Source organism: Lontra canadensis, unplaced genomic scaffold (genome assembly GCF_010015895.1).
Source record: "Lontra canadensis isolate GAN:19392208 unplaced genomic scaffold, GSC_riverotter_1.0 scaffold49, whole genome shotgun sequence".
NCBI classification, from domain to species: domain Eukaryota; kingdom Metazoa; phylum Chordata; class Mammalia; order Carnivora; family Mustelidae; genus Lontra; species Lontra canadensis.
Genome location: NW_022631043.1, coordinates 12,822,799 through 12,894,887, shown reverse-complemented (window position 1 = coordinate 12,894,887; position 72,089 = coordinate 12,822,799).

The following is a 72,089-nucleotide window of genomic DNA, read 5'->3' as shown; positions in this document are numbered from 1 at the left end:
ATTGCTGTGGTCCCACTACCCAAAAACAAAGACAATTTACACTGTATGATTGTGATTTTTTTTACTATGCATATGCACACATTTTTTAACAAAGTTTATATAAGTTTACAACCTGCTTTTTAAAACTTAACAATATGTTATAAATACTTATTTAACTTATTAGTGTCTCCTAATACTTTTTTTTAAAAAGCTGATTATTTAGATTTATAATTCTAAGAACAAATTTTTTCTTTTTGGACGTTAGTTTTTTCCTTCACTTCCTAACTTTTATAATAATACTTTTAACATATAATTGTACACAAATTTTTTACAAAGCTGTTTCTGTGAGGCATATGTTTGGCTGAAAATTCAGAAAATCTAACTACTAGTTTCTTAAATGATATAGACATTTTCCCAACATAACAAGACATCTGGAGGTAGAAAACCATGGCTGGAGCACTGGCCAAATGACACCAGATGACCCAAGCTCTTTCCATCTTTTTCTGCCCCTGGTCTGAGTATTTGCTTTTTATTTCTATGGTTTTCGTGCTCATTGTTGCAATACGGCTACCATAGCTCCAGGCAACTGTACTCCAGGAGGTAATGGGAGGAAATGATGTTGGCCATACTCCAACTGTATGATATCCATGTATCTACTCTAGATGAAAAGAACTCTGGGAAAGTGAGTATTTAGCTCTTCTAACCTCCAGATAAAATGAGGTCAAGAGAGAAAGGAGTTGGTGGTAGGTGTTAAGTTCGTCAACCAACAATGTCTGCCATAATCTATTATATAAAATGAGTAATTTCTCCCTGTAGGAAAACCCCTAGAGGGGATACCTTAGAATTTCATTTTTTCTCCGAAATAGAAGAAATATATGTTAATTGCAGAAAACTAGGGGGAAAAAAACCTAAGAAAATCATAAAAAAGAATATAAAATATTTTATACCCTTACCAAGCAGACATAACCAGCCAATAACTAGACTATGCATCTAGTCTTTATCCTATACTAGCTCAGAGAATTCCATGTGGAAGCAAGAATTAAGTGTTACTGTAATAGACATGATTACTAGTCGTAAGAATCCAGATGAATAGCTCTCAAGTTCAGTTCAAGCAACAGTTTCTACTTTTGTACTTGATAAAACTATGTCTACCCCAACTAGTTAATTGACTTTCATGGAAGACAAGAACTAAAACAAATAGATATATATTACACTATATTTAACAATACAGTCAAACCAAGTTTTAAAATAGTACTGAGCAGAAGTAGTTCTTCTGTGGGGCAGGGGATGGTTCAAGAAAAGCTGCTCAGAAAAGATAATTCCAGAATAAATTTTAAAGTTTAATTTGAATTTTCCATGGGGACAGTGGCAGGTTGCGGTGATAGAAATGAGTATTCAATATTCAGAAAACAGCATTCAGAAAGCATCGAGGAGTGAAAACAAAGAGTGCATATTTGAAATTACATATAAATGAGGGCTTGACATATTATAAAGTTTGAAAGATGTCGATATAATAGAAGTAGATAATTCTGGAAAGATAAATAAGACTCTAAAAAGTTGAGCAGTTCATGCAACAAAAGGGCCACTCTGTTCTGCCCAGATGTTAATAGAGGATCCTGGGGTGGGGGCTGAATCAAGGAGGCATCTTGATCACATTCCCTGTTAGAAAGATCACCCTATCAGGGATGTTCCCTCTAGATACACAAAAGCAGGCAATCAGTTGAGTCCATTGCATCAGTGGGTTCTACCTCCTCCAGAAACCTCTCTTTCTGAGAACACAGCCCTGAGGAACTTCTGGTATGTTCTAAGGGAAATTTCCATGACCTGAGAGTCTCAAGGATAATCACCATCAACATCCTCCTCCTCCTCCTATCAGTTACTGTAATAGTTCAAACAACTTCCTTGTTCCTGTCACCAGAACTAGGAGCTTTATGTATGATATATCATACGAATTCTGAGCAGCTGCCTTTAAAACTATATTCTCGGATGCCAGCGCTCTGGATAATTGCTTCAGTCATGACATGAGGGCTGAGCATGTCAGGCTCAGTTCCTGCTCCGCCCCCACCTGTAACTTTAAAAGAACAGTTGTACATTCACTTATTTTACATCATCACAGGATAAGGAGCTTCTCTACCTCCACCTCCCACCTAGATTCTAAAATCGTTCCACTTTCTTTGTTGGACAGGAGTATAGTAAATTAGGAAAAAAGAAGGAGACCTTTTATACTATAATTCAAAGCATAGCAAAGAAATAGAAACTATTTTAGTTTAATAATACCAAAGAGCATTGGGCAGGGGGTGGGGGGGTTGTTGGAATTGATTAAGAGTCCGAACTGGCTTATGGATGGTTTGACTTGCAAAGGAATATTCTCTTTACCTTTCTTTTCCACCTGTATACAACACAAACCTTCTCAGAGAAAGATTCCTGAGTCTAAGAGGACAGGTAGTATGGCAGAGCATCTGGGAGAAGGTAAGGACAGAAGAGAGTTTTAGGAGTCAGAGGCATGGTAAGGGAGGAGTTGAAAGGAAGGGGGACTCAGAGAGGAGAGCAGTCAGTTAAAGCTAAAGGCTTTAGCATGTCAATTAAAGCTAAAGGCTCTCCATGCTCTCCTAGGAGCTGGCAGTCTGTTTAGAATAGAATAGAGAACCATTTCCTATTCTCCACGAATTCCTTGAGTCAGTGTGGATTATTATAATAGGGAAAATAAGCCTGAAAAACAGGAAGGGCTACATGAGTCCTGGCTGCAGACTCTCAGAGACTAACGACCTCTTCTGTTTCTCAGTTTTTTCATCTATAAGGTGAAGATAAAAATACTACATAGTTCTTACCTTAATGAAAGAAAAAAAAGAAGATAAAATATGTTAGGAGCTTAGATGGGTGCTTTGGGGTCAGCAGACTCTCTGTAAAGGGCCAGATAGTAAATATTCCCAGCTTTGCAGACAATATTCTCTCTGTCACAGCTACTCAGCCTTGTTCATACAGTGAGGGAGGCAGCCATAGATACATGTAAACAAATGTGTGTAGTTGTGTTCCAATAAAACTTTATTTACAAAAACAGATGGTGGGCCAGATTTGGCCTGCAGCTGTAGTTTATGGGCCCATAGCTTAGAATATTCATGGACATACTATAAATGATTAATAAATATTAACTATTATTGTCATTATTAATTGATCACCATGTCTTTCCAGATTCTTTCTGTTTGACAATTAGCCTATAGTAAAAACTTCTACAGTAATGTCCTATAACAATTTTCCAAAGTCAAGGACATAATAAAGAGATTATTTTATGTTGGACTTCTCTATAAAATGTATTTTTATAAACTAGTCTTGCTTTAGAAGACAGATGTGTGTTAAAACTAATAGACTAGATTTGACCAAGCTTCCTTCAAATGCCACAAATGGTTATAATCCCAAATGCTCACAACTTCTCTCCATGAAGATTTAGATTTCAAGACTTCTTCTAGGATGCAGGCTTTTGCACAGCTTGTCCATGGGCAAGAGCCAATTTTTAACAAGACTGGTCCTCCTCAGCACCATCCTTTCTGACATCACTGTTACTATCATCCAGAAAATTCTCATTTCTCAAGGAGAGCACCCAAGTTCCAGGAGCTGGTTCTGCCAGTGTCTCGGCATCTTTCCAGTGGGCCCATCTGTTTGCACTGCTCAGTCAAGGCCTAACAGCTCAGAACATATGGCTGGGACTTCTCATCTTGGAGATTGAAGCTGACAAATACTTGAGAACAAGCATTTGGTGTGGGGGGTATGTTGGCTCAAAGAAACCTGGTCTATTTGTAAGCCTGAAGCTCCTGAGGAAATTACCTGAAGTCTTTACAGGGGAAGAAGAACTTTTCCATTTCCAGAGGAATAACTAGAAATGATTTTATATTGGTATTATATTATTCTATCTGTACAAATATACAAAGTTAGTCTCAGGAAGTTTGAAGGACATACCCCAGTTGAAACTGGGATAAAGTGACAAACACTGAACTAGTTTGCTAGTATTCTCTACAGGGTTCTTTACATTTACTTAATCAGAGTAGCCCTTTTTTCAACCACCCCAAATAAGTAGAATTTTACTATTCTTTGGAATATTAAATGGCCTGGGAATCGATGTGGCAAGAACAAATCAGGCATAAATACACCTGGACAAAATATGCTGGAAATGGAGATGGGTGCAAAGTAGGCAAATGGTTTATATCTGATCATGAACAAAAGGACACATTTTTTTCAGCTTGTTGGGCTCAGTGCACCTGCAGTTCTTTCAAGAACTAGTTACCCTTGAGAATGAATCAATAAACAAGGCAGCCATGGTCCCTACTCTCATGCAGCTCATAGTTTAGTGGGAGGTTATTATTAAATCCATTAGGGTCTCAGGATGAAGGCAACAACACTGTCAAAGGGTTTACTGGAAAGGGTTTAAGGGATGGTCTACTGAATTATGAGCAAAGTTAAAGGAACAGGATGGAACAGGGAAGCACTTTAGGACTTACAGTAGTGGGGAGCTACGACTGAAGAGGCAATAGGAAGGAACGGTGTGATCAGAGCCTGGCAAGGAAATGAAACCTCAGAAGAGGGCCATCTAGCAGGACCCCTGGCTGCAGAGGTGCACAGCCAGAACAAAGAACCTCAGTCAGGCAGAGAGGGAGGAGCTGTGGGAAATAGATTTTCCTGCTCTCTCCAAACTCCTACCCATGGACCCTTAGTAACCAAATAGCAACAAAATCTGCAGCCTGAAAGTCAGCTTTCTGAGGCACTCAGTGGTGAATATATTTTTGAGGGTGGGAATATTGAAAATTAAGAATAGCCAGCTCACTTGTGGTAAAGTTCTGGTACCGATTAAGGATATATAGTAGTTCTTCAATTCATGTTTGTATTTTTTAAAGATTTTATTTATTTATTTGACACAGAGAGAGAGATCACAGGTTCACTGGTAGGCAGAGAGACAGGCAGAGGGAGAGGGGGAGGCAGGCTCCCCGCTGAGCAGAGAGCCCAATGCGAGGCTCTATCCCAGGACCCTGAGATCATGACCTGAGCCCGAGGCAGAGGCTTAACCCACTGAGCCACCCAGGATTATTTAAAAGAAATGGCATAATGGAAATAAATGGTCTTTAGAGTCATCTCAGTATGGACTAGAACCCCATTTCTCTCACTTTAGAGCTGTGGGATACTGGGCAATTTCCTTAATCTCATTGTTCCAATTTCCATACCTATAAGATGGAAATAATAATGCCTTCTTTACAGGGTCTTTATAAAAATTAAAAGAAAGAGTTTTTTTTTTTTTTTAAACACTTGGTATTTAGGAAACTTTCAAACAGTATTATGTTCTTCCCTTCTTTCTTTTTTTTTTTTTAATACCATTGCATCCCTATTACTGTAATAATTCCAGGAATTTATAGCCCAGCGAGCATAAAATTCAGTGTTGGACGTAACTGGCAAATATTTTAACAAACTCAAAAGTGTTAAAAACAATCTTTCAAAATGATAGCAAAAGTAAAATAATGCTGGTCTTAAAAGAGATTAAGGAAACCAACCTAAAGATTACGGTCATCTGAAATTCCACTCCTTAAAATAGCTTTTTTATTTTTTACATCAGAGCATTTTGGACAATCATTTAAAAATGTTGTAAAAGTTGTCATCCCTGAGGTGATGAATGTGCTTCTAATCTCTCCTTGCCCTGCTTCTCTCCTGCAGAGTTATTTGTCCAAAACCAGAATTGATTATATCACTTTCCTCTCTTAAACATATTTCCCGTGTGCCTATAGCACAAAGTTTAAGCTCCTTAGCAGGACATCCAAAGGTTTTCCTAATTGAACTCCAAAGCAGAGCTCTAATCCAGTCTCCAAGCTCTGCACACGTCAGATCAGCTTCACTGAACTACTCACACTTGGCAATACATTTTCCTATCTCTGTTTCTGATTGTTCCCTTTGCCCATATCTCCCTTCTTGGGCAAGTGAAAACTTACGCATTCCTCGAATCTGGGCCTCAGTGTTGGTTCCTTGGAAAATAGGTCATTTTTTTCTATTTATTCTATTACTCACTAATTTCTGAAATGAGATTTGGTTTATGTTAACTTCCAGGTAATTTTTTCCATAGACACATTAAAAATTAGAATTTCCTTGCTTGATCATTGTTGTTCTCCCTTTCTTATAAAGTCTTATTGTAGCATTTCTGGGTCATCTACAAGTTTGTTGAATGTCACTGAAAGGCAGAAGAGTGAAGAAGGTCACATATTGGCTCCAGAACATGTGGCATTTGAAGGGCATTCCCCTCAAATCTATTTAAGAAACATCTGTTGAATATCTTTTATGGGTCAACCACTGTTCTACCTGATAAATCAGTGAAAAAAACACTCAAGTTTCCCTCCTCTCATGGCGCTTACATTCTTATAGGAAGAGACAGACAATAAACATAGGACATATATAAATTATATATGCATAAAAAGGGATGAGTGTTATGGAGCAAAAAAGGCAATGTTGATTCATCTGTGAGGAATTGGCTGGGGTTGCTGGTGCTATGGAGCCCTTTAGGTTTTACAGAGAGAATACTGTACAATGAGAGATACATGTATGAGTGGAGTAGAGAGAACTGAAAGAAGAGATGTAGAAGACAAGGAGAGATGGACAACAGGAACCAGATCCTGTAAGGCCATTGGCTTGTGTTCGGAGCTAGGGTTGTGTTCTATCAACCTGCTATCTTTCAATACTAGCCTGAAAATGCAATTCTGAAATAAACAGGGCTAGTGAACTCCCTGATTGAGGTTACATACCACTTCGGAGTTGACAATGTGTTTTTACATATATTCATTCATTTAACTCCTCAAATCCTCAAGCTAATATTATTCTAGTTTTCTTCTTCTTCTTCTTCTTTTTTTCTTTTGAGAGAGAGAATGCATGAACATAAGTGAGGGAGGAGGGCCAAAGGGAGGGAGAGAGAGAATCCCAAGCAGGCTCCACGCTGAAACCCTGAGATCATGACCCAAACCAAAATCAAGAGTCAGATGCTTAACTGACTGAGACATCCAGATGTTCCAATATTATTCGAGTTTTAAAAATGAAGAAACTAAGTTTTAGAGAAATAACTATCTTGGTATCTCTGCTAAGGTATGGAAGATCCAGATGTAATTCATATCCAGGAACATCTTATTGGAACAATGTCTACTACCTCCACCATTAGCTTCCTGTAACCAGCTATACTCTTGTCTTCCTGGGACTACCTCATCTGCCATTGAACTGAATGAAAGACTTTCATCCACTCTTGCCTTACTGCAGCAGTAGCCTCTCTGCCTAGGTAGCATCCTTATTTCAATGAGTTCCCAGCTATTGGTGTAGTCTGCAGGACACTGAATGGATGAGTTGTGTGTCTCTCTCTCCACCTTGGCACACCCCATGTCTCCTTTCTGGACTATAGCACTTTCTCTTTTGGTTTTGCTGCAGGTCCAATGCACATTCTCTCTGCAGGGAAAAAAAAAAAATCCCTCTTCTGTCCCTAATTATTCTACTTTTCATATCTTGCTCAATCATTTCTTTATATTACCTCTTCTTATTTTCCTGGGAATTCAAAAATTTTTGTTCACTGAAGAGACGCTGGAGTCTCAGTAACTATTTGTTAGACGAATGGATATACAAATGAGTAAAAGTCTGGATGTAAAGGCCACTATTCTCACATGCAAGTATTTTATACAACCATAGGATTCATAAGGAAAGGTAAACCAGAAGGAACTTTTGCTAAACAACAAGAATAGAGTTGTGCACCGTTAGTTAATACATCATTTACTTTTATGACAAATATGTTAATTCAAGTACTCAACACACATTTGCTGATTTGTTCATTAAGTTAAAGTTGCAATTATGTTCTATTTAACCATAAAACCTACACTTATATAGGCAATTTACAACTAGCATTGTACTTTTACTGACTGTGGCTCGTTGAACCCTTGTAAAGGCCCTATGATGTCATTGTCAATATAACACAGCCCTGTCATTGGTTTAACTACGTGTTTTATAAAGTCACCAGTGACTCAGACAATACAAAACTTGAAGATATTCATAATTTTGCTGAGACAAGATCTTGAAACTTGTCTTTCAGTTGTTTAACTAGTTAGTAAGCCTGATTAGCCATTTAACCTACTCATGATATCGTGGCTTTGTTTTCCTTTTAAAAAAGGAAATTTAAGCAAAATGCTGAAGAGAAAGTAGAACTATTTAAGTAAGTGGTTCTTCTTTTTTCTTTTTTAATTTTATTTTGTTATTTCAGTGTTTCTGAGAAAGTGGTTCTTGGCTGGGTGCAAATGATTGGCTATAGCGACATTGCCAAAAGTAATGCTGAAAAGCTCATTTAAAAATCTGCTTTACCGGGGTGCCTGGATGGCTCAGTGGGTTAAGCCACTGCTTTCGGCTCAGGTCGTGATCCTGGGGTCCTGGGATCGAGTCTTGCATCAAGCTCCCTGCTTCGGCGGGGAGCCTACTTCCTCCTCTCTCTCTCTCTGCCTGACTCTTTGCCTACTGGTGCTCTCTGTCAAATAAATTTAAAAGTCTTTAAAAAAAAAAAAGCTGCTTTACCTGCCTTGTCATCATCCCAGGAAAGTGCCAGGGTCATAAGAACATATTCAACAACAAATTAAGTAAGTCAATATTTTCTCTAAATTTTATGAACAGGGTATAAACTGCTAGTTTCTCTTTTTTCTTCCATTCGGTTCTATCACATGCCCCAGCCACTGTCGCACCTCATTCCTTGGCCCCCTCTAATTGGACATCTGCTCAGCCAGGTCCCTTTGCCATTGTCCTTCTCTTTTCTCATTTTGTCTGGGTTCTGCATTCAATGTGTGGAGTATGAGACTGTGAAGTTGTCAACTTGGAAAGCAGGAGGGAGTAAATATTTTATGAGCTCATCCAGAATTCTCCCTTAATGGACGGAGAGAGGAATAAGCTGGGACATTTTCACAAAAATTCTGTTCTATTACTGATGAATTCTGAGCTCTAGAAAAGCGAGTACTTTATTTGTGAATGCTAAGTGTTTACAAGGAGTAGTCCCCATGCAGAGAGGAAGAAACTGATGCTCAGAAAAGGTGTGTAAAGTTGACACTGTTTTCCTATAAAGTCAATGACAATTTTTTTTTTTACCTTTTCATAGCATGGTAGAAAGAGAATTATCTCGACTAACATGTCTTTTGCTCCTACTTGCTTTTGATCTTGAACTTGCTCGAGATGCAAGCACTGCTTCTATATGTTGTCCCCCGTTTTGCACACAGTGCTCTCTCTTAATGGACCCAAGTCCTAACTGGTTTTCATCTTTGCTGCTACTGGATCAGTAATGTCAGCTCATCTGTGGGTGCTCCAGCTCCATGAGAAAGAAGGGTCAGCACTCTACATCCAAGATTCAAAGCTAAGAGAATGCAAAACTGGAGCTTGAACTTGGTCCTAAGCACTTGTCAGAACAGCCTGGAAGGTTATTTCATGAGCTTTCAGAAAAAAACAAAATTGTGGGTGAGTCAATTTGATCTTTGTTTTTTTGTTTTTTCTTTCCCTTTCATCATATGCTTGTAGACCTTTTTATTTTCTCTCGACATTAAACTTAATACTTTTAGTCTTTTGTACAGCATAGCCCCTCTTACTCTGTCCCAAATTATGCCACCTGCTGAGAGACTCAATTCTTCCACTTAAAGTTCTTCTATGTTCTTCTCACACAGGTGTGGGAAGGCAACATGGAGTGTGGATTTTGGAGTTAGGTAGTCTACAGTTTGATTTCCCACTCCACTGTGTGCTGGCATTTGAGGAATAAGCCTAACTTGATGTTCATGCCCATCAGGTAATAGATGTCTGTTCACTACCACTTCATCCCTGTGATTTCACAGCAATTTCACATGCTGGTCTCCACCAGGTGTTAATTTATTTCCACGACGTAACACAGTTTACCTTTGAAAGCCTCTAGAAAGCTCCAACACAAAGGACTCTGCTTTAGTCAGAGTTATCCAACAGACTTTTCTAAGATGACAGAAATGCTCTCTATCTGTGTGTCCGGTACTTAGCCACTGGCCACATATCACCACTGAGCATTTGACATGTGGCTGGTACAAGTGAGAAACTGGATCTTTACATTTATGTTAATGTTAATCATTTTAAATTTAAATCTATATAACCACAAATGGATTGGGTTATAGTACAGAATACCACAGTCTTAGATGATAAAATTGATGACATTAGATGACATTAAGATGATTAGATGACAAATTAGATGACAGTAAGAGGGTTATAGGATAAATATTTATGTGGATGGGGAACTTTCCAGCACCCCTCCACTATTAGAAGTTGTACCTACTCTGTTTATTTTTCAGTTTATTCATACTATGTGACTATAAAACTCCAAAGTTGTGTATGTTTAAGTATACATAAGGTTATGATTGCTACCAAGTTTTCAAAATTATGCCTTTATTATTTTCCAATTATCCAGATTGCTCTTTTATTTTCCTTTATTCAAGACAGATGCTAAAATAAATTCAGGAGAGAGGCCAGTTTAGAGTCATCATTAATTTCATTTAGTAGGATGTCTCCTCAGCCCCTTCTGCTGCTGCTTTGTTTTTCTTATAAATGCAGTTTCATTCCTTTAACTCTCTTGGGGTAGATTTAACTTGCTATTGATGGTCTGATCTCAGCCCTTTATTAAGTCAGAATCCTGCAGTTTGGAAGTTTTCCCTGGTGGAACATTTGCTTTGAATAAGGGATGCATTTCTCATATTTCTTCGCTTGGATGGGGCATCATTTAATAAATTACTGTTGAGATTTTATATATAGAAGTCTAAATAAAAACTGGAATGAAATAACTCAACTTTTATTAAATTTTCTCTATACACATTTTATAAGGGTCCCACAAAAAAAGATTTTTTTCTTTTTTTTTTAAATTTATTTATTTTCAGCATAACAGTATTCATTGTTTTTGCACCACACCCAGTGGTCCCACAGGATTTGCCTTCTAAGATAGTGAATTCCTTATCACTGGAATTATCAAGCAAAGGTGTGAGGTCAAGTTTCAGGTTTTCTAAAGATAAGCATCTTGACTCTAAAGTCTTAGCACTTAAATGGGTTTGACATGGTCATGACAGCATATCTGGAACCTTGCCTCCATTTTTTAAACTTTGTCCAGATATAACAATCTCTCACATTGTGGTGTTTCTGATTTCACTTCTGGGTTTTCTGTTTGTTTACCTCTCTGCTGCATTTTTTCCTGGATTTCTTTCAAGAGGTCTTCCTCCACTAATCTCTTGAATGGTTGGTTCCCCCAAATCTTCTCCTCAGCCTTCTCCCCATATCTGTCCCTGTATGATCTTTGTGAGATGGCATCTGTCACCATGGTTCCCCCTGCCCTACAGGCACTGATGACTGCTAGATATCTTCTTAAGCAAAGTTCCTCGTGCAAACATTATATAGCCTAATTAGAGGTCTCCACCTGGCTGTCCAACAAGCACTTCACATACAATGTACCAACAGCTAAACTCAGTATCACCCTCAAACCACCCAAAGTATCTATTCCTCCTCCATTTCCAATTTAGGTGGTACTATCACATGAACAGGTACCTAAGTTAAGAATCTGGGAATCATCTTTGAATTTCCTCCTTTGGATCCCTCTTCCACCTAAAAGATCACCAAATCCTGTCCATTCTACTGCCATTGATTCATGTATTCATTCAGCAAATATTTATTATGTGCATGCTCTGGGCCATATATCTTGCTGGGTGCTATGAGTGGAGAAGTAAATAAGACAGACACAGTCAGTGCCCAAATGAAGCAGAGAGTACATTACTGAGAGATACAACTAAAATGAAACAAAACCCCATATAAACAGAAGTAATTTGCAATCCATACCACGTTGTGCGTGGGCTAGAACTGACCCAGCCTCTCATGCATCCTTCTTCTCTGAAAAATTCCAAAAAATGATCCTGAATTTGTATTTGCACATAAAAAGAATATAGACACCAATACTCTGGAATTCCTTCCAAACAGATGACTGTTTATCTATGCAAATTGCTTGGAGTCTGTATCATTTGTGCACTGAAGAGTCTCTTCCTTGAAGACTTACATTACTTATACAGTTCATTTAGTCCAACCTCTAACTTCACACAAGATTCACTTTTACAATGGCACGACCTGCTTTTGAGCCATCAAGCACTGGGCAAGCTCCCACCTTCACAAGGCAGCTCACTGAATATTTAATAACTTTGCCTGTTAGAAAGTTTTCCCTGAAATTCCTCTCCACTCCTATTGTTCTGGAGTTATACAACACACCCAATATTTCCCATTTGCTTCTCAAATACTAGAAGATAATTATCTGAAACTTATATTGTACATACCAACTTTTCTCACTTCTTTCACCTATTCCTCATGGAAATGATGGAGTCCCCGGATTTTGCACTGGCCAAATCCTCATGGCACTCTAGTCTCAAAAGTCCAAATTCAAATGTGGTATCCAGAACTGAACACAAAGATCCAGATGTGATATCCTTGTGATTACAATGTCAATGATGACAAAAACTGTAAATACCACTACATATTATTGGTTTCCTATGTGCCAGACATGGAAAGAACTTAATTATCTCATTGATACTCACAGTAGTTTTATAGGCTGCATATGCTTACCATCTCCACTTTTCTTGACATGGAAAGTGACATGACCTCATTGGTTAGCAGATGGCTGGTAAGTGGCAGAGGCCAATGCTTGTCCCCATCTATGTGTATCTTCAAAACCCATGTTCATAAGCACTTTTTGTTCTCTTTCCTCTCTACAGATAAAATAGGGAAAGCAACATTTCTTTACCTCTTTGTGCCTCTGTAATTTCAACTTGTATTTTATGAGAAGTCTTAATCTATAATCTTAGTGTAATGATAATAGCTGCCGCATAGAGTTGTCATAAGGATAAAATGAGATAATATTAAACACAATATGACTAGCATGAATTTAAAATGTGAAACTTTTTTTTTTTTTTTTTTTTTTTTTTGAGAGAGAGAGAGCAAGCAGGGGGAAGGGCAGAAGGAGAGAGAGAGAATCCCAAACAGGCCCTATGCTCAGCATGGAGCCTGACACTGGGCTCGATCTCACAACCCTGAGATCATGACCTGAGCTGAAACCAAAAGTCAGATGCTCAACTGACTGAGCCACCCAGGCACCCCTAAAAATGCGAATTTTTATTATTATTGCCATTATTGTGCCACATGATACTTAATAGTCACCGATAAGTGATTTAAAAATGAGATAATCCTAAGGAAATCAGAGATTTGTAGCTAAGGACAACTTCCACAGGAACTCAGAGCTCTGTTTCTGTACTCTCAGAATGTTCTTGTAGCAGTCAGGATAAGATAGGCTAGTGGCCCAAACAAATCCCAATTATTAATGTTTTAACACACAATGACAAAATGTTTATTTCTCATCTATTTTACATTTCCGGCAGGGGTTTATGGGGGCTCTGCTCATCTACTTTACATCTGAAAACAATGAGGACTCCAGCACCTTGTAACTTGTCACCACCCTATCCAGAATGTGTTGCCACTTTGACGGCTGCAGTGGGGAATTGTGAAAAATCTGAGCATCAGTTTTCATGGGGTTCCTTAAGCCCTGGAGGAGAGGAAAAGTGGCTACAAATAAAATTAGAATTTTTAGATAACCTTACAGAATGGTTCACTCTGGGAAGTCCCAGTCTATACTCACTATCCTGGCATTTAGTCCTCTTAGAAATGCCCTGGTTTGCATAATAATATAGAGTTACCCTGAGTAATGTCAACCTCATCTTTCTACCTATTTTATTAGAAGTCATTTTGTGAGATAGGCCTTCCTCTCCACTTACCCAAAAGTAGACTCCCCTCCTCTCTCTAGCCCATCACCCTCCCTTCAGACAACACAGCCCATAACACTACTTCTCTGTTTGCTTGTTTGCTTATTGTCTACAGACCTGCTTAAAATGTCAGCTCCATCAGAACAGGGGTCTTTGGTTTCTTGTTCAGTGCTGTCCTCCCAGTTTCTAGCTCAGTAAATGTTTATTAAGTACATGAAAGAATGTGCTATTTTTCTCACTGTGGCATTCATAATTGGGAAATGAACATTAAGGCTACATTAAATGTTAAAACTACTCCTACCTAAAAGGACAACTAAAAATATCTACTAATAGCAAGTATTGATGAGAATATGGAGAAATGGACACTCTTATCTACTGCTGTTGAGAATATAATTTGGTAAAACTACTTGGAAAATAACTTCATATTCCCTTGTAGAGCTGATCATGATGTTCTCTCTCTACAACCCAGCGACTCCATTTACAAGTGTATAACCTAGGGAGTGTGCCCATGGCACCAGAAGACATGTCTGCAAACATTCTTTTCAGGGAAAAAGAAAAGTTAATCTAAATGTCCATCTCTAGGAAAATATATGAGTAAACTATAGATATTCATAAAATAGAATATTAGATGGGAGTGAAAATGAAGGAACTTCAGGTATATACAGGAATAGCAATGAATCTAAAACATCTAATTTGTTGTTTTTGTTTTAGATTGATTTTATTTGACAGAGAGAGACACAGTGAGAGAGGGAACACAAGCAGAGGGAGTGAGAGAGGGAGAAGCAGGCTTCCCACCAATCAGGGAGCCTGATGTGGGGCTTGATGCCAGGACCCTGGGATCATGACCTGAGATAAAGGCAGACACTTAATGACTGAGCCACCCAAGTGCCCGCAAAATATCTAATGTTAAGAGATGAAATGTCCCAGTCACTAGACCTTGTCTCCCTAATGTCTCTATATACCAAATGGTGGGGAGGAGGAAAAACAAAAACAAGATTCCTTTGGAAAAGCTATCTATTAAATTTCCTTCTTGGAGAGCCACAGACATAGTAGTTATTAAAGGGTGTAAGGAATTCTGCAATGTATGTTCAACTTTTTAAAATTACATGTTCGTGTTATGTATTAAGAGCAACAATAACAACCTGTGGCACACATTTTGGAAAAATATAATCAAATTTATGATTTCCCATCTGGAAAATTTTATAGCCTAAATATAATTTTAGAATTGTATTAAGGCTTTGAGTAATCAGATTATTTTTCTAGCTCCTCAACAGATCTCACGGTTGACCACAGTGAAGTTAAGTGCTCAGCCAGAGCTCCCTGGTTTAGGAGATTATTTCATGGGTATTTATAACATACACATACACTTATGTTATATCTTTACTTGGCCCTCAATATCTACAAGAAAAAGTCCAGAATCATTAACTTGAGGCCAATAAAAACCAGAATTCAGTTATCTTAAACACTTAAACAGAGGCAAGTTATTTACAGAATCCCTGGAAAGACTGGAGGAGCAAGTTCTAGGGTAGAACTGTGATGACTTCCAGAAAAATACCAGAGATTAGACCTGGTAAGGAGACCAACAGGGATTCCGGGAATGTCTTTTTTAATCACTGGTTTTTCCATGGTGTACCATTGAGAAGCAACCACTCCAGTAGCTGCTCCAGAACCCACACCTCACTTTTCCAGGAGTTACCAATGCTCTTAAGACTGGTACCTCCAAAGCCACACCTTGTCCAAAGGATCTGAACTTTGTGGACACCCTCACAGAGCTAGTATCTGGGACATTCACTGGGACATTCACTGATTGTCTACACATGAGCCCAAATTCTCCATGTCCATAATGCTGGTAGACACTTCAGAAGGAGCCATAGTATTCCCACCTCACTTCTGCTTTCTTAATCTTTCACAAATCCATCAGATGGGCTAAACCTAGATCACATCCAAACCCTTGCTACTAAAGAAGGTAGAAAATAAGGTTTTGTTTTTTTCAGTATCCTTCTCTGGGCACACCAGAAAGACAGGAATGGGTGGTGAACACCACATTACCCTGCCCACCATAAGGACTTTTCTTAAGACTCAGGGAGGCACCTGGGTGGCTCAGTGGGTTAAAGCCTCTGCCTTTGGCTTAGGTCATGATCCCGGGATCCTGGGATCAAGCCCTGCATCAGGCTTTCTGCTCAGTGGGGTGCCTGCTTCGCCCTCTCTCTCTGCCTGCCTCTCTGCCTTCTTGTGATCTCTCTCCCTGTCAAATAAATAAATAAATTAAAAAAAAAAAAAAAAGACTCAGGGCCAAAGAGACAACAGGTAGTAAGGCAAAGGGGGAAAGACTCTTATTTCCCAAAGCAGCTTAGCATGCCTTGAGATCTCTTCAGTTATGAAACTTTTGATTTATTGGTTTAAAAACATTTTCTGCAGTGATATTTCTTTTAATGTTTCCTGTATGGTCACCACACCACATGACCTTGATTTTGGGCTAATGTTTTTTGCTTTCTTATTAGGTCTCTACAGCCATCATAATCCCAATACAATAGGAATACTCTTGTCAACATGTCTAAAACAATATTTTTTTCTCCATGTATGTTTGTCTTTTTCCTTGGAAATTCTTATCTACTCCAAAGTCTCAAGATGAAGAATTGTTCACAAGGTCCAAGAAGAAAGAGAAAGGAGGTTAAAAATCAAATAGACACATTGTGAAGAGAATCAAAAAATGAAGAGCAAAGGTCAAAAAAAAAAAAGAAGAAAAAAGAAAACTGAGAATTTAGTATTATTTCAGCAAACTTATCTAAGTTCTCAAGATTACTTTTACTGGGATGGCTGCCTTAAACTGCCTTGAAGTATGAAATGGATCAGTGTGGCTTGTGGCAACAATGTCTGACACAAAAAAATCAAAACAGAGCTAACCTCAAAATGCTTCTTTTAAAATTCATATATTTAAAAAAAATTCCTATAAATAAAGCTGAGTAGGGAAAAAAATCAGCTGGGTTCCACTGAAGACTTTAAGGCTCAACATCCAAGTGTATCTGATTTAGTAGGTCTGTAGTGGGGCTCCAGAGTATACAACTTTAGTAAGAACATTATGTATAAGAGACCTTCTATACAGAAGTGACCAATGTAGGTGGTCCCTTCATTACCTTTTGAGAAATACTGTTTGATTGTAAGAGAAAGAGTGACAATCATTTTCTCCAGCTGGAGAAAGGGCTTTTATAAAGACTGGGAAGAGCCTGTCATTGCCTCGTCAACAAAGATCACAGACTTGGTCTCACAGTGGGGTCTAAAAAGTGATGTGTTCTTTAAAATGCAGGTACCTGGACTCTGTCTCAGAGGTGCGAATCAGAATTTCTGAAGTCAGGATGGGAAATAGGCTGTGATTCAAGTTCCTTTCTTGATTAGAATGTATAATAATATCTGAAAATCACTGCCACACATAATGTAGAAGGCATTGTAACATTATTTTCCCCAGAATGCAAAAGTCATTGGAGGAGGTTCATGAGCAATGATATATTTTAGTATGTGGTGTCTAGCAATGGCCTCCTAATAATTTATTTCTAAGTAAACTGACAATCATTGAATAAAAAAAAATCAGCCTTTCTTTCCATTTCTATGTATAAACTTGGGAATAATACAACCAATGCAGGAACTGCGATCTAAAACAATATTTTACCCTGTTGGTAATCTCAAATCCAATCTCTGGAGAATTGTTAGAAGACATAGAGAGATAATCTCAGTAGAGTTAAACTTGTCAAATTATTGCAGTGATGAAAGTTGGAAGTGACATTCTATTCCCACAGTTTTTGCAAATGAATCTGTTATTCTACTATGTACTGACCTTATGAAGACATCCAATAGAGCAGATTGTCATCACCAGGGAAAATTTTCATGCTTAAAAACAAAATGTAGCATCTTTTACTTACTTGTATACCAGAGAAAAAGATCATTACAGCAAACACTTGCTGCTCTAGTTTTAAAACAAATTGAAAGAGAATACAGTTGTGTTTCAACATTGTGTTGTTTACTATGCCCATTAAAAACCCCAGATGAAATTCTGAACTTTTATTCTAGTCTTTTTGTTAAGATTATTTTGTTCTCCATCAAAACCATAAGTGTGTTGCAAAATCCATCTGCTTTCACTGAGCCTAAATGTAACTACATTAATCCAAGCTGATAGCTGCTTGTGAATACAAAGCTGATGTCATTTATGAACAAACATCTTAGCATACTATTTTAACAACTTATTCTTCTCAGCTTGACGAATATAAACATTTATATTACAAGGTAATTTACATGTAAAATCTCATGCCAACAGCTGATAAGGGAAGATAGAATGTTGAATTTTGGCACATAAATAAGCTTTTCCAAAACAACAAAGAGTATTCTAGTAATGGCTTTCATTTAGACAGAATACTTCACCAATTGGGTGGCTAGCACAATTCACAAAAACATATTGGGGAAGTTTGTACTTTTTATAAATAAAAAATGAAGAATGTGCCTCATATCCACACTGATTTTGTGTGATAGGTCACTTGGACCCAGAATTTTAATTAGCTTATGTTCTAATGCCTCATTTTTAGGAACTTATGCATAGACGTATAACTTCACAGCAACTTTTACTAGGGCTTAGGAGGATATAAAGAAGTTTGAATTTAAAATCAGGACAATAAAAATATATGCATCTATAGTTATAGGACCACAAGAGGAGTATGGCTCTTTTGTAAATGGCCAAATAGCTTTGTCCAAATCTAGAAAACTATTAATTATTAAAAAAATGTATATACATCATTTAAAAAAATGTTAGCATTTGGATCTCAGTGAATGGGGGTGTGCAGTTGTTAGAATTCTTAATAAAACCAACTATCAGAACTGTGAAACCCATATACTAGAAGAATTGTGTTAGTAAAATATTTAATAAATGGCATCTAGGTTCTATTTTTTTTTTTTTTTTTGGTAAGCATTTTTCTACAAGGAGTGAAGCCTAGTATAAAGTGCTAAGGTTTTGAAATGAATCAAAACTGGCTTCTAATCCAGTTTTGCCACTGGCATTATAATTACAAACTAAATGCTAGGTGCCAATGATCTTGTGTGGCCTTAGGAAAGTATTTTATATCTTTAAGTTACTGTTTTTTAAATCTATGAAGTAAGAATCATAATAGTAAATATAATATTTCTTTTGAAAGGCTGTGTTGTATTAATAATTAAATAAAATAATAAATGCATACATGATGCTTAGAACAATGTTTAGTACAGCACAAAATTTCAATAAAAGGGAGAAAAAATATAACCAATTTTTTCTAGGATTAACCTGGGACCTATTCTTTAAATGTAATAGTTTAGAAGAAATATAAAGATAGAGAAATTACTGCAAAATAAGATAGTAACAATAGGAGGCAGAAGAAGTTAGTGAAATTTCAAAAAAAGAGAGACCCACTAATTAGAAAGTAAAAATGTCTTATTCTAACAAATGTTGATAAAGGCAGGGAACAACCAAATAATTATATACGCTGCTGGTGGAAGTGTAAATTGGCCAGTTTGTAAATTGGCCAAAACCCAGTTTGGCTAATAATTTGACCTTATCTCAAAATGTATAAAAAATATATATATACCCCTAGAATCAGTAATTTTATTTCTAGACATATGTTCTAGAAATCCTTTTATATATGTATACCTGGGACAGAACAAGGATGTTCATAGTAGCCATATTCATTAAAAAACAAAACAAAACAAAACCGAAAACCAAAAACAATCCATAAAAATAGTTCAAACAATAAATTATTAAAATCCATAATAAGGAGCACTATAAAGAAGTGAATTTACAATGCTGAAGTTTTGATTTTGTTGTCTTGCTCTAAAGATTGTTGGGTATTCTTCTGGCTGGTTATTAAGTGACTTAGAGATAAATTTGATTCCCTTGAGATCTGTTTTGCTAGGGTGGATCTAAACTAGCTTTTACTTTCAGGGTAGTTCAGCAGCAGAGAATACATTCTCCTCATGCTCAAATGTAACATTCATCAAGGCAGACCACATTTAGGACTACAAAACATATCTTAACAATTAAAAAAAAAAGCTGAATCAATAATTAATAACTTTCTCAAACAAAAAGAATCATGCTCACAGTTTCACCAGTGAATTCTACCAAATATTTTAGGTAGAAATTAAACCAATTCACTATGATCTTTTCCAGATAATAGAATCAAAGGGAACATTTCCTGACTCATCTATGATGCCAGCAAACTCATACCAAACTCAGATAAAGATACCAAAAGCAAAAAAACCCTACAGATAATATATTTCATGAATATAGGTGCAAAAATCCCCAACAAAACATTATCAAGTCAAATGCAACTATGTGTAAAAAAAATCATACATTCTGACCAAATGGGATTTGTTTCAGGTAGTCAAGGTTGGTTCAATATTTGAAAATCAATTACTGTAATCTGTCACATCAATGGGCTATAGAAGGAAGGGCATATGATCATATGAACAGATGGAAAAAAAGCTTTTGACCAAATCCATAACAGTTAAAAAAAAAAAAAAGTTTCAACAAACTAGGAATAGAGGGGAATTTCTTCATCTTGATAAAGTATATTTTAAAAAATCCTATACCTAACATCATACTTAATGGTGAGAAACTAGATGCTTTCCCCATTAAATAAGGAACAAAGCAAATGTCCCCTCTTACCACTTGTATTCAACATTGATTCAAAGTCCTACTGATGTAATTAGGCAAGAAAAGGAAATAAAAGGTAAGGAAAGAAAGGAAGATTTATTTTCTTCCTGGAAAGGAAGAAATAAAACTGTCTTTGTTTGTATATAACACTTGCTATAATCTATATAGAGAAAATCTGAAATAATTGACAAAAAAATCTAATGGAACTAAATGATGATGATAGCAAGGTTGCAGGATACAAGATTAATTCACAAAAGCCAATTTCTTTTCTACATACTAACAATGAACAATTGGAATTTGGAATTAAAATCATAATATCATTTACATGATCATAAAACTGACAAAATATGTACACGATTTATATAAAGAACACTATAAAATTCTAGTGAAAAATATAAAAAATGTCTTAATAAATAGAGAAATATTCCATGTTTGTGGATAGGAATAATCATTATCATGAAGATTTAATTCTTCACAGCTTGAGTCAATGAAATCTCAATCAAAATTGTATCAACTTACCTTCTGGGTATTGACAAAAACATTCTAAAGTTTAAATGGAAAGTAAACACCTCGAAAACCAGTACAATATTGAAGAAGAACAAGGTTGGAGGACTGACACTACCCAATTAAATTCTTACCATAAAGCTACAAAAATCAGAACAGTGTGATATTGATAAAACATAGACAAATAGATGAATGGAAGAGAATAAAGAACCCAGAAATATGACCGCACAAATATAGTCAACTGATCTTTGACAAAGGAGCAAAGGCATTTCAATGGAGAAACAATAGTCCTCTCATCAAATAGTGCTGGAACAATTATAAATCCATATTAAAAAAAAAAGAATCTAGACTCTGATCTTACATTTTTCACTAAAATTAACTCAAAATGAATCATGGGCCTACATGTAAAATTAAAAATACAAAACTTTAAAAAATATATAAAACTTATACAAGATAGAACATAGGGAAAAATCTGGACTGCCTTGTGTTTAATGATGAGTTTTTAATACATTAAAGTCCATAATTAGTAAGTGAGAACTTCAGCCTGAAGTAGACTCTGCCACCTCACTGGGGAGCTTTGGAGCAGAATCTGCCTATTGGAGGCACCCTATGTTGGGTAGAAATGGTCCAGGCCAAATGTCCCTGTCATACTCATTCTTTGGCTGGAAGCTGCCCAAGAAAACCCAGTTCTTGACTTGAAAGCTTAGGCAGATGTTAAAGGCACTAAACAGCTAGAGGCTATCAAATAACGGTACTTCCTGTAATGAGATGGCAAGGTCTTCTTGGATGAACATCCAAGCATGCACCTTTGTGGCTGCCCTGGGTATGTTGCAAGTGTCAAGAACTGCCCATCAGAATGAATAATATGCTTGAAAATGTCATCCAGATCTCCCAATTCACAGCCTAGTTCTTTAGTTCCTAATTTCTTTTATATCCTAAGCACATATCTGCCTGCCCATATGGGGATCTTTGTCAACATATATTTGTCTTGGCAAATGTTAGACTTTGTATCCTGAAGCTAATTATCAGAAGAGCAATCTTTGGCTGGGTATCCCAATGGCTAATCATCTCACCAGTATCGTTAGTATTATCCACACATTGGCTAGTCTTCTCTCTAATTACAGTTTAAATGAGTGCAATTTGGAACAAACCCTGAGGAATATTCATTTCAATTTTATGTGCAAATAGGTATTTTTCATGCAATTTATTTTTGTTTTGAGTTTCATGCCCCCATATACAAAGATAAGTTCTAGTCTTTTTGCTAACTGCACTGCAATTTAATTCTTTTTTAAGGATATAAGGATAATAAACTTAAAACATCTATGTATTATTTTTCTTTCATAGTTTCCATTCATGAAGCTTTTTATTGGTTGTAATTACAGCAAAGATGGAATCAGATGGACCTTCATTTTTAAGCTCCCTCTTCTCTTCTACCCTCATCAAGTCCTTCTTTCAAAAATTCTATTTGTGGCCTTTTAAATATAATTACATTTTTTTTAATTTTTTTTCAAAAAATGCAAATGGACCAGAACACTCCAGTCATTGCCTAAAACTTTCTTTTACCATTAAAACCAAATATTACACATGAGCTAGAGAAAAGGTGGGTAGAAATAACAATGGTTAAAGACTAGGGAAGACAAAGAGAGTCTACACTTTTGTTGATTTAGGATTAGGGACTCTGCTTATGACATCATGTAACTATGCTTGAGAGCTTTAGGAATATTTGTTTAATTAGGTCCAACTGATTTTTATTTAGGATAGCATTGGGAACAGGGTGGTCAAAATGGGTAGAACAAAAATGAAGCCCAAGACCATGGTTTCAGGAGGGAAGGATCCTTCCTTCCTTCCTTCCTTTATTTATTTATTTATTTATTTATTTATTTATTTATTTTAAAGATTTTTATTTATTTGACAGACAGATCACAAGTAGCAGAGAGGCAGGCAGAGAGAGAGAGGAGGAGGAGGCAGGCTCCCTGCTGAGCAGAGAGCCTGATGGGAAGGATCTTTCTGAACAGAATATTTGTTCTGTCCACATTCGGGCTGGAAATATAAAATAGGAAAAGTCACATGCGCCCAAGACTAAGGATCTCTTTTCTCATTGTACTTTGGAAATGTGATATCTGCCTTGAATGCCGCTTGATTTCTACTGATAGAACCAGAAGAATTGTGCATTTGTATTGGTAGATAATAAAATGATGTTCACAGAAATTATTGATTTTATTAATCTATTTATTCTTCAAACAATTTAATCCCCACCTTCTATGCCTGACTTTGTTCCCATCCATATTTCTAAATTTTGAATTTCTAGTTCTAAGTTCTGAAAACTCTAGGATTAGGAAGCCGATCTTAAACTTTCTTTCTAGATTTCTCTGTACTTCTGTGACCCTTTATTAGGCTAAAAGTTGGAAATTACTATGATTGGGGCCCTCTTTGGCCTAAATCTTACCCTTTTCTTGTCTCATTCAATTAGAAAATGAAAGCTTTAATCTTATATGCTCCTCAAGGGTCAACTCAAACCATATGTTTTCCAGAAAGCCTTTCCTGGTTAATTTAAGCATATATGGCCTTTTCTTTTTAGAGCTGGTTCTATAGACTCTAACACTAAAATGTGTATCAAGTTATCATTCTTTCCTGATTGTTTCATGAACTTAAATCCTACCTCAAACATTTGACCCAGAGATCAATTTATTTCACACACAAAACTTATTAGTTTAAGTTAACTAAAGTAGAACTAATTTTGAAGGATTTCTTGAAATACCCCTGAGATGGTGGTTCTTAACAAGATGGACACAAGAGGTTCTGCTTAAAGAACTGCCTTAAAAGACCTAAGGTGCCTACGGCCTCTCTTCAGAGATTTTGTTTCAATAGATCTGAAGTAGAGCTCCTTTGGAGTCTGTATCTCAAAAAATTCTCCTCACACAGTAAATGTGTGCACCCCTAGATAAAAGCTACCAATTTAAAGCTGTTGGAAAATACTGATATGGTTTCAGTTGCCAGAGTGAATGCTGACTAGGATTGCCGTATTTCACAAAAATGGCATATTAAATAAAAATACAGAACACCCAGCTGAATTTTAAAGTAAACAATAATTATTTCTTAGTATAAATGTGTCCAAAAAATAGTATGACTTGTACAGTAACCCTAATCTTGACTGACACACAGGCCCATACACACATGAACATTTACATATGATACACATATAACTGTAAATCCCTGGACACAAGAGGGACAATTTAATTATTGTGTCAAGGAAAAAGATTTTTCTTAAGCAAATACAATAAAATTGGAGCACTACCTCACACTATAAACAAAATGTAACCCCAGGTTGATTAAATTTGGAAACAAAACTTTTAAATTTTAGGAAAAAATACAAAAGGATATCTTAAGTCTTCAGGATAGGTTTAGGTTCCTTTACACAAGACATGAAAGCGGTGTTCCAAAGAATACTGATAAATGTGACTATACTAAAATTAAGAATTTCTGTTCAACAAAGGACACTATGAAGAATATGAAAAAACAAGGATAAAACACTAAATCTCATATGTTCAATAAACGATTAGTAATCATTATGTATAAAAAAATTCTCAAAGCACTAAAAAACAACCCAATAGAAAAATGCAGGCATAAAAATGCAATTCAGAAAATACAAGTCGACAGAAAATAAATATGTGAAAATATACTTATTCTATTATTTTATAGTAATGATAGAAATGGAAATTCACAATAATAGTTAATAATTAACAGTAATATCATTTTATGTCCAGTAGATTGGCAAAAATTAACAAGTCTGACAAGATGAAATGTTGATGATTTGGAACAATTGAGATGTTAGTGAGAGTGTACATTGACAAAAAAAATCTTTTAGAAAAATAAAGTCACATTACATTGTAAAGTTGAAAATTGTATTTTATGATCCAAAAATTCCAATTCTAGGGATAGAGCATAGAGAAATCCCTGCTTTATAGCTCAGAGAAACTTTTCTATGTTCACTAGGAGACATTTTCAGAAATATTGGCAGGAAAGAAAATACCATAGTGGGTAAATGCATCACAGCTACATGAACCAACATAAATGGATTTGAGAAACAGAATATTAAGTAAAGAAAGAAACAAACAAAAACCCAACAAAAAACAAACAATCTCAGAAGGCTAGATTTAGTATGATAATTTTTTAATGTGCAAAATAAACAAAACTAAATAAGAATTTTCCATATTTGATAAAAAAATTATTGGGAAAAAAGACAAAGGGATTTAATGTAAACTTCAGGGTGGCGGTTACCTTTTATAGGGAGGCCAAAAATGGAATAAAAGAGTAAGAGGTGCTCTTAGATAGATAAAATGGTATCAGTAATGTTCTCAGTTGTGTACTAGAATCATGGGCATTCATTTTTTTAATTATACGTGTATGTTAAATATATTCTGTTCTATTGATCTAATATCCCAATAAGGTAACAATAAATAAACTGACCTCCTTTGTTACCATTTTTCAATTTTGTTAAAAAAGAGTGAGCTAAAAAGAGTTTTCAACTCACAATAAGAAATACGTTTTTCATTGTTATCTAATACACACACATATGCACACATTCCTAAAACAAGGCACACCTCACATTTTTGTATGGAACAATACATACTTGGCAATGCATTCTGAAATTTTTTATTCTATTCTCTTCTTTAATGCTTACACAGCCCACTCAAATAGATTTCATGAACCACTATTGGCTCATGACCCACAGTTGGAAAAACACTGCACTAGAATTTACTAGTTTTGCTGGCTGTTAATAAATACTATTTAAGCAAAGTAATCTGCTATCTAATAAGTTTAAGAAACTATAGGTTAAGTTGGTTTATTGTGAGATCCCCCTTTATTCTTAAATTGCTTCTATGTTAACATGCAATGTGATTATCTGGATAAGGGCCTAGTATTCAGTTTCCAAATTTCATTGATCATGGAGCAATCTGTGGGACTAGCGATGTACAGAACATACTCAGGTATTAGTCTATCAAGATAATATCTCCTCTCAGTCTCCTTCCATTTCCCTATCTCAAAATTCTGTTTCACTTGTGATTTTGCCAAACACAACACTAGTAGTGATTAGGATGCATGAAGCATAGCATTAAAAATACACTTAATTGAAAATGGTGAAAAGCAATACTATGACCATCCACCCATAAAACTATTGGTGTCAAGAACTCTCTCATCTTCACAAAACATCCAGTGACACTCCTAATCTCCTCTCATTAAACCTAACTTACCTGTAGAAACAACAACAAAAAAGATATCATTTCAAAATATCTCATTCAATTTTGGTGTCTATTCAATGTATTGATTTTTATAATAGTTATCATTTTCTGCCTTTTAGTGGAAATCTGTAAGGGTTCATTGATCTTAGTAAAATAGACTTTTGTGTAAGGACTGTTTATATCATAATTTATATGGGATAATGTGCACTACGTTCCAAACAACTGACTTACAAATGACTTATAAATGCGTTTTGGAGAGAGTCATCAATAAACTTCTATTTAGTTCTCATTGGGTTTGCCTAATACTCTGGAATCTTAATAGATTAAGCCATTACCAATGATTAAATTCCTTTATAAGTATTTCATTTGGGGGAGGAGGGGAAAGACCTGAACTATATAGGTTCAGGCATGTTGTTGCAGTTGGAGAAGAAGACATTTCAGGAGTATATTTCTTGGTGGAGACTCCAAAAGAAGGTGAGAGGTAATCAAAGACAAATAGTATATTTCATTTTATCTATTTGTTTGTTTGTTTCCTATTTTATTTTATACGAGGAAAGATCCTGCTTCAAATAGAATATGAGATGATTCTTATTTTCTGCTACATGGGGAGGCAAAATGTTTACCGTTTGGAGTCTCTGGGCTAGTTGCTTTTGGGTCATTGAAATTTCATAAGTATGTCTTTTCTCATAAGTTTTGACTTCAGAACCTTGACTTTCTGAGCAACCACTGTTTTCTCCCCCCAGCTTAGTGGTGTGCTAGTGCTGGAATTACTGGCTCAAGAGAGCTGATTATGCGCATCTCTTCCCAATTTGGCTTAGAGTCAGCTATGTTGGAAGTATTTATATCACAGAAATTATTAAATGCTACAAATTGACTTCTTTTTCCTCCTCCCCTTCCTTTTCCTCCTCCTCCTCCCCCTCCTCCTCCTCCTCCCTATCCTCTTCCTCCTCCTCTTCCTCCTCCCCCTCCTCCTCCCCCTCCTCCTCCTCCTCCTCCTCCTCCTCCTCCTCCTCCTCCTCCTCCTTCTTCTTCTTCTTCTTCTTCTGCTTTTTTTGGTGAGTTGGTTTGCCAGCACCTAACTGACACTGACCACCTACCTGCATTACCACAACTGTGTGACATTGTGTAAGTTACTTATTTTCTCTGAACCTCACTTTTATAGAAGAAGAATAATCCCTTCTCTTCTCTTCCTGGTCCACAGTGGCAACCTGAGGTTGCAACAGATATCTGTGCTTATGCTTTGTAGAGGGCAAAGAACCATGAAAATAAGCCTTATCATAATCTGAATCCATTCTGCCTTCTTTATACCTAGTCCTGAGCTTCACCCTGTAAAGTCCATCCTTCTATTTAGTTCTCATTGTGACAGACTGTTACTTTTGCAGTTCCCAGTGGGACATGTCTCAAGCTATTTAAGACCATGTGTCATCCCCTGCCGTTGGTTCTATGCTAATCTGTGTGACAGACCTTGATCAACAGAATGAGACAGAAGAGATGCTATGCCAAGTCTTGGTGTAGGTAGTAAGAGCCTGGAAGCTTCTTTCACTTTGAGCCAGGCAAAAATGTAAGACACTGCCATGCTGTGAAGGGAACTCAGCTAGACCTGTGGAAAGGCTAAGTGAAGAAAAACAGAGATGCTTCACCAGCTATCCCAGCAGCCAGCAGGCATGGGAATGAAGAAGCCATCTTGGGGGCTTCAGCCTAAGGTATTCCATGTGAAGCAGAAAAAAACCATCTGCACCAGTCCGTCCCTAAACTGCAGAATTGTGAACAAACACAAAAAACTTTTTTTTGGTCATTTTAAGGCACTAGGTTTTGGAGTGGTTTGTTGTCCAGTGTAAAGATCATGAAAACACGCATTAACCTTCAAGCTAGAAGCATCATCTCTAGAAATGGCAAGTAGCTTGCTCAATGTCACAGAGCAAGGGACTGCTGGATTTAGGCTAAAATCCCAGTTTCCATACTCTAGCCCTGTGCTCTCCACATTACTCCATTCACTAGTGAGATTTTGGAGATTTCAGAGAATACCTAAAAGCTGGATTGAACAATGAACTTCATTTCACAGTTTTCTTTCCCAATTGTGACCAGTTGAAGATTGTACACTGTTGCTGCTTAACTGTGGACTTAGGAGGATACATGAAAGAGACAGACACTGAGAGGGCTATACTATAATTTGACACTAGTTGCATTTGTCAGAATTCTCCAGAGAAATAGAACTAATAGAATATATATATGAGAGGAGTTTATTTTAAGGAATTGGCTCATGTAATTATGAAGCCTGGTAAGTCCAAAATGTGTAGAGTGGACCCTCAGGCTGAAGACCCAAGGAAGAGCTGATGTTGAAGTTCAAGTCCAAAGGCCTTCTGCTGGCAGAATTCCCTCTTGCTCAGGAGATGCCAGTCTTTTTTCTATTCAAATCTTCTACTGATTAATTGAGGCCCACCCGGAGGACAGAGGCTAATTTACTTTACTTAAAATCTGCCAATTAAAATGTTAATCTCACACAAAAACACCCTCGCCAAAGCAGTCTGGGTAATGTTTGACAAAATATTTAGGTGCCATGGCCCAGCCAGGTTGACACATAAAATTAACCATCCCATTAGTCATTCTCCAGCTGTAAAGCCTGACACTAGTCACTTAATTTTTCTGAATCTCAGTTCTTCTGCAATGTGACAGGCATTTTCATACTTTCTTCACAAAGTCATACAGATGACAAAATGAGGTCTCAGTCCCACACAGGCACACTGGCTAATTTATGTGGTGATGGATATTGTGGGACATGTGAACACAGGCTTGTGAGTGAAGCTTTTAAGACGTTGTTCTAGAAAGAAAATACCACTGTGAGGGACTCTCTTGCTTTTGTTTCTCATGTGAACACACCACGAAATCCCCCTAAATACACAGATTGCATTACGATGTGGTGTCATGATAGCCCTTTTTCATAAAGTGGGCTCAATAGAACAGTGTTTATTTATTTATTTATTTTTTTCTTTCTTTTCCCTCAAACATTTTTCTTCAAAGAAGAGGAAGGGAAAAAAGCACCTCATTCATTCAAATTGCTTTCCACTTCAAAGTGTGTGTGACTAAAAATCTGGTTCCAACCTCCCCAAACACCCTGTTTCATGCTAATGAAATTAGCATTTCATTCTAACTGCCTCTCTCCTGAGACTGTACATGGACTCTGCCTTTCACTCAGACCCTCAACTGTCTCCTCTGATCAAGGTCCCTTGCTGGTCTTTGCCCTCCTGTGCCCCAGTGACTTCCGTCCTCCATTTACAAACTGAGACTCAAGAATTCCTGGGACTTAATCTATAGGGATTAAAGCTTTGATCCTTGCAAAAATGAAAATCTGCAGGAGCTCTGGCAGGATGAAGGAGCCCAGAGAACTTTAATTTAACACTATTGGGGGTATGCATGTGTTTGTGTGCATGTGTGTATGTGTGTGTGACTGCAGTAGGAATAAATGATCCCCTTGCATATAAAAAAGGGACAAGAGGATGCAAAACATTAAGACAAACTTTTATCACTTGAAAATCTCACTTAAAATTGGCCCTTCCCTGAGTCTGGAGACCTAACTGAGGGCTCTTTATTCCAGTGTCTTGGGAAATCCTGGAGGCAAACACTGTCACATGGAAACCAAAGATTGTTCACATTCTTTTAACATGGGAGAGGCAGACCCAAAGGTGTTGGAGGAGTGTTCATTTTTGGTGGAGTAAATTCCTTACTGAATGGGCCTCCTGCTGGCTTTATAAGCTATGTGTAGTTGAACCATTCACAGGCTAAGAAACAAGAGTCATCCGGCAAGATTAGCTTGAATTCCACCCTGAACTTTTTTTTTTAAATTTAATTTTATTTTTTCAGTGTTCCAAGATCCATTGTTTATGCACCACACCCAGGGCTCCATGCAATACGTGCCCTCCTTAACACCCACCACCAGGCTCATCTATCCTTCCACTCCTCTCCCTTCCCAAACCCTCAGTTTGTTTCTCAGAATCCACAGTCTCTCATGGTTCACTTTCCCCTCTGATCTCCCCCAATTCACTTTTCCTTTCCTTCTCCTAATATCCTCCATGTTATTCCTTATGCTCTACAAGTAAAGTGAAACCATATGATAATTGACATTCTCTGCTTGACTTATTTCACTCAGCATAATCTCTTCCAGTCCCATCCATGTTGATACAAGTTAGGTATTCATCCTTTCTGACAGAGGTGTAATATTCCATTGTATATAGAACCATATCCTATTTATCCATTTGTCTGTTGAAAGGCATCTTCGCTCTTTCCACAGTTTGGCTATTGTGGCCATTGCTGCTTTGAACCTTGGGGTACAGATGGCCCTTCTTTTCACTGCATCTGTATCTTGGTAAATACCCCTTGTACTGCAATTGCAGGGTCTTAGGGTAGCTCTATGTTTAATTTCTTAAGGAATATCCACACTGTTTTCCAAAGTGGCTGTACCAACTTGCATTCCCACCAACCATGTAAGAGGATTCCCCTTTCTCCACACCCTCTCCAACACTTATTGCTTCTTATCTTGTTAATTTTGGCCATTCTAACTGGTGTAAGGGGGTATCTTAATGTGGTTTTGATTTGAATTTCCCTGATAGCTAGTGATGATGAACATTTTTTCATGTATCTGTTAGCCATTTGTATGCCTTTTTTGGAGAAGTGTCTGTTCATGTCTTCTGCCCATTTTTTGATGTGGTTATCTGTTTTTTGAGTGTTGAGTTTGAGGAGTTCTTTATAAATATTGGATATTAGCCCTTTGTCTGTAGTGTCATTTGCAAATATCTTCTCCCATTCAGTGGGCTGCCCAACCCCCTTTTTTGTTGACTGTTTCCTTTGCTGTGGAGAAGCTTTTGATCTTGATGAAGTCCCAAAAGTTCATTTTCGCTTTTGTTTCCTTTGCCTTTGGAGACATGTCTTGAAAGAAGTTGCTGTGGCCAACATCGAAGAGGTTATTGCTTATGTTCTCTAGGATTTTGATAGATTCCTGCCTCACATTGAGGTCTTTTATCCATTTTGAGTTTATCTTTTTGTATGGTGTAAGAGAATGGTTGCCCTGAACTTTTAAAAAATGTTGCATGTGCTCTCTCTCTGGGTGCCTTCTAGCTACAGGGAGGAAGGTTTTCCTGGAGGAGGTTCAATGGTCAGAAGAAGAGATATAATAATAACTAAGATTCTTTTGAAAATTATCTGAATTGATTCTCAGTTGAGTCTCATACTAATCTTGAAAGGGAGGGAGGACAAAATGTTGGTTAATCTCACTTCCAGAGATGTTAAGTGCCTTGCCCAAGCCAAGAACTGCTAGACCAAGAATTTAAAACTATCTAGTGTTTGTTCAATTTTTCCATTAAAACTTAGGCAAAGGACAGGGACTGCAAATAAAAATTCAACTGAAAGTGATGAGTAAGCATTTCATTAAAAATTCTGGCTCTGGTAGAGAAGGAAAACAACATTCAGTCCTTTAGATATCACTGTGGTAATGTTATAAATCATTGCACAGTGTCCTGGAGAATTTAGGGTGATTTCTTAGCTTCAGTAGTTATCATGGAAGCACATATTTAAAATAATAGTGATATATCATTTCATTTGCACACACACACATACCATTAGATTGGCAAATTAAAAAATTCCATAATACAACATGCTGACAAGAATAAGAATATATAGAAACTGTTACACAAGTGGGAGTATAAATAGACACTAGATACAACTATGTTGAAGAACAATTTGACAATATCCAACAGAATTGAAGATGTATAAACCCCATGATCTGATAATTTCATTCCTAAGTGCTTTCTCTGGAAAAATGTCTACCTGTGTACATAAAGCAGCATTTACAGGACTGTTCATTACAACACTGTTTATAGTGGTTGAAAATGGATTTTAAAGTTGGAACAAACCTATGGACATTCACTTTTTGTTTTATCCATCTGTCCATTCATCACTCTATTTTGTGTGTGTGTGTGTGTGTGTACAATGTGCTAGATAAGATTCTAGGTTTTGGATACACAACAGTGAACAAGATTAAGAAAACGACCTTGCCCTCATTTACATTTTGGTGGAAATAAGCAATAGGCTAGGAAAGAAATATATGAATTTGGTAAGGGAAAAATTTGCTATGAAGCAAATCAAAAAGAGTCAGGACTTAGAAGGCACCTTGGTTGAAGAGGAACATATTTTAGATGTATTGGTCAGTCGGGCAGTCTTCTTTGTTAGGACGACATTTAAGCAGGTATTTGGCTAAATTTGGAAAGGGAGCACATGAGTAAAACACAACCACCCAAATACCTGGAGAGTAATACGTATTAGGGAATGAAACCACAGGGACACAGACTCTGTGGTAGGAATGTGTTTTTTGGTAGTTTTTTTTTTTCAAATTTAATTTAATTTTTTATAAACATATAATATATTTTTATCCCCAGGGGTACTGGTCTGTGAGTCGCCAGGTTTACACACTTCACAGCACTCACCATAGCACATACCCTCCCCAATGTCCATAACCCCACCCCTCCTCACCCAACCCCCTCCCCCCAGCAACCCTCAGTTTGTTTTGTGAGATTAAGAGTCACTTATGGTTTGTCACCCTCCCAATCCCATCTTGTTTCATTTACTCTTCTCCTACCCCCTTAACCCCCCATGTTGCATCTCCTCTCCCTCATATCAGGGAGATCATATGATAGTTGTCTTTCTCCAATTGACTTATTTCGCTAAACATGATACCCTCTAGTTCCATCCACGTCATCGCAAATGGCAAGATTTCATTTCTTTTGATGGCTGAATAGTATTCCATTGTGTATATATACCACATCTTCTTTATCCATTCATCTGTTGATGGATATCTAGGTTCTTTCCAAAGTTTGGCTATTGTAGACATTGCTGCTATAAACATTCAGGTGCACGTGCCCCTTCGGATCACTACGTTTGTATCCTTAGGGTAAATACCCAGTAGTGCAATTGCTGGGTCATAGGGTAGTCCTATTTTCAACATTTTGAGGAACCTCCATGCTGTTTTCCAGAGTGGTTGCACCAGCTTGCATTCCCACCAACAGTGTAGGAGGGTTCCCCTTTCTCCGCATCCTCGCCAGCATCTGTCATTTCCCGACTTGTTAATTTTAGCCATTCTGACTGGTGTGAGGTGATATCTCATTGTGGTTTTGATTTGTATTTCCCTGATGCCGAGTGATATGGAGCACTTTTTCATGTGTCTGTTGGCCATCTGGATGTCTTCTTTGCAGAAATGTCTGTTCATGTCTTCTGCCCATTTCTTGATTGGATTATTTGTTCTCTGGGTGTTGAGTTTGCTAAGTTCTTTATAGATTCTGGACACTAGCCCTTTATCTGATATGTCGTTTGCAAATATCTTCTCCCATTCTGTCAGTTGTCTTTTGGTTTTGTTAACTGTTTCCTTTGCTGTGCAAAAGCTTTTGATCTTGATAAAATCCCAATAGTTCATTTTTGCCCTTGCTTCCCTTGCCTTTGGCGATGTTCCTAGGAAGATGTTGCTGTGGCTGAGGTCGAAGAGGTTGCTGCCTGTGTTCTCCTCAAGGATTTTGATGGATCCCTTTCTCATACTGAGGTCCTTCATCCATTTTGAGTCTATTTTTGTGTGTGGTGTAAGGAAATGATCCAATTTCATTTTTCTGCATGTGGCTGTCCAATTTTCCCAACACCATTTATTGAAGAGGTTGTTGTTTTTCCATTGGACATACTTTCCTGCTTTGTCGAAGATTAGTTGACCATAGAGTTGAGGGTCTATTTCTGGGCTCTCTATTCTGTTCCATTGATCTATGTGTCTATTTTTGTGCCTGTACCATGCTGTCTTGATGATGACAGCTTTGTAATAGAGCTTGAAGTCTGGAATTGTGATGCCACCAACTTTGGCTTTCTTTTTCAATATTCCTTTGGCTATTCGAGGTCTTTTCTGGTTCCATATAAATTTTAGGATTATTTGTTCCATTTCTTTGAAAAAAATGGATGGTACTTTGATAGGAATTGCATTAAATGTGTAGATTGCTTTAGGTAGCATAGACATTTTCACAATATTTATTCTTCCAATCCAGGAGCATGGAACATTTTTCCATTTCTTTGTGTCTTCCTCAGTTTCTTTCATGAGTACTTTATAGTTATCTGTGTATAGATTCTTAGCCTCTTTGGTTAGGTTTATTCCTAGGTATCTTATAGTTTTGGGTGCAATTGTAAATGGGATTGACTCCTTAATCTCTCTTTCTTCTGTCTTGTTGTTGGTGTAGAGAAATGCAACTGATTTCTGTGCATTGATTTTATATCCTGACACTTTACTGAATTCCTATACAAGTTCTAGCAGTTTTGGAGTGGAGTCTTTTGGGTTTTCCACATATCGTATCATATCATCTGCAAAGAGTGATAGTTTGACTTCTTCTTTGCTGATTTGGATGCCTTTAATTTCCTTTTGTTGTCTGATTGCTGAGGCTAGGACTTCTAGTACTATGTTGAATAGCAGTGGTGATAATGGACATCCCTGCCATGTTCCTGACCTTAGCGGAAAAGCTTTCAGTTTTTCTCCATTGAGAATGATATTTGCGGTGGGTTTTTCATAGATGGCTTTGATAATATTGAGGTATGTGCCCTCTATCCCTACACTTTGAAGAGTTTTGATCAGGAAGGGATGCTGTACTTTGTTAAATGCTTTTTCCGCATCTATGGAGAGTATCATATGTTTCCTGTTCTTTCTTTTATTAATGTGTTGTATCACATTGATTGATTTGCAGATGTTGAACCAACCTTGCAGCCCTGGAATAAATCCCACTTGGTCGTGGTGAATAATCCTTTTAATGTACTGTTGAATCCTATTGGCTAGTATTTTGGTGAGAATTTTTATATCTGTGTTCATCAAGGATATTGGTCTGTAGTTCTCTTTTTTGATGGGATCTTTGTCTGGTTTTGGGATCAAGGTGATGCTGGCCTCATAAAATGAGTTTGGAAGTTTTCCTTCCATTTCTATTTTTTGGAACAGTTTCAGGAGAATGGGAATTAGTTCTTCTTTAAATGTTTGGTAGAATTCCCCCGGGAAGCCATCTGGCCCTGGGCTTTTGTTTGTTTGGAGATTTTTGATGACTGTTTCAATCTCCTTACTGGTTATGGGTCTGTTCAGGCTTTCTATTTCTTCCTGGTTTAGTTGTGGTAGTTTATATGTCTCTAGGAATGCATCCATTTCTTCCAGATTGTCAAATTTGTTGTCATAGAGTTGTTCATAGTATGTTCTTATAATTGTCTGTATTTCTTTGGTGTTAGTTGTGATCTCTCCTCTTTCATTCATGACTTTATTTATTTGGGTCCTTTCTCTTTTCCTTTTGATAAGTCTGGCCAGGGGTTTATCAATCTTATTAATTCTTTCAAAGAACCAGCTCCTAGCTTCGTTGATTTGTTCTATTGTTTTTTTGGTTTCTATTTCATTGATTTCTGCTCTGATCTTTATGATTTCTCTTCTCCTGCTGGGTTTAGGGTTTCTTTCTTGTTCTTTCTCCAGCTCCTTTAGGTGTAGGGTTAGGTTGTGTACCTGAGACCTTTCTTGTTTCTTGAGAAAGGCTTGTACTGCTATATATTTTCCTCTCAGGACTGCCTTTGTTGTGTCCCACAGATTTTGAACCGTTGTGTTTTCATTATCATTTGCTTCCATGAATTTTTTCAATTCTTCTTTAATTTCCTTGTTGACCCATTCATTCTTTAGAAGGATGCTGTTTAGTCTCCATGTATTTGGGTTCTTTCCAAATTTCCTCTTGTGATTGAGTTCTAGCTTCAGAGCATTGTGGTCTGAAAATATGCAGGGACTGATACCAATCTTTTGATACCAGTTGAGACCTGATTTAGGTCCTAGGATGTGATCTATTCTGGAGAATGTTCCATATGCACTAGAGAAGAATGTGTATTCTGTTGCTTTGGGATGAAATGTTCTGAATATATCTGTGATGTCCATCTGGTCCAGTGTGTCATTTATGGCCTTTATTTCTTTGTTGATCTTTTGCTTCGATGATCTGTCCATTTCAGTGAGGGGAATGTTAAAGTCCTCTATTATTATTGTATTATTGTTGATGTGTTTCTTTGAATTTGTTATTAATTGGTTTATATAGTTGGCTGCTCCCACGTTAGGGGCATATTTAAAATTGTTAGATCTTCTTGTTGGACAGATCCTTTGAGTATGATATAGTGTCCTTCCTCATCTCTTATTATAGTCTTTGGCTTAAAATCTAATTGATTTGATATAAGGATTGCCACTCCTGCTTTCTTCTGATGTCCATTAGCATGGTAAGTTCTTTTCCACCCCCTCACCTTAAATCTAGAGGTGTCTTCGGGTTTAAAATGAGTTTCTTGTAGGCAACATATAGATGGGTTTTGTTTTTTAATCCATTCTGATACCCTGTGTCTTTTGATTGGGGCATTTAGCCCATTAACATTCAGGGTAACTATTGATATGAATTTAGTGCCATTGTATTGCCTGTAAGGTGACTATTATTGTATATTGTCTCTGTTCCTTTCTGATCTACTACTTTTAGGCTCTCTCTTTGCTTAGAGGACCCCTTTCAATATTTCCTGTAGAGCTGGCTTGGTGTTTGCAAATTCTTTCAGTTTTTGTTTGTCCTGGAAGCTTTTAATCTCTCCTTCTATTTTCAATGATAGCCTAGCTGGATATAGTATTCTTGGCTGCATGTTTTTCTCGTTTAGTGCTCTGAATATATCATGCCAGCTCTTTCTGGCCTGCTAGGTCTCTGTGGATAAATCTGCTGCCAATATAATATTTTTACATTGTATGTTACAGACTTTTTTTCCTGGGCTGCTTTCAGGATTTTCTCTTTGTCACTAAGACTTGTACATTTTACTCTTAGGTGATGGGGTGTGGACCTATTCTTATTGATTTTGAGGGGGGTTCTCTGAACCTCCTGGATTTTGATGCTTGTTGAGTCTGCTGCCAATCTAATATTTTAACATTGTATGTTACAGACTTTTTTTCCCGGGCTGCTTTCAGGATTTTCTCTTTGTCATTACAACTTGTAAATTTTACTCTTAGGTGATGGGGTGTGGACCTATTCTTATTGATTTTGAGGGGGGTTCTCTGAACATCCTGGATTTTGATGCTTGTTCCCTTTGCCATATTGGGGAAATTCTCTCCAATAATTCTCTCCAATATACCTTCTGCTCCCCTCTCTTTCTTCTTCTGGAATCCCAATTATTCTAATGTTGTTTCGTCTTATGGTGTCACTTATCTCTCAAATTCTACCCTCATAGTCCAGTAGCTGTTTGTCCCTCTTTTGCTCAGCTTCTTTATTCTCTGTCATTTGGTCTTCTATATCGCTAATTCTTTCTTTTGCCTCATTTATCCTAGCAGTGAGAGCCTCCATTTTTGATTGCACCTCATTAATAGCTTTTTTTGATTTCAACTTGGTTAGATTTTAGTTCTTTTATTTCTCCAAAAAGGGCTTTTATATCTCCAGAGAGGGTTTTTCTAATATCTTCCATGCCTTTTTTGAGCCTGGCTAGAACCTTGAGAATCGTCATTCTGAACTCTAGATCTGACATATTACCAATGTCTGTACTGATTAGGTCCCTAGCCTTTGGTACTGCCTCTTGTTCTTTTTTTTTTTTGTAGTGAATTTTTCTGCCTTGTCATGTTGTCCAGATAAGAGTGTATGAAGGAGCAAGTAAAATACTAAAAGGGTGGCAACAACCCCAGGAAAATATGCTTTAACCAAATCAGAAGAGATCCCAAATCATGAGGGGGGAGAAAGGGGATAAAAAGAGGTTCAGAAAGAAAAAAAAGAAAAGAAAAAAGAATAAAGAAACAATTAAAAAAAGAGAACAAATAAAGAACATAAAAAAGAAATATATATATATATATATATATATATATATATATATTAGATAAACTAGCTAAAAAACGTTAAAAAAGAAAAGGGTAAAAGTTAAAAAAAATTTGGCAGAAGAAGAGAAAAAAAATTTAAAAAGAAAAAAAATTAAATTAACTGCAAGGCTAAAGAATCATGGGGAGAAAGCCATGAGTTTAGTGCTTTGCTTTCTCCTCCTCTGGAATTCTGCTGCTCTCCTTGTTATTGCACTCCTTGGTAGGTGAACTTGATCCTGGCTGGATTTCTTGTTGATCTTCTGGGGGAGGGGCCTGTTGTAGTGATTCTCAAGTGTCTTTTCCCCAGGCAGAGTTGCACCGCCCTTACCAGGGGACCGGCTGAGTAATCCGCTCGGGTTTGCTTTCGGGAGCCTTTGTTCCCTGAGCACTTTCCATAGAGTTCCGGAGGACGGGAATGAAGATGGCGGCCTCCAGGTCTCCGGCCCAGAGGAACCTAGAGCCCGGGGACCTACTCCTCAGTGCGCCCTCAGAGAACAGCGCCCAATTACTGCTGTCACCCTGGCCTCCGGCCACGCTCAGAGCTGACTGAGCCTGAGACCGGTTCAAGGTAAACCCGAGCTGTGAGCTCACTCCTTGGCTCTGTCTCTGTAGCCGGCTTCCCCGTTCTAATACCTGTAAGCTCTTTGACACTCAGCCACCCCTGATCCTTCTGTGACCCTGCGGGACCTGAGGCCACGCTGACCCCGCGTGGGCTTCACCCTGCTTAAGGCTCTGGAGCAATGTCCCTCAGTGGAGCAGACTTTTAAAAGTCCTGATTTTGTGCTCCGTTGCTCCGCCGCTTGCCGGGAACTGTCCCCTCCCCCAGCGGTCTATCTTCCCATCGCTTTGGATTCACTTCTCTGCCGGTCCTACCTTTCAGAAAGTGGTTGGTTTTCTGTTTCTAGAATTGCTGTTCTTCTTCTCTTCGATCTCCTGTTGGATTCGTAGGTATTTTTAATCTTTAGATAAGCTATCTAGCTGATCTCCCGCTACCTGAAGTAGTCTCAGCTGCTACTTCTCCGCCATCTTGACTCCTCCTCTGTTTTTGGTAGTTTTTAAACCTCAAATGTGTTAGAGGATACCCATAGATTCAGGAGTAACTGAGGATAAAAACAATTAAAATAATTAGTAAATGGAATTTTTCAGTATGGTATTCATCTCATCTCAATAAGTAATGCAAGATGACAGAAAAGGAAAATTGTCCCCTAAATCAAGGTTATTACAGAAATGTACCAAGAATATCAGTGACAACTGCCATTTAATAAGTACTTAAAATGTGTTCTACTCTGTGCCAACCTTTTTTCATCGATCAATTCACTTATTTGTTTATAACAAATGTAATTGTTTGTAAGAATCTTTAATGTGGGTACTAGTGCTCTTGCTTTACCAATGAAGAAATTATGGTTTGCAATGTTTAAGAAACCTGCTTAGTGTAAACTAATTAGCAAGTAACAAATGCAAAATTTGAACCCAGCTCTGCCTTTATGATAGGCTCAAAGCCACTCCACCAAAAAGCCAGGATGTTGGTGTTAGAAGACCTGTTTTGTTTCTTGGCAAGCCAGATAACCACCATTTGGACAACATCTATTTTGACTCTCATTTCTCCAGAGTTCATGTATCCAGCCTGTTTCCTTAAGCTGACCATCTGCCATTCCTGGTCCAAGAAAGGCCAAAACACAGAGCTGGAAGGTAGATTCTCTCTAGAGTCTGAACCAATGTTCACAGGGCCAACACATTGAGAATGGCTGAGATGTTACCTTCAATCTATTCTCCTATAAATTAAGAGAGAATACATAACAAGCAATCCCCAACCATTGGGCAGGGAGGACAAGAATGACAAATCAATTTTATTCCATATATTCACTGCAGTCACTTTGAGAACAGACCTGAGAATGATTCTGAGACTTACACAGAATTCTGTTAGCAGACAGAACAGGTGGGACAACCTGGCTTAATGAACTCAATTTACTGGCAGTGTCAATGACCACTCCAGCAGGAAAAAAGCTTGGGATATCTCATATTAGATATTCTTGAACATGTGATGCACTGTTATCCTGTAAACCAAACTCAATTTTGCTCCATTTGTGATCTCATCTTCTGCAGCATGAACCCTCCCAAATACCTCCTTGAACCTTCTTCACAGGTGGATTTTATTCAAACCACATCTCTTGTCCCTTTGATTATTATTTTCTTCATCTCTCCATGACTTTTCTTGTTATAGCAGCAAGGGAATCTGTTATCTAGGCAACCAGCATGATGTCTGTCCTGGTTCAGCTTTGTTGGGACTGGCGTATGCTTGGAGGGGACTCCTGAAGTGCTCACCCTATTCCTAGGCTACAAGGCATGGCAAAAGCGAAGTGCCCTTCCTCTCTATCAGATGGACAAGTGCTCTATCACCAATCAGACCACATTCACCATAAGGTCCAGTAGTGCATCTTTTTATTTTCAATATCTCAATATAAAGTTAAAGTTTTACAGGCCCTCGTATCATACCTTGGATCTCTTACCTTATCCAGCTGTGGATTATAATTTTATAACTTTATATATTTAAATGGATTTTATTAGTACTTCCTGTAAATGATACAATTCTTTCCTCTGATACAGAAGCTTCTCATTCTGACTAATGTTTCCAGATACACCACACTAAAAACTTCACAGGTTCCATCTTCATTAGAATGCCATATTTGGAAAGACCCTTAGGATCCACCATGATTATGCCTTCATTTTATAGATAGGGAAAGTAAGGGCCAAAGGAGAAGTGCAGGGCCTAGAAGCTACGTTAGAGCCGTGGTCATACATCACAAGACTAGTCATTCATTAACTTGTGTATTCTTCTAGTCATTCAGAATATATATTCACTGAGTGCCAATCCCTATTCTAGGTATTAATAAATGAACGACAAAAAAAATAAACAAAAGATCTTATCTTTGAGGAGCACTTAAATGAAAACAATCCAGAAGCATAATCAGGAAGAAAACCCTAAAAGGCTTAGATCTATTCTGGCCAAATTCTAGGTTTGAATATCCACACTTGCATTCAAAAACCAAAATTAAGGACACAAGATGGGAAGTAAGGAGTTACAGTTTCCATCTCAGTTTAGTCAATAATAGCTAGATTAGACAATTTTCTTGATCCTACTGATCGTACCTATAAAGCAGCAGTTTGGGACGAAATCATCTTAAAAATATCTCTTATAAATCCAGAGAATAAGGATTTCCAACAGAATCACATGAGAAACCTTAAAATAATAGAGATATCCAGATTCTACACTGGTTTGATTGAATCATAAATCATATGGATGAGGTCTTGGTAGTGGGAAGGGCTTCTGATGAGTCTTTGACACCAAGTTTTGATCATCATGAGTGCCCCTTGACTGACTGCTTCTTATACTAACTGCCTGTTACTTATAATTGTTTTTTTCATGTGTCTGATAGCCATTTGTATGTCTTCATTGGAGAAGCGTCTGTTCATATCTTCTGCCCATTTTTTGATATGATTATATGTTTTGTGTGTTGAGTTTGAGGAGTTCTTTATAGATATCAATCTTTTGTCTGTACTGTCATTTGCAAATATCTTCTCCCATTCCGTGGGTTGCCTCTTTGTTTTGTTGACGGTTTCCTTTGCTGTGCAGAAGCTTTTGATCTTGATGAAGTCCCAAAAGTTCATTTTCGCTTATGTTTCCTTTGCCTTTGGAGACAAATCTTGAAAGAAGTTGCTGTGGCTGATATTGAAGAGGTTACTGCCTATGTTCTCCTCTAGGATTCTGATAGATTCCTGTCTCACATTGAGGTCTTTTATCCATTTTGAGTTTATCTTTGTGTACAGTGTAAGAGAATGGTCGAGTTTCATTCTTCTACATATAGCTGTCCAGTTTTCCCAGCACCATTTATTGAAGAGACTGTCTTTTTCCCACTGTATATTTTTTCCTGCTTTGTCGAAGATTATTTGACCATAGAGTTGAGGCTCCATATCTGGGCTCTCTACTCTGTTCCTCTGGTCTATGTGTCTGTTTTTATGCCAGTACCATGCTATCTTGGTGATCACAGCTTTGTAGTAAAGCTTGAAATCAGGTAACGTGATGCCGCCAGTTTTATTTTTGTTTTTCAACATTTCCTTAGCGATTTGGGGTCTCTTCTGATTCCATACAAATTTTAGGATTATTTGCTCCAGCTCTTTGAAAAATACCGATGGAATTTTGATTAGAATGGCATTAAAAGTATAGACTGCTCTAGACAGTATAGACATTTTAACAATGTTTATTCTTCTGATCCAAGAGCATAGAGTGGTTTTCCATCTTTTTGTGTCTTCTTCAATTTCTTTCATGAGTGTTCTGTAGTTCCTCGAGTACAGATCCTTTACCTCTTTGGTTAGGTTTATTCCCAGGTATCTTATGGTTCTTGGTGCTATAGTAAATGGAATCGATTCTCTAATTTCCCTTTCTCTGTTTTCATTGTTAGTGTATAAGAAAGCCACTGATTCCTGTACATTGGCTTTGTATCCTGCCACGTTACTGAATTGCTGTATGAGTTCTAGTAGTTTGGGGGTGGAGTCTTTTGAGTTTTCCATATAAAGAATCATGTCATCTGTGAAGAGAGAGAGCTTTACTTCTTCCTTGCCAATTTGGATATCTTTTATTTCTCTTTGTTGCCTGATTGCTGTTGCTAGGACTTCTAATACTATGTTGAACAAGAGTGGTGAGAGTGGGCATCCTTGTCGTGTTCCTGATCTCAACGGGAAGGCTGCAAGCTTTTTCTCATTGAGGATGATATTTGCTGTGGGTCTTTCATAGATAGATTTTGTGAAGTTCAGGAATGTTCCCTCTATCCCTATACTTTGAAGCGTTTTAATCAGGAACAGATGCTGGATTTTGTCAAATGCTTTTTCTGCATCAATTGAGAGGACCATGTGGTTCTTCTCTCTTCTCTTATTGATTTGTTCTATCACATTGATTGTTTTGCGAATGTTGAACCATCCTTGTAACCCAGGGATGAATCCCACCTGGTCATGGTGGATAATCTTTTTAATGTGCTGTTGGATCCTGTTTGCTAGGATCTTGTTGAGAATTTTAGCATCCATATTCATCAGTGATATTGGTCTGAAATTCTCCTTTTTGGTAGGGTCTTTGCCTGGTTTGGGGATCAGGGTAATGCTGGTTTCATAGAAAGAGTCTGGAAGTTTTCCTTCTGCTTCAATTTTTTGAAACAGCTTCAGGAGAATAGGTGTTATTTCTTCTTTGAAAGTTTGGTAGAATTGCCCAGGGAATCCGCCAGGTCCTGAGCTTTTGGGAGGTTTTTGATCACTGCTTCAATCTCGTTACTGGATATTGGTCTATTCAGGTTGTCAATTTCTTCCTGGTTCAATTTTGGGAGTTTATAGTTTTCTAGGAATGCATCCATTTCATCTAGGTTGCTTAGCTTATTGTTCTCTAACATTAACTGTTATGAAAACTTTAAAAATTAATAAAAATTTGAACAATTTTGGGAAAAGCCTGAATGTTTGACAGCTATGATAAAAAGGAGTCATCAAACAGATTTTATACTTGCTTAATTAATCAAATGTAGTTCTACAGCCCTGGTAAAAGTAAATCACTACAACTGATTTTATGCTCATTTAATCAATCAATGATTCACTGCAGTGAACAACTTCTTAAAACCAAGTAGTTAGGAATAACTTTTTACTTTTGAAAGTCAATCAAGGGGGCACATAAACTTCCTTTGTATATCTTTCAAAATCAATCTCATCTAAGTAATCATGCTTCTAGAACTTATTTTAATCTGCTCAGTCCTGCTAGAAGTCCACCAATGCCTGAATAGCATTCTTTCCAAAACACCACCGAAGGCCAGAAGTCTATTTTGCTTGGAGAGACTGTACTTGATGAGCATAGCTCTCCCTTACTTAAATAAGCAATACATTGAGCTTTGTGTTTTCATTTCAGATATTGAGTAGTGATATTATCTTTAGGCAATTCTGGAGGTACCATCAAGATTACTGTAAGATTTCCACAGAACCACTGGATCAATATGAATATCCTTCAGTTTTCTTGTGCAAATCCCATTAGCACCTTGAACATTATTTTGAACTGTATGTTGTTACATTGGGTTTTCACAAATGACTTCATTTTGTTATCCTAGGATTTGCAGCAAACAAGGAATGTTTTATATAATACATTTTGAGTTTAATTTGGAGACCTTTTGATTTCAAAGATCACCATATATATGTGTGTGTATATGTATATATACACACACATATATATATACACATAAAGAATGTATATGTATATATATATGTGTGTATATATACATATATACACACATATATATGGTGATCTTTGAAATCATAAAGGTCATACATACATACATATACATATATATGTATATATATATGCAAATTTTTTATTTCAAGGTATATACTATATATCTTTCTATATATAGATATACACACATACACAGATGCAGTGTGTGTGTGTGTGTGTGTGTGTGTGCATATATGTGTTTTATGAACATATGGACATATGGCTGGGGTTCTTTTGTCCTGGATTGTCTTCTTTCTGTTGAATGTACAAGCACATGCTCCATAAATAACAGACGAAGGCATAGGCTTGATCAGTCTCCAATCCATCTTGCCAATTCATAAAAATAGGTCTTTTTAAATTTTTAGTTTATTTCATCTTCCAAGGTACACACTTGTGTTTTGATCACACAGTCCATTCCTAGCCTCTGCATGTCTAGGGAACCCAGAATTATTCACAAATACACATTCTTAACCAACCACAATGGCCTTTTTCTTGTCTGTCATGAGTTGATCTGTAGCAAAGCCATGATCTGCTCTGGGCAGAACAGCTGCTTCCCTATAAATTCTCATAACATTAATTTTTGGGCTTATCTTGGTGACTGGCAGCATTATTTTTACTATGAATAACAATAGCTATTATGTGGAACTTTTTACATGTCAAAATGTAGAGGTGTTTCAGAAAAAAATCAGAAGCAAGAAAATCAATCATTCAATAGTCAGCTTTTTTCAGCTTGTATGTTGACTTCAAATAAACAAAATGCTGACTTTACAAAAACTTCTTAAAAAGGCTCCCCCCTCACTCCTGTTCAACTTTTTGAAATCCATACTTCTCCTTATCTATCATATCTCATCCTCTACTGTTTTCTGTTCCTTCTTCTAACCTTCTCTCTCTGCTGCCTGTTGCGGGGGTCAGGGGGTTGTTCTCAGGAAAGGAACAATCACACTGCACATCATCTCTTTTAATTCCTACATGAGAAGGAAACATATAAAAGTTGCACTTAAACCCAGGTCTAGAGAAAAGTTAAGGGCCACAATTAAAATTTCTCCTAAGCCCAGAGGTTTGACCAGAATTTGCAGTAGAATTCAGGATTTTACTAGGTAGTTATTGTCCTGGATGGTCATAGCTGTCCTAGTTTCTTCACTAAATTGTTAGTTCTTGAGATAGGGAAGACTGGTGAAACTATCAAGGAGGGAAAGCCAGTGGGGAATTTAAATAGCTCTGTTATGCTTGTTTTTAAAATGGTCCTTACAAGACAGAAAGAAAAAAGAAAGAAAGAAAGAAAGAAAGAAAGAGAAAAAGCAAGCAAGGAAGCAAACAAAAAGAAAGAAAGAAAGAACTACCCAAAAGCAATTTCAGGAGGCTTTCTCTTAGAATTAGATTGCATAAATAATAAAAACTAGGGGCACCTGGGTGGCTCAGTGGGTTAAAGCCTCTGCCTTCGGCTCAGGTCATGATCTCAGGGTCCTGAGATCGAGCCCCACATCGGGCTCTCTGCTCAGCGGGGAGCCTGCTTCCCTTCCCCTCTCTCTGCCTGTCTCTCTGCCTACTTATGGTCTCTCTCTCTGTCAAATAAATAAATAAAATCTTTAAAAAAAAGAATAAAAACTGTAAGCCAAACAAAGGCGAATGAATAGCAGTGTTCAAAAAAAATAGTCTTTAAAACTCCCAAACACAATTTTGGGTAGACACAACAGTTTCAGAAAAGAGAAGCTTGGTTTCTTTTTTCATAAATAAGCTCAGACCTGAATTAGGGGACTTTATCAGAAAAATAAAATAAAATAAAATGGGTAATTCTCAATTCAGAGTATCTTCAACATGTAACCGAATATTTCCAAAGATTCTAGAGAGTAAACAAGCTAGAAATCTAAACAGACTTCAGTTTAATAGATAGAATTTACTTACAAATGGAAATTCTGTATAAAATGCATTACAGAATAATTATCATTAGAAGTCTTAGGAAAATATCCTGGGTATGGTTAATATTTCCATATTACTTGTGACTGAAGAAATAAATAATTAGTTTAATTCCAGAATTCTTATGGGGGGAAAGCTCATGTACTGAGATAGAAGAATTAGCACAGAGCACATAAGAACCCCAATCAATTTTTCTCAGGTTATCATAAAATTATTTTTTGTATTTATTAATGTGGTAGGCCATATAGAGCTATTAACTCAATCACATGTTACACTTCAAAGACCCACTGTTATGCCTTGATCCAGGACCCAAGGCTCCTTTTTGACTCAAAAATCATAGACTCAGCTAAAGTATTTAAAGTATCTTTAGATTTCACATCAGTGTCACCTTTAAATCTGCTGGTATCACATGCAACATAATCCCTATTCCTAATTCATAATCACCAACATTTTTTTTTTTTGCTAGACAACTACCTAATTATGAAATACTGTTACTCTTTCTCAATCTAAAAACTCTCCTACATTTACCTAATGAAAGAAAATGTCTTGATTGTGTTTCCATGGTTCAAGAAGTACCTATGACCAAAAGTACCTTTTGGACTCTCCCTTAAGTCTTGACTAAATACAGTTTTGTTACTAGGTCTTACCTTAAAAATAAAAAGGAATAATAGCAAGTTAGATATGCAGTAACTAGGCTCTTGTAGAATCTAATCCCTTGCTGGAAACCAAATTGATTCAAATAACTAAACAATGGTTCTATCCAGAACACATCAAATTGTTAAAAGTAAAAAGATAAATATATTCTTTGATATAACTTTGAAATTGTTTGACTAGCTTAGGATGATGTCAAACTAAGAAGTTTCCTTCCCCCACCCAGAATTGTTATTCTCAAGGTGGAGGCTCATAGTAAAAGAGAGAACATTAAAGTTCAAAGAGTTCTTAGATTCAACAACAAAAACATAATGCCTAAAATGAAAAAAATTAATAAATTGGATTTCATGAAAATTCAAACTTTCACTCTGCAAAAGATATTGTTAAGAGGATTAAAAGGTAAGCTCTGTAGTGGGAGAAAATATTTGCAAACCACATATCTGACAAAGGACTACTATCAATAACATATCAAAATTCAACAGAAAAAAAGCAACCATCCAATTAAAATATGGACAAAAGACATAAAGAGACATTTTAATGAATAAGATATACTGTACAGATGGAAAATAAGCACATGCAAACATGTTCAATATCATTAGTCATTAGGAAAATTCAAATCAAAGCCACAATGAGGTATTATTACATATCTACTAAAATGACTAATTAAAAAAAAAATAGTGACAGCCCTAAATGTTGGTGAGGATGCAGAGAAACCAAGCCACTCATACACTGCTAGTGGAAATGTAGAATGGTAGAGCCATTCTGGAAAACAGTTTGCCAGTTCCTTAAAAACTAAATATACAACTACCATGTGATCCAGCAATTGCATTTATCCCAAAGAAAATCACACACATACCAAAAAAAAAAAAAACAACAAAAAAAAAACAACAAAAAAAAAACCAAAAGACCTGTACATAAATGTTCACAGTAGCTTTAGTCAAAACAGCCAAAAACTAGAAACAACCCAGATTTCCATCAATGTATGAATGGATGGACCATCTGTAGTATATCCATACCATGATACCATTCAGCAATAAAAAGACACAAACTATTGATATATGCAAAAACCTGGGTGAATTTCCAGAGAATTATGCTGAGTTTAAAAAAGCCAATCCAGGGGCGCCTGGGTGGCTCAGTGGGTTAAGCCACTGCCTTCGGCTCAGGTCGTGATCTCCGGGTCCTGGGGTCGAGTCCCACATCGGGTTCTCTGCTCAGCAGGGAGCCTGCTTCCCTTCCTCTCTCTCTGCCTGCCTCTCTGCCTACTTGTGATCTCTCTCTGTCAAATAAATAAATAAAATCTTTAAAAATAAAAAAATAAAAATAAAAATAAAAAAATAAAAAAGCCAATCCACTACGTTTACATACCGTGTCATTCCATTTATGCAACACTCTTGAAATGACAAAATTATAGAAATAGAGAACAGATTAGTGGTTGCTAGTTGGTAAGCTGGAGGTGGTGGCTGGAGAGGAGTGAATGTGACTGTAAAAAGGAAACATTGGGAAAGTTTATGATGATGAAAATATTCTGCATCTTGGCTGCATCAGTGTCAATATCCTGGTTTGATATTTCATTATACAGTTGATTCCTTGAAAAACAACACATGCGTTTGAGCCGCTCAGGTCCACTTGTATGGGAATTTTTTTTCAATTGATAAAATCCAGTACTGTCAATATATTTTCTCTCTCTTATGAATTTTTTAAATCACACTTCCTTTTCTTTAGCTTTTTTTATTGTAAGAACATACCATATGACACATGGAACATGCAAATGTGTGTTAATCCACTGTTTATGTTCTCATTAGGCTTCTGATCAATGGTAGGATATTAGTAGTTTAGTTTTGGGGTAGTCAAAAGTTTAAGGTGGATTTTTGACTGTTCTGGGGGTTGGCAACCCAACCCCTGTGGTATTCAAGGGTAAACTATAGTTTGGGAGGTAACCACCTCCCAAACCACCTTTCCCATTAAGGGAAAATGGGTAAAGCGTAAAACGTATTTCTGTATTATTTCTTACAATTGGGTATGAATCTGTAATTATCTCAAAGTAGAGTTTAATTATTTTTAAATCAAAAAGCATTCATTACCTACCAAAAACTGTGTCTTTTTAGAAATGCTATCATCAGAATGGTTTATAATAGGGACACCTGGGTGGCTCAGTCAGTTAAGCATCCAGCTCTTGATTTTGGCTCAGGTTATGATCTCAGGTTTGTGAGATCAAGCCCCATGACAGACTCCATGCTGGGGAGCGGGAGTAGCCTGCTTAAGATTCTCTCTCTCCCTCTCTCTCTGCCCCTCCCCTCTACATGCTCTCTCTATCTTTCTAAAACAAAACAAAACAAAACAAAGCACCAGAATGGTTTGTAATCAAGATATTTTTCTGGTTCTTTAAATCAGAAAGTTTAAGGAGCCAGAATCCTCCATCACTCTCAGCTGACATAAAAAAGGACAATTGTATCAAGGCATGCCAAGTTCAAGCCCTACGTTGATTTTGGACCTCTGAGAAATGGATATCTTATTCTTAAAGTAGGGATAATAATATCTATTTCATTGAGTTGTTATAAGAACTGCATGAGATGAAATACACAAGCACACACCTGTTTGCTATTGTAATAAACTTAATTATATTATATTAAGTTTATATATATTATATTTTATAAACTTAAAATAATTCCAAAGTGCTTATACACACACACACACACACACACACACACACACACACACACAGAATCCTACTGTAGCTCATGAAACTATGTGCATTTTTATGTAACTGTGTATCTGTGTCTCTGTGTGAGATTAATAATATAATATCACTGTCATATAGGTATAGAAATGGATATTTTGGGAGTAGTGATCGTCAGAATAAATGACTTTCTTAAAAAAAATGCAAGCACAGATTACATTGCCTAGTAAACTATGAGGGTTCAACAAATGTGAGTTCTCATCTCTTTCCCATTCTGAGTAATGGGGACTCTTACTTTATTTTGTACATAAAACCAGATACAAGAAGGAGAGCAATGGCAGGTTATGTCTACAGTACAAATTGCCTTGCAGGGAAAAAAAATTAAGATGAGTTACCAGCATGAAAAATATTCTTCCCAACAGAGTTCAAAGAGACTCAGAAATGGTCTCTATGGGGAAAGCTTCCACTAACCAGGGGAACATGAGAGACAACAGTAGTGTCCTGAGAGGGTAATGGCCAATTTGACCTATTATGTGTGTACCACATCAAGTTTATTTGTTGTTCTTATCACAAGCCACTAAGGAGGTACTGGGGGTAAAGGAAGACCATCCACTTCACAGCCATTTCTTCTGGGTTCTTTCTTTTGCCAACGGGCCCTGACAGAATGTTTCAAGCACTGATAGACAACCTCTTTTGCCCTAGAGCCTTCCCCAGGATGGGAGGCTATTGAAGGTAATATATATTTGGAATTGGGGTTGGTGAGGAAAAATATCAGACAATCCTAAGGTGCAATAAAAGAAGGTTGAAGTAGGAACATCAGAAAATTAATTTCCTGGCTCCAAGTGTTATTGGGAGGTAGCTTAGCAATCCACCTGGGACTGGTTAGGAGCTCATGATGGGAAATAGGAGAGCCGAGTGGTTGGAAATAGCAAATGATGAATCATAGAAAGATATCTGAACATCTTAGTAACCCTGGGAAGCCTTGCTTGCCTGTTTCTACAATGCAGAAAATTTTGTTGCCCACTGACAAGCTGCCTCAAACAAATCAGCTTCTCTGGAAAGCTTATTTGCATTTTAATGGGAGAAGCGGGGCATCTGCCCCTGGCACCAAGTACCTCCTCCAGCCTCCTTGAGGCTGTCCTGAAAGCTGCTTGTGGATTATGGCTTCCCTAGATCTGCCTTTCCAGTAAATTCATTAGAACAAACTGGGCAATTGCAGATTTCAAACTGAATGAAGACTTCAAAAAATTGTTGCTTACAAGTTTCTCTTCTCCCAAATCAGAAAGAATTGCCTATAGATCCAAGATACTTTATTATTGTTAATAATCAACTTCATGTATTTGTTTAACACATTAAAGTTTACAAAGCACTTCTGCACAAGCTATTGCTTTAGATCCACATAAAATCCTTTAAACCGGGTGGGGCATATGGTATCACACAGATAATCATCCACAATGAGGAAACCTGGGCTTGAAGAAAGTGATTGTCTAATGCCACCAAAGAGCAAAGTCAAAGCTAGAGAATTCTGACCCCCTAACTACCACTGATATTGAATCAGCAGCCAAAAATACATAGTCATTTTGAAGATGTGGATTTTTTTCATTATTTTTTTGCGTTTTTCTTCCTGGTGGAGAAGGAGACTTAAGATAGTTTTGGTTGTGATAGCATTGCACGTTAGCAGATACTTGTGAAAGTATAGATCCCAGCCCTGCAAACCTTCCATCCGGGTTGGGAATAGGTGTACAATTGTGGAATCATTTATAACCCTCAAAGGGGATATATGAATATATGTTGAAATGTGTTAAGAGACATTAACTCCCAGTGAAATTCTAACTAATTACGTGTCATTATGAGCTAGAGTAGAAGCAGAAGGTTATGTGGTGAAGACCATTATAAGCAAAGACTTATAGAATGAATAGGACCTAAAGATAGAGGAGGAAAAGAAAGGGGTGGGATATTTCAATGAAGAAATAGTTTGACCAAAGAAATAGTTTGAACGGAATAGTAGACCATATGTTTTAGAGCTATGATCATTGGCATTAGAGGCTGGGAAGAATACTGTAGTATATATTAAAGATAGGGAGCTCTGAAATCAGATTTTTGGAGTTCAAATCTCCATCACTGACTAAAGGAGTTATATGACAGTTTCTCTATCTGTAAATGGAGCCAGGATTAGTGCCAACTTCATAGAGTTTTGTGAGAATTACGCAAGATAGTACATAAAACCTCTTATTAGAATAATACCTCTACTTAGTTGACATTAAAACAACAACTGTTACCTTCTTAAAAAATTGGCAAGAACCAGGGAGTGGTTGGACTTGGATGAGAGACATACTGAGCATATAAGTTATCATTTAAAACATTTAGCCTTTGAAATGAAAGGGGGTGCTATTAATGATTATGCCAGGGCACTGAGAATAAAGGAGAAATATTTGGGATAAACCACAAAGTATGGAGACCCGACATATAACAGACCCTGCTCTAAGTATTTCCTTGTTCAATTCAAACTTCCTAGATGTGTCATAGACAAAATTACATAATCAAATAGCATTATCTAGGGACAGACATTATAAGTTATTTCTGCAATAAAATCCTAAGTGTTGAGCTTTGGAGTAAGAATGTCAAAGGTAGACAAGATGCTGGAAGTCACCTAAATTCCTTCAGCATTTTCAGTTATAGAGGGGACCTCACAGAAAGCAGGTGCTGATAGAGTGCCTGTGATTTCCTTGGGCAACACTGACACAAAGAACCCCCAGCTGGACAGAACTGCTGGAGACACTTTACAGATTTCTAATTATCATGAGAGTCCAGGGCTTATTACACAGTTGAGGGAACTGCTTTGCATTGGCTGAGAACCTTGTTCAGGATTTCCTAACATTCAGTTCAGTTTTTTCAACACATCAGCATTACCCAAAGTATGTTCCAGTCCACAGGAGTCCTTGCCTGAGCAGCAAGGGTTTGTAAGCTTAGTTAATGCTGCTTACTATGTTATAGCACACTCTTAGAAACTCACAATATACATTAAATACTCTGAGAAGTCCTTGAGTTAAAAAACCAATCCAATTTTGTTCAAAACAGTATTTCCCAAATGTGTTTTACCACAAAACCCGTTCATCATGCAATATTAATTAACATTTTGCAGAATTAGCATTCTGGTGCTACAAGCTTTGCAAAAGACAATACTGCACCATTTAGGAACTTTGGAAGAACTTCCAAACCAGTAAGAATGAGAAATAAATAAATCATTAGAACATTTTCTCATTTTACATGGATTTACATGCAGTCATAAAATCAACATGTCTCTCATCAAATGCATTCTTTTAGTTGTTTTAAGTAACGTATTCAATCAGGCTTAAGACAATTAGATATGCCCAAATGATCATTTCTTTATTAATGAAAAAATTTGCTTTAGCTTTACCAAAAACAGCAACATTAATATGATAAAATGATTTTCACTTGATTAAATATTTTATAATATGAAAAATATAATATTTTTATAATATCAAAAAATACTTCAATGGCTAGTCTAACCTATAGAATGCAGGGGTTACCTCTAAATTTTAAAAGCAAAGGAAGAATGCAAAAGAACAGAGAGATTAATTTTTTCGATGATATACTTCAATATGCCCCCAAAATAAAGCCAACTAAAGAAATAGTAAATAGGATCTTTAGTTAAATATGACGGTGAGGAATACCTATCTTCAGTACATAAACAGCTTACACAAATTTCAAAAAGCCTATAAACAGCAACAAAATCCATTAAGAGAATGGTAGGGAAAAGGACCAAGAATCTGAACACAGGAAGTAGAAAGGGAATGAGTAAAGAAGGTACTTGACTTCCCACATCCAACTTCCTAGAGGCTTCACTTTTTCCACAAGCACTGAGTCCTACTAAATGACTTTTCATAGTCTGTTTCTACTTGTTTTCATAGTCTGTTTCCCTTGCTGCATAATAGTCCTCTGTGATCTGCAGCCTAGAGCTACAGCACCCACAGAAATCATTATTTGTTGTCATATAGTAGTTTTTGTTCTAAGAGAACTTCCTCTTCTACCTAAGAGTCTACTGTTGAACATGAGACATTTAGTTTAGGACACAGACAAAAGAAGGGAACCTCCCTAGACATGGTGACCTTGGAATACACTTGCTTCCAACCATAACCTCCCAGATTCCTAGCACATCCTGCAGGAGCTGATTCAAGAAAGAAGCCAGCTAAAACTTTTATCTCAAACTGTCATCTCTGCTCCCCACTGGCAGTATTTGACTAGCTTGGTTTCACATTTCTGGTTATTTGTCATGTCAAATATTCACTGTTCATCTTTTAAAAAGCCACAAGTCCCCTGGTAAGTTTGGAGTCTAGCCTCCTCTCCATGTGAGGCATACCTATCAATCAGTTGCCTATGTTTCCCGGAAAGGGGGATTTAATTACTTTTTCTGGCTACCTCAGTTATCATAACAAGCCACATGCTACAGAATAAGTCGTCTCAAAATTTAGTGGCTTCCAACATTTATTATTATCTTTCATGGTCCTGTGGGTTGACTAGGGCTCGGCTGGATGGTTCCTACTTGGACGTCTTGTGTCACTGCAGCAGACAATGGCTGAGAGTGAAGCCATGTGCTTGTGTCTCTGAGCCTATGGACAGTGATGCTATTGGCTAGTAATGCCTGGGGACTCACCTGGGGCCTACTACTTGTGGTGAGCCTCACAGACATTTCCCTGACCAGAGCCAACATTGTGGCTGGACCAGCCCGCGTGGTTCTTACTAAGATTGCAGGACACACCTCAGCCACAACCATCAGGGAATTTTGAAAAAAAAAAAAAAATAATAATAAGGTTTATTACTCACAAGTCCTGAAGGGTACACAGTACGCCCAGGCCACACAGTGAGGTCAAAAGTAGAGACAGAGAGAGCACAGACCTGAATACCATTTTTATTGGGGTTGCCAGTGAGACAACAAGGGTTTACAGGTTCACTCTTTATTGGTGAATTTAAAACAGAAGAGCAAGCATGAAGCACGGGAGGGAAATATGGTCACTCAATCCGTCAGTTGTCTAGGTCATCCAGGACTTTCTAAAGTGGGGAACTTCATGGGTGGGGCAGCCTGTCTCTTTATTGAGTTGTGTATAGTAATGTGCTTATTGGAGAAGCACATCATTGAAATGGATGCCTCAGCAAACAAAAGCTTAATGTCAGATGCTTACATTATAATTAAAAAAAAAAAAAGCTAATCATCAGCCACTTCCATTACCTGTGTACACTCAAATGGGCTGGATGTATAAGAGGGCTCACTCACAAGTCTGGTCCCTCTGTGTCTTCCATGAGGCCTCTCTCCCAACACAGTGGTCAAGCTATGTAAGGTTTCAGGTACCCAAGAGAGAGTGTCCCAAGAGCTAATGCTCTGAGAGATCCGGGCAGAAGCTGCAAAGGTTCTTATAGCCTAGTCTCAAAAGGAGGAACACATCACTTCTGCCGACTTCTAGTGCACAACAGGTCATGAAGACCAAGATCCAACGGAAGGGGAGTCAGACTCCACCTTTTGATAAACTTGAACTGGGAAGAGGAGGAATTGCTTGGGGTCATTTTCGGAGACTATTTCACCCTGCTCTTCACCACTTCATTTTTCTTCTTCTCTGTGTTGGTTTGACTTGTACAATCCAGGTAGTTTTGTTTCAACCCAGCTCTTCATCACTCCGTGGGGATAACACATGGAAATAGAAGAATGCTGTTCCTAAGTGACAGGATCTGACTTCTCCAGGGGGCTTCAGAGTCTTTCTTGCTGTACCCATTGAGCTAAAGTAGATAGCAGCCCAGTACCACAACCACGCCACTGCGTAAAGCATGACATGGGTCCCATGATCAAGATCAGTTGACTATCTAAGGGACAGAACAAGGGAGTGCAGGCTGTTTCCCAAGACACAAGCTGTCCTCAATCTGGCATTGGGGTGCCCGAAATACAGAGGTCAAAAGAAACTGAAAAGAGAAATTAGCATACTGCATTTTGAATTATAAGGGAAACTACTGAGAAGAAAAGAATTTTCGGAAAAGACCCAGAGAATTTATGTGTCACTCTCAAATCCATGAATTTTTCCAATTTAGATAGTGAATTAGTGTTTCAGATGGCACTTTCGAAGAGAGAGTACTCTGTACCTAACCTATGGAATGCAGCGTGTCATAATCAATATATCAAGGGGAAAATTCTCCTGATTGAGCTTTAAATTTGCTAAGCAGTTGGCTAGGATGGACGATTGCCATAGTGAAGTGAAATCCAAGGGGACTTTCTTCATTTCCTGATCTCTACACCAGGAACCGGTAAACTATAGCCCATGAGCCAAAATCCCACCCCACCAGCTGTTTTTGTAAATAAAGATTTATTGGACTCAGGCACACTCATTTGTTTACACATTATCTGTGGCTATTTTCATGTTACAATCTGAGTTGAGTAAAACCAAAACTGTTTACTATCTGGCCTTTCACAGAAACATTTGTCGACACTTGCACTACCACGATCCTCAGAAAACATTATTTTTTTGCCATAGTTTATGACTAGTAATTCTAATGTGGCCCTAGATTGCAATTTACTGGGCTTTGGCACACCATATATTTTACTTGAAAATTATATTGAATAAGGATGTTATTATTTTACCATACATTGTGTCAGTGGTAATATTTGACCTTGTGATTTGATTATTCATTTTGAATATTGTGTCTGCTTTGGTTTGAAGCAGGTGCTTACCCTGTTTTTGTTTTGATCTGTTCTGTGCCCTCTAATCAAGACCTCCCCACCCAGCGTTTTATAAAAGCAAATAATAGTCAAGGTGTGTCTCAGGGAGAATGAGGTGTAGTGGAAACAAATTCATCTTGTTTTTCATCTAGACAAAGTGTATCATTGCAGTCATGGGGGATCTTCCCAGAGTCAACAGAATGAGGGGTCCCCTTAGGGATTTGGAGCCCAAGCACCTAAGCACCTGCTAGTCTGAGTAGCTATTATAACTTCCATTCACTGTGCACTCACCACATATGGCTCTCAGAGTTGCTCACTTTTCATATGTTATTTCATTTCACACTTATAATGTATTATTGTTGGAGTAAGTCATCAAGAGGATGTGACCATTGGTTGACCCCAAAGCTGGACCTGGGCAACCAGAGAGTCCTCACCTCCCTTCCCTTGTCCTTGGAATGTATGTTCTGCCCACTGTTCCCACAGTGGGAACCATTTTCAAGGATGCAAGCCTGAGAGAGCAATGTGTTGTTGAGGCCATCCTGCCAGGATGCATGGCTGAACCAGTCCAGACCCCTTATGTAACTGCTCAGATTCTGTCCAGGCAGAGTTCTCCTAGTTTTGAAGCCCCCTGAGACCAGCCTTATATGTAAATGTTCCTCGCTTATTAAACCTGACACCTATCAGTCTGGAGTGGCCTGCCTCTTTCTTCTCTCTCCCTTTGCTCCTACCTCCCCCACCTAATGGGGCCAGTTTGAGAATCAACTATTATGAGGTTGATTTTGTGACAGACATGTTAAAAAGATACAGAAACAACAAAACATTAAATAATTTGTCTAAAGTTACATAGCCAGTTAAATGGCAAAGCCACAAATTTGACCCCGGTGCTATCTGACTTCAAAATCTGCTTTTAATAACTATGCTTTTAATATCTATGTTATTGTTAATTGTGCTCTTACCACTATGCATATATGGCCCCAGTAATCTGATAGCTGTGGCAGACTTGAGACCCAAGCAGGACCTAGACATTGTAATTCTGGCTATATATGGACACCACTGACACCTTGAAAATGAAAAAAAAAAAAATATATATATATATAGAGAGAGAGAGAGATAAAGAGAGAGAGAGAGAGAGAGAGAGGAATTACAGTTAAACACTATCTATAGATGTGTCACATTGAAGTTTTCAAGCTTATATTCAAAAAACATTTAGTATAGTTAACACATAAAAATAAAATAGACAAATAGAAGTGTGTGAATGGTTGTTACAAGGCCCCTGGCAGGATACGTGTGAATCAACAATTCTTTCCCTTTAGTGCCAAATATCTTCCATTGTATGGAGGTATCAGAACTTTTACCCATATTTTATCTATTCACCTGCTGAAGAACATTTTGGTTATATCTAGTTCTTGCTGATAATAAATAAAGCTGCTATGAACATTTGTTTACAGAATACTGTGTGGACATTAAGTTTTCAGATCACCTGGGTAAATACCTAAAAGTGAGATTATTGGATCATAGGATAAGTACATGATAAATGAATGCAAATGGCTTTCTCAAATTGCTGTACCATTTTTCCTTTTATTCTTCCTTCTCACCAACATCTGGCATTGTCAGTGCTTTCCCTCCAACCATTCTAACAGGTATGTATTGGAGGCAGTGTCTCATTGTGGTTTTGATTTCCATTCTCTAATGACTAACGGTACTGAGTGTCTCCTCATTTTGCTTTTTTGCTATCCAATATCTTCTTTGGAGAAGCGTACCCTTGCCCAATTTTTAACTGAGTTGACTGGCTTCTTGTTGTTGAGTTTTAGGAGTTCTTTGTATATTCTAATTCTAGATCCATGTCCTTTATCAACCATGTGATTTGAAAATATTTTCTCCCAGTCTGTGATTTATCTTTTCATTCTCTTAACAGCATCTTCCAAAGAGCAAAAGTTTTAAATTTTTGCAGCCTAATTTATCCTTTTTCATTTTTTATTTATGACTTGCACATTTGATGTCTCATCTAAAAACTCATTAACAAACCAAAGGTTACATATTTTCCTCCAACATATTAAACATCTGTGTATGTATCTAATTCTATATAAATCTGTTGATTCACTTGTTTCTTTAAAAAATGTTTATTTCTTCTTTTGTTTCTTTGTGCATTGCAATTTGTGGCTGGAAACAGAACATTTATGTAGTACAGTAGCAAGTGAGACAAATAATTTTATGCCTGGAAATAGGTAAACTGCCTAGTGGCTTTTGTGTAGGAATTCTGAGTCAGTCTAGCCAAAATGTGAGCTGGATTTGGATTTTAGTCTTGCTCTGATTACATCCACTATCAGCTTCACATTCCTCTAGTAATATTTTGTGCTTAGAACGAGGCCTGGTTTATCAGAGGACTTTTCTTAGTGATTGCTTCACCTTTAACTTTATGCCTTTCCGTTCCTCCTACACCTCAGGACACATCTTCTGGGGATCTTGACCTTCTCTAATACTAGCTCAGTATGTGTGTGGTGTGTGGGTTGAGAGGGGAAGAGTATGGGTTGTAAGTGTGGTTCATTGTGGCTTAGCCTCATTCTTAGGCAGCTGCTCTGATCCTGGGTCTCAGGGGTCTTCTCTGTATCCTTATTTATCACTTGGGGAGGCATAGGTAGTGAATCTACCCCTCCCCCAAGGGGGTCTTTAACTGTCTAGCCTCAGAATATACTTTTGCCTCTTCCATAAGAGTTTTATTTTGGTTTGGTTTGGTTTTGTGTTCTTTTCTCCCAGTCCCTTAATTGTCGTGGGTCTCGACCTATGTCCTCAGGGCAACAGACGTTGATCCTCTTGCCTTAATACTTAAAGTTTTTTTTCGTTCCCCAGAGGAAAGAAAGGAGAATTATCCAGGCAGGGCTCTGTGCCTTTCCCTCACCAGCTGCTATTCCCCTCTTCCAAGAATGTATCACAAAGATTGCTTTACCTACGCTCTCATCCTGACCTTGGACTTCCTTGGGAGGACCCGACGGAGGTCTGGGGAAAAGAGCCGCAAGTGGATGCAGATTCTCTTTGTTTCAGTGGCTCCTGGGGCCACTACACTTTATGGAGGTCCACACTCAGCCTTCAGTGATTTGTTAAAATTTGTAACTGAATTATTTCTGGCTTGCATGGCAGATGGCATCTGTGGCGAGTACTTATATTACATTCCTCCTTGGAGAGATGTATCTTTCCTGAGATTTCAAATTACTGGTTGGTTGTCCTGAAACCTCATCTTTTTGGTAGATTGCAGAAAGTTGTGAATTTGCAACATTATTCAGATTTTTTTTTCTTTGTAACCGTGAAATCTATGCTCTTTCTCACTTTCCACATTCTAAATGCAACCTGGAAATCTATTTTATTTTGAAAAATAGAAAAGAAAAATAGCCATTGAAGATTTTTAAGTTGGGAGTGAAAAGTTCAGATCCGTTTTGTGGTGGTGGGGGGGTTACTCCAGCTGTGTGCTCTACAGAATGGGTTGGAGAAAATGAGAGTCCTGAGGCAAGTTGGGAGGTTATTGGAGTAATCTGGGCAAAAGATGAGCAAACCCCAAACACAGCATGGCATGGGGACTAAAGATAAAGATATATTTGAGAAGTTTAGGATTTAACAGGATTTCCTGACAGATTGTGGACGTGGGTGCATGGATCCATATTCATGCAATTTAATGTGCTGGATTATGGTGTGAAAAAGAGGGAAGGTTTTAAAAAAAAAGTGCCCATGTTTCTAACCTAGGCAACCAGGAGAATGATGATAAAGGAGTCAAGATGATATTAAGGTTGTAAGCAAAACAGAGGTGCAGAAAGCATTTATGGGTGAGTGTTGATCTTGGAGAACAGATGGTTTGTTCTCCACAAAGACTGTGAACAGGTACACAGAGGACCTCAGCCGATCAGTAAATGATTGATCCGTAAATGAATAGATGAGTCGCTGAATCAATATTTCAGAGCTTTAATTGGGAACTATATCTATTTAATGAGACTTATTTGTTCCTTTTTCTTCCAGCAAGGGGAACAGGTTTTATGACCTTTAAAAGAATTCAGGGGTGATAACATGTGTAACTCGAAATTCCCCAAGGCACAGGAACTGAGTTACTCTAGCCCTCCCCTGGCTCAGATGCCTGGGGAACTTTCTCATCCTTCCCCCCGCCCCCAACAATCACTGGGATTCTCAAATACTCTGTGCTAACTGCATGGGTCAATTAGTATGAAATTCAATTTGTTACAATCTGTCTGAGGCCACTTAATAAGCCTGACACATAAACCTCGGGTTTGGGGACAATTAAGAGAAATTCATGGTGTGAAGGCATTAAGTACCTGTTAGGAATGATGAGAAATATTTAATACCTAATTCCCAAATCCATCTTTCAGAAATAGGAAGAGGTCATTATATCACAAACAAGTTAATGTAATAGTGATTGTTGCAGGAAAAGTAATGAAAGCACATTGTCTATTTCATGATATCACAGATTTCCCTCTTCCTTCCTCCCTCAAGCAAACCTTGATCCAGACTCATGCACACTCAGCTTGGTGTGTCTCATCATGCACGTGGTGTTTTTGAATGACAGATGAGAATTCCTCCTCTTAGAGGAATTGCCATCTCATGGGAAAATGCCCACAACAAACATTTGCTCCTTTAAAATGATGGGGGCTCAACTCAGGGTGGGGGAGGGGACAGCAAAGGAAGGGTAGGAGGTCACTAACTTGGACTGGAATCATAGAACTTACCCATTTAAATGAACATTGTTCCTCAAACAATCACTATGAAAAAATGAATACATGTCTCAGTCATATTCTAGTCACTTAGAATATTTTAAACTTTCCTTTTGAAGTTATCCTCAGAGAACATTTGCATGTTATACCAAAAATTTGATTGTCTCTCATTTTTATCAAATTATACTAACTAGCTAGTTCTTTCCAAAATGTATTTCCTTGCTTAGTTGTCTGTACAGATGCCCCATGAGACAACTTATCTTAATCTTAAATGAGATTTAAGAAAAATCTATCTACATTCACCCCTTATTTGATGAGTATTAGCAGATCCAAATCTCTAAAAAGCCCTTCAATAAACTTATTTAACTCTGTAGACCAGTGCTTCTCCAAGTTAATTTCATCAAACCTAAGACACCTTCTATTATAAGATGTACCATTAATTCATGTAGAAGTTACACAGAAAACAATTTGCTAATTAAGCTGGGACAGGATACTTTCTTAACACTTGGAGGAATTTTTATTTTATGCTTACTAAAATAATTCTTTTAGCATTATTTTGACAATTATTATATATTATTCTTGGATATATATCTATATGTTAAACAAGTCATTCAAGAAATTTCTGAAACTTCTAAAACAGACTCCAACTCTTCTGAGTCACTTTTTAAAAACTTCTAAAACAGACCCCAACTCTTCTCAGTCACTTTAAAAAAAATATGTATTTTTTTTAAAGATTATTTATTTACTTGACAGAGAGAGAGACATCACAAATAGGCAGGCAGAGAGAGAGGGGAAGCAGGCTCCCCACTGAGCAGAGAGACCCAATGTAGGGCTGGATCCCAGACCCTGAGATCATGACCTGACCCGAGGCAGAAGCTTAACCCACTGAGCCACCCAGGCACCTGCTGAGTCACTTTTTATATCAGAATAATTGATACCCATGTTTTCCACACTATATCAGCATCTGTGCTTCTGAGAATATGCTGCTGTTTTAAGCATGCTTCATTATTTTCTCCATGATTTTTATCCAAGCCACAGACACCTATTGTGCAAGTGTTGATATTTTTGTCTAAGAAAAACAAGCACATCAAAACTGCCACCTAGACAACAGTGATAATAAGGTGCATTTTAATCTTGGAGATGTTAAAATTTGAAAGGAAAAAAAAGTGTTATGGAATCAGTGAAAAACATCACATTCCCACAAGGCTCCCTGTTTGTGGATCCCATGGAGCTAGGGTTTTGGGGGAGCCTTTAAGAAAGTTGATCTAGCCTGTTTGATTAAGGTTGGCTTGAAGCTAATGATAGCCTATCTTCTATAAAATAAGTACAGAACCACTCTACGTATGTCACAGCAGCATTGGAAGTAGGAAGCTCAGAAGGAAGTTCCTGGAAGGCAATACACACTACAGTTGTAAGTGCAGGACCTGGAGCAGCTGCCCTCAGGGTCACATGCATGTTTGACCATTTCTTATCTCAGATCCCAGGCAACGTTGCTTACCCTCCCTCGGGTCAGTCACCTCATCTTTGCAGTGGGGATAGTAATAATGTGTCTCCCAAGTAGACCTGTTCTGAGGCATAGATTATTTAAAAGTTGCAGGTGTAACAACTGGGTGGTTCATTCCACTGAGTCTCCGACTCTTGATTTCAGCTCAGGTCACCATCTCAGGGTCCTGAGATCAAGTCTTGTATCAGGCTCCATGTTGAGTGTAGACCCTGCTTGGAATTCCCTCTCACCCTCTCCATCTGCCCCACCCCCAGACCTAGTGTTCTCGCTCTTTCTCAAAAAGAAAAAAAAATTGTAAAGCTCTGACAACTATCAGCAATCAACAAATCAACACTTTTAGCTTTTCCAGGCATTCATGACAAATAACCACCTTCCTCAATTTAGTTCTGAAAGAATCTCGGGTATTTCTGAGAATTAAAATGACTCTTATAGGATGAATGATTTCTCACGTGAAGAGGGTCCCAACGATGTGTTGCAGGGGTTGATGATGATTACTGAGTGAAGCATTTTAAAAAGTACTTTTGGCAATGGCAGCATTATCAAAATAAGTGCATGACCTCCCACATACCCATTATGAAAGCAGCTAGACTCATTTTCAAAAAACAGTTCTCATGTAATTACTACCATATCTCTCTGCATGGGTAAAAACTGGATAGAAATTTGTTTTCTGTTTTCTGCATTCCATCCCTCCTCCCTCCCAGGTCCAATCCATTCTAAAGTCTATTGCAAAATGGCGGGGGGATGGTTCTGACAGTGTTGGCTTTTTTTTATGCATGCATTTCACTTACTAAGTATGTAACTTGGGCAAGCTAATTGATCTTTCTGAACACTGATCTCATCTCTGAAATACGGATGAAAAAGTGCAGACCTCATAGAGTCCTTTGGACATTCCACCATATACCAACATGTATCAAGCTCTGTAACCCAATGCCAGGCACACAGTAAGTATTGACTAAATGTTGATATTACCATTCATATGATTAACATTAAAATTAGCATTGCTACTTTCTTATTGTAACAAGTTACCATCAACTTGGTAGCTTGAAACAACACGAATGTACCATCTTACAGTTCTAGAAGTTGGAAGACCAAATGGATTTCACTGGGTTAAAATAAAGGTGTCAGTAGGACTGGTAGTTTGTTGTTGTTGTTTGTTTTGTTTTTTTCTGAAAGCCTTCAGGGAGAGTATGTTTCCTTGCCTTCTCCAGCTTTAAAAGCCACCCACAATCCGTGGCTTCTGGACCCCTTCCATCTTCAAAGCTAACAATTCATCACTGCCACACTCTGACATTGTCTCACTTGCCTTCTTCTTTCCCCTTAAGGACCCTTGTGATTACCTTGAGCCCAGTGGGATAATCTCCCCATCCCAAAGTCAGATCATTAGATGCCGCCTTGCCATGTGACATAGCATATTCAGAGGTTCCAGAAAGGAAGACTTGGGCATTCTTAGGGGTGATTATTCTGTCTACCACAATCGTCTTCACTCTATCAATTACGTACGGCTACATAACACATTACCCCAAAAGGTGATGGCTCAAAGTAACATTTGCCTCATAGCCTCTCTGTGTCAGGAATTTGGGTGTGCCTTAACTGGGTCCTCTGACTCAGGATCTCCCATAGGTTGCAACCAGGGTGTCCACAGAGGCTTTAGTCATTACAGGACTTGCCTGGCGGAGGGTCGAATCCAAGTTCACTCACCTGGTGGTTGGCAGAATCAATTCCTCATGGGCCACAAGCTTCCCTTAGTACCTAGCCACATGGACCTCTCCATGGACAGCGTTCACAACAGCAGCTGGCTTCATCAGAGCTAGCAATCAAGATGGGAGAGAGAAAAGAAAGCTGACTAAAAGAACAGAAGTCACAGTCTTTTGGAATAAAATCTCAGAAGTGACATTCCATCATCTTTGCTATATTTTATTCATTAGAAGAAAGTGACTGGGTCCAGTCCATATCCAAAGGGAGGGTTTTTCACATGAGCATGAATACTGGTGGCAAAATCATTGGAAGTCACTTTGGAAGCCCACCTGCCAGAGTCACCATCTTTGTTTCCACCAAATCCATCTTCTTCACCTGGACATATTTGAGCCCAGACTCATTTCCAACTAATTATATCAGAATATCTGGAGGTGGCACCCAGACCCTGTCCTTTAAAAGGCCTCCCTTTGTGATTTTACTATGCAACCAGCTTTGAGAGCCACAACTCTGCACCCCACCACTACCATGGTAACTTATGTACAATGCATTGTGCCTGTCATTCTCTATCAAAAATCCTGTCGCACAGTTTTGATCATGTGCAACAGAGGGTAGAAGTTCTACACTCATTTGTAAGTCCCTCTCTGACTCACATCCACCTCCTCAAATTTGTCTGCACCCATCCAACCTCACTCACTCACACGCTCCTTTTAATGCCTCACAGCTTACGTCCCTCCCCAAGCATAGGGCTGTTTGCCAACACTGTGCCTTGGCAGACGCTGTTCTCTCTGCCCACAGGCCCAAGCGACTCCCAGGACATACCTACATTTTTAAGAAATGTAATTATTGGTCATATTGAAGCGAATGCTTATGCAATGTTTATAAAGAAGCTTATTAGAGTGTAAAGTATGAAGAGCAACACTAAAAATCCATGACCCACCAATTAGCTTAGGCAGAGAATAGTGCCTTGAACTTTGAAGTTTCCTTGTGCTCATTCTGTGTCCCATTCCTTTCACCCTGTCACAAAAGTAATCAAAGCCCTCAATGCTGTGTTTATAATTCCCATGCTCTTATCCAAACTTGTAAATCCTCAATAACAAAGTGACTCAGTTGTGCACACTGCATTGAGTCATGCCCTAGTGTTCTCCGGAGTGTCATTCATTTTGTTCCTGATAGCTAAAACGCATCCCTTTCTACCATGGTAGAGCAACCAGTTTTTAAAAATACATCTCAGTTTATTTATTTACTCCATTACTGATAGAGCTGGAATACTTCCAGAATTTCTGCCGTTGATGACACTGCTGTTGCAAATTACTGTCTATGTCCAAAGGTGTCCATGTGAAAATGTTTCTCTGGGTGGTATATCTAAGAATGAACTTGATGGTCCCCTTGATATGGGATGTTTGGGTTTATTAGATACCATTAGGGTTTTCCAACATGTTTATGCCAATATACATTTCTCCTGGCAATGGATGAATGTTCCTACTGCTCTATATGCTTATTCATCACTTAATATCGCCAGACTTTAATTTTTGCCACTCTAGTGGATCTGATTAGTGACGTAAACACCGATGAGTGGAACACCTTTTTACGTTTGTTCACCACTCAGGTTGCTTCTTCCGGAAAGTGCTAGGGAAGTCTTTTGCCTGTTTTCCTAAGGTGAGCTTTTTAATTTGGAGGAGTTCTTTATGTACTTTGAGTCCTCATGATTACATTCTGTGGTTTGTCTTCCACCCTTTTTATGGTGCATTTTGATAAACATATGCTCTTTTTAAATAATATTCATTTGATTTGTCTTTCAAGTTATGACCTGATTTTTATGTCTTCTTTAAGAAATGCCTCCCTATGTAAGGTCAGAAAGCTATTCTCTTCTATTGTCTTTTTTAAAATTTTTTATTCATTTGAGAGAAAGAGAGAGAGAGAATGAGAGAGAGAGAGAGAGAGAGAGAATGAGCAGGGGGAGGGTCAGGGGAAGAAGCAGACTCCTGCTGAGCAGAGAGCCTGATGTGGGACTTGATCTCGGGACTCCAGGACCATGACCTGAGTGGAAGGCAGTTGCTCAACCAACTGAGCCACCCAGACACCCCTCTTCTATTGTCTTCTAAAAGATATAAAATTTTGACGTTCTAATTCAAATTTTTAACCTTATAAGATATAATCTTATTTCCATGTGAAGTAAAAATTAAAAATTCCATCATTTCCCTATGGTTAATTGGTTATTAAATCATTATCAATTTATTAATTACATTGTCCATCATTTCTATGTGGATCCTCAAGGCCAGTTATTTTATAAATAAGGTTGACAATTACATGTTTCCCTTTCTGGCTTCTTGATTCTGTTTCATTTGCCAAATTGTCTATCACTGAACTGCATCATTTATTACAATTTTATACTTTTATAATTATTTTTGTCTGATAAAGCAAATTCTTATTCTCTAATAAAAAAGTCTTCTAACTATTCTTTGCCCTTTGAGCTTCCCAAATTTCAGAATCAACTATTTATATTTAGGGCTTTAATTGAGTTTTGTTTTGATATTAACTCAAGTTTTGGAATGTCAAGGGATAGGTGATGCCAAGAGAAATTACTAGACACACACAAATGCACACACGCACACACACACACACTCACAGGGTGCAAAACTTACATTTGTTCCCTTTGACATGCTAATCAGGCAGTTGACTCTTGGGGAAAGGGCAGGGTTTCAGACATGCCCTATTTGTTTATTTATATTTTTAAAAGATTTTATTTATTTAATAAATTTATAAATTTAAGAAATAAAATGCCCGGTGTCCCTACAAATACTTAAAAAAACCCCACATATTAGTGATTAGAATTGATCCTAGAGCACCTTGGTGGTTCAGTCAGTTGAGCATCAGATTCTTGGTCTCAGCTCAGGTCTTGAACTCAGGGTTGTGAGTTCAGGTCCCATGTTGGGCTCTGCACTGTGCATGGAGCCTACTTAAAAAGAAGGGGGAGGGGCAGGTGGGTGGCTCAGTGGGTTAGGTGTCTGCCGTTAGCTTAGGTCATGATCACAGAGTTCTGGGATCAAGCCCCACATTGGGCTTCTTGCTTAGTGGGGAGTCTGCTTCTCCTTCTCCTCCTCCCCGTGCTCATGCTCTCTCTCTCTCAGTAGCTCACACTCTCTCTCAAAAAAATAAAATCTTTAAAAAATAAAAATTAAAAAATTAAAAGAAGGGGGAAAAACTGTTTTCAACTGACTGAAAGATTTGGAAAGAGTCTCAGCTTTATGACATTGAATATTCTAATCCATAGATAGAATATGTTACTTTATTTATTCAGGTTTTCTTTAATATTGTTAACAAAGTGTTATAATTTTCTCCTTAAAATGTTTTATATCTTTTGTTAAATCTATTCCTATTTGCGTTTTTCTTGACACTATTGTAAACATTATTTTTAAAAAATTTGCTTTCTATCTAGTACTTTTGTATGGAATTTTAACTGATTTTACATTTTCTATCTAGCAAGCTTGTTAAGTTCTGTTATAATTGTAGTAATTTATATATTCTTTTGAATTTTCTATAGAAGCAATCTTATCAGAGAACAATGAAAGGTTTATTTCTTCCTTTCTAATCTTCATAAATTATAAATTATTCTGGTTTTTCTACATTGGTTAGGGTTTCCAGGAAAATGTTGACTAGAAGGAGTGATTATAGCTATACTTTTCTTATTCCTAATTTAAAAGAAATTCTTTATTTACCATTATATATGATATTTTCTTTGTTTCTTTTGAATACGCTATATCAGTTTCTTTTAAGGCCTTTAATGAATAAGTATTGAATTATATCTAATGCTTTTTCTACAGCTAATTAACTGCTTTTATGATTTATTATTTTTCTCTTATAAGCTTTATGTTGATTTTCTAATGTTAATCCAACTTTTATTCCTTGGAACCAACCCATTTTGATCATGATGTATTTTCTTTTTGTTGGATTTTTAGATTTAGTTACTAATATTTTATTTATAGTTTGCACTTATGTTCAAGTTAAGATGGCCTATAATCTTCCTTTTTCATAGTGCCTTTGTAAGGTTTTGGTATCAAACTTATGCTAATATCCCTAAATGCGTTGAGTATTATTTCTTTTCTCTTTTCTTTTCTTTTCTTTTCTTTTCTTTTCTTTGTTCTCTTCTTTTCTTTTCTCTTCTTTTCTTTCTTTTCCTTTCTTTTACTTTTCTTTTAATGCTCAGGAATAGTTTGTATAGGATTAATTTTTTTTCTTGAACATCCAGTAGATCTTTGTTGGAAAATCTTAGTTATTTGTTCAATTAGTTTAATGGTTATATCATTATTTAAGTATTTAATTTATTTATGAATCAGTGTTCCAGTATGAAACCTGGCAGTCTTTCAGTTTCAGGTCAAGTCCAAAGGCAAGGAAAGACAATGCTTCAGTTCAAGTTCTTGGCAAGAAAATTTCCCTCTTATTCAGCACTTTTGTTCTATCCAGGTCTTCAACTGATTTGATGAAGCCCACCCACATTAGGGAGGGAAATGGGCTTGGCTTTACTCAGTCTACAGAGTCAAACATTAATTTCATCCAGAAACAACATCATAGACACATTCAGAATATTGTTTGGCTCAATGTCTGCACATTCTGTGGCCAAGCCAAGTTGACATATAAAATTAACCATCAGTCTTGGTTTGTGGTTACATCACACCAGTCTGCTATTGTTGTAACATTGTCTTCTTCCTTTGACTTTCTTATCTTCCTATAGGACCCTGTGACTACATTTAGGGTAGGACTGGGTAATTGAGAATGATCTCTCGATCTTAAGGTCTCAAGATTCTTAATCACATCTGCAAATATTTTATGGTTTTGCTGCTGTTGTTGTTGTTTTCCCACTTAACATAATAGTTACAGATTCCAGCAATTAGAATATATATGGGGGATAGGCATTATTCAGCCTACTGTATTAAAGAAGTACTTTTCAAGTCTCTTGATACTTTCTATTTTAATTTTTACCATTGCCTCCTTTCATGTAATATTGATTCCTTATTCACTTTTTCACTTCTTTAGTAGGATACTAAATCATTATATTCAGCATTTTCCCACTTCTAGTATTATAATTGAAAGCTAAGTGTTTTCCTCAAAATACTGTTTTAGATGCATCCACAAAATTTGATACATAGAATTTTCACTATTGTCTAATTCTAATGAATTTAAATTCCTTTTTTGATTTCTCCTTTGAACCATGAGCAATTTGGAAGTGGGTTTCTTCATTTCCAAACACATGAAAGTCTTCTAGTTCTCTTTTGGTATTGCTCCTAACCTGATTGCATTATACGATCTATAGGATGTTTGTTCTTTAAAATTGGTTGAGACTTGCTCTATGGGCCAGTATGTGACCAATTCTACATAACATCAAATAGACTTTTACAGAACAGATGATTGATCATTGGGTTCAGTTTCCTCTACAGCTTACAACCTGTAATCCTGCTTGTGAGCCTCAGTCAATTTGGATGTTATTTCCTCCAAGAAGCCTTCCTGACCACTGGGCTAAGTGTCCTCTTATGTGCTCTCATGCACTCCATGTATAATGAAACAGAGTTTTGTTTAATATTGTAGTATCTTTTCATTTACTTACCTGTTCTATAAGTTTTTTAAGATCTTCAAGGACAAGGAGCAGATGCTATTTATCTTTGTTTTTCTTGTTCCCACTAATATATCTGCCATACTGGCTCTCAGCAAGTAATGATTGAACTAAACAACTGAATGAGGCTAATTTTTTAAGGAGTTTGCCCAATTCTCCTCTTCCATGTAAATGATACCCACTGCACTCTAGAAATAGTGCCAATCTGCCACATTAAACTTAGCGGACTGGAAGACAAATTTTCTACTCTATTGAGAAGTTTTATTTACCGAGACAAAAGTGCTTATTTTTCAAAGTCATATGCAGGTCACTGAACTGAGAACACATAATCTTTGAATTTGGTTTTTGGCTCCTAACAAGTACATGTGCTTAATTCTTCTAGGATTACAGTGTTGTATGAAAACACAGGTGAGCCACTTCAGAGCTTAATTGTATGACATCTGGGACATTAATAGGACATAATCATGTCATACCTAAAGAGAAGAATCTCACTTTAATTAATTGTAGACTCCGAGTTGCGGGAAAAAATTAAAATCTTCCAGTTAGCCTAATTCTTCTGTCCCTTCGCCAAGAACCTAAGCAAGAATTAAAGGTTTTGCTTGAATATCTCCAGTGATGGAGGACTCACTATCTTTAACATTTTTAATATCAATATTATTGCCTATCAGGGATGTGCTAGCCTGACAGTAAATTAATCTGATTTAATTAGATGAAAAGAGCACAATAATTTTCAGAACTTAGTAACACTCCTCTTTCCTCTACACAAAGGAATCCCTCCATGCATCATCTGTTTTTCTTAATCTTGAGTGTGATAACAAGTCAGATCTACCCATAGCATCATAGCTTATCTACTATAAAAGGCAATATCCAAACTAAGCAAAATTCCTATGCAAAACTCTAATTTGGGCTATTCAATAGAAAAGAGTTGAATTAATTTCATAAAAACTGCAACATTGAAAAATTTCTCAATTTGGAACATAGCAAGTATTAAATTGTAGCACTTGTTAGTAAAACTTAATTCAAATACAGTTAAGGATTTTAAATTCCCAAATATGTATACAAAATTCAGAAATCCTGAGTGCTCTCAATCCAGAACTAGAGAATTCTAAAATGCATAAAAATGTTTGTGATTCAAGTAAGGTTGAATAATGCCTGAATGTTTCCAAATATAGGAGTTCCTAGAGGTGAGAATGTTTGGGAAGTATGGTAAAGGTAAAGGATAATAGCACATTTATACTAGAAAATGTCTAGCATATATAACCCAAGGCCCATCAATATCTATCTTTTCCCACCAAAGTCTTTTACCTCAGTTTATAATAATTTTACTACAAACAAACATAGTCCATATGTTCAACTTTCTCTTATATCCACATCCTTTGCTACTTAACTCTGCAGCACCCTCATACTTCGTTGGTACATGAGTCCTGTGACTTGCCATCAGCAAAGGGATATCAACAAATGTGACACACAGAGAGGTTCCAAGAGGGTTTGGATATAGGGATGGCCTTAGCTCTTGCACCTCTGCCTCTCTCATGAGAACATGCCTAGGCTAGCCTGCTGGAGGGACAGGAGTCATATGGACCAAAATCAAGTCTCTCCAGCTAGCTGCCAGGCAACCCACCAGGCAACCCACAGTTGCAACATCTATCTTCTGACAGACTACCCAGATAAAAAAGCGATTTCAGTTTAGACCAGAAGAGCTGTCCAGACTAGATTGCTGATCTGCAGCATGAACTAAACAACAATAACAACAACAAAAATCTCTTGTTTTTAGTTAATGTGTTTTGAATTTGACTCAATATCTGCTTATTTCCTTCTTTCCCCCCTGTCCTTTATCACTACAAAACATCCCCTGCTTTGACAACTTGGAGAGTCAACTCTTGGAGTAGATAAAACAGCATTAAAAAGAAAGAAGAAATTTTCCTCAGAGCAAGGGCTGGGACTCATGTAGCAAAATGGAGATTAACTGAGCCAAGATACTAACTCCAAAGTCTCTTTGCTCATAAACACTCTCCCCACTATTCCCACTTCCTCAGCGCACCTGGAAGTAGGGCTTGTGATTTAACCACATCCCCCAAGTTCACATCAACCCTAATAATGGATATTACCCATGCAATATGAAACAACAGGGGGAAACAGAGATGTGAATCACAACCATTAAAACAACAACAACAACAACAACAACAACAACAAAACCAAATAAACCCCAAAAAACTCTGAAAGCCACATACTGAGCAATTTT